Here is a 72089-nt window from a genome sequence, read left to right as displayed (position 1 = left end):
TGCACCCAGTGCTCTAAGCCCCGAGCCCACCCTTTTTTGAAACCTATTAGAGACTCTTGCTCTAATCACATGCTTTAAAAAAAATACACCCCCCAGTTGTGTGACAATAGCTAATATATATCCGCTATCATCACACTGATTCTTCTCCTGGCCAATCAGGAAATAGTTCTTGTTTCCCAATTGGCCAAAAGGAGAAGCCATCCTATTGGCCTATAAGGAGGAAGGAGGAGGAGACGTATGCCAAGGAGACACATGGGCCCAACCGTTTGTGATTCGACGCATGCGTGGAAGCATTGACCTTCCAGGGTCGCGCACGTCGCCGCGTCATCGGCGCGGCCACGTCACCGCGTATCCTGTCCGCGGGAAATTTGGTCTGATGGTGTGTACAGCCATCAGACCAAATGATCCCAGCGGACATGTCCGATGAAAACGGTCCGCGGACCGTTTTCATCGGACAGATCCGGTAGTGTGTACGAGGCCTAAAATATAATACCATGCAATAATGTTACATATTGTTAAAGAGTCCCTGTAAACAATACACAATTGTTCATTGACCGCCATGGCAGATGTCTGTCTGCACATCTGTGATCACCCCCAGCAGTTCACTGGCTGGTTTCAATAGCGACATTACATCACTGTTCATATTCTTCATTGTAAATTATTGATATCACCAGGGTGTTCTTTGGAAATATGCAAACTCCAATACATCTGGTTTGGACCTTATCACTCTATGAGATAGTAATGGTGAGGGGGAGTGAGGTCATGGTAAGCCATTTTCCACAATCTCAGCAGACTGAGGTCTGACTCACAAGATTTTGGCTTCCTGTCAGGAGGTCGGTCTGGGGTAAAGATACAAAAGTTGTTCCTCAAACTGCTTTGCTTGGCTGTGAACAGGGAAGAAACATCGAAACTCACCCTTATCTTTGGTAGTTGTGCATCGGCAGCATTTTTACAGATTAACCTTTTCATGACTGTATGATTTTTTGCGGTATCAGTTTTGTGAGTTATGCAATAAGTATTACTGGGAGGTCAGCACTAACACAACATCAGGTGTGGTTTCCACCCCAAATCTTCTGTGTTAACATAAAATAAAGAATAAACTAAATGTGTGCTCTTCCTTTTTACAGATTATTGTACATAACCATGTCCTTGATGTTCATTACCATCCTGGTATAGAAGAAGAAACCTCCCTTAACCACTTGCTTACTGGGCACATATACCCCCCTCCTGCCCAGGTGAAATTTCAGCTTCCGGCACTGCGTCGCTTTAACTAACAATTGCGCGGTCGTGCGACGTGGCTCCCAAACAAAATTGTAGTTCTTTTTTCCCCAAAAATAGAGCTTTCTTTTGGTGGTATTTGATTGCCTGTGCGGTTTTTATTTTTTGCGCTATAAACAAAAAAGAGCGACAATTTTGAAAAAAATACAATATTTTTTACTTGTTGCTATAATAAATATCCCAATTTAAAAAAAAAAAAAAAAAAAAAAAATTTCTCAGTTTAGGCCGATACGTATTCTTCTACATATTTTTGGTAAAAAAAAAAAAAAAAATCGCAATAAGCGACTGGTTTGTGCAAAAGTTATAGCGCCTACAAAATAGGGGACAGAATTATTATTTTTTATTATTTAATTTTTTTTACTAGAAATGGCGGCGATTTGCGATTTTTATTGGGACTGCGACGTTATGGCAGACACATCGGACACTTTTGACACATTTTTGGCGCCATTCACATTTATACTGCAATCAGTGCTATAAAGATGCACTAATTACAGTATAAATGTGACTGGCATTGAAGGAGTTAACACTAGGGGGTGAGGAAGGGGTTAAATGTATCCCTGCATTGTGTTCTAACTGTAGGTGGAGGGGGGGGTGACTGGGGGGGGTGACCGATCTATGTCTCTATGTACAAGAGACACAGATCGGTCTCCTCTCCAGAGACAGGACGCTGTCTCTGTGTAAAACGGCAATGAGAGATGATCTCATATGTTTACATATGAGATCATCTCTCATTGGCCTCACAGATCGCATCGCAAACGGCCACTCTGATTGGCCGTTCGTGGCGATCTGTAATTGGCTGTGTCCAAGGGACACGGCCAACACAGAGTTTCCCCGCTGCGCGCTCTGGAGCGCGCAGCGGGGAACGCGCAAAGGGTCGGACGTCAATTGACGTCCTGTTGGATTTTGGGATCCGCGCTGTAGCCGCCATTTGACTATAGCGCGGGTCCCAAGCGGTTAAAGGGACTTTGGGGTTCAATAAGTGAACAATGTTCTACAATATCACCCACTTGGGTGATACTTGGGTGTTCACTTATTTATTCTTTTTTTTTTTTTTTTTTAAATATGTTTATTGGGTTTTTAAAACATGTAAGAGTATACAAAGCGATCTTGTTACAATGTATGCAATAAGTCGAATAAGTGACATTACATTTAAGAACATAAAACAAGGATCAATATTTAAAGTTAGTGATCCATCATAGTCACAACAAAGCATTCAAGATAAAATTCGAGTATTTAGGGGGGAAAGGAAGGGGTAGGGGAAGGCAAGGTAGAGGGAGGGTTGAGGAAACCATCCTATTATAAGCGGTGTGATTCAAATTGACAAAGTTATAGAAAATAGGAACAACAGAGGAGATTAATCAGATTCCGGGACTCATCAGGAATCCAACAAAGTACGGTATTCAGAAGAATCCGCAAAGTGGTGCCAGCATGCCCATTTATCTCGGAAATTCCTAGAAGAATCTCTAGAATGGGATATCAATTCCTCCATATATGCAATGTGATCCACTTTGCGTATCCACTCTGAAATTTTTGGAGGGGTTGCTTGCGACCATTTAACCGGAATACACAGCTTTGCCGCGTTGATAAGAAACACAATAATAGATTTCTTGTAGACTGAATTGGGTAGAGAGGAGAGGTGTAATAGGTACTGTCCAGCTGTAAAGTCCGGGGTGTAGGTGGTAATGGACACAATGAGATCATGGACTGATTTCCAAAAAGTCGTGATAGCTGAACATTCCCTTATTTATTCTTTCCTTGTTTGCTGTTATGACAATACAATTTACCTTAAAAGCTATATTGTTGAATAAACATTGGATTTTAGATTTCATTTTATTTTCATTTTCTACCATTATCTGCACAACTATAAAACTATGGGTCCCTAAAGTCCCTTTAAAACCACTTCAGCCCCGGAAGATTTGGCTGCTTTGACCGTCGCTTTGACCACTGGACCATTTGGCTGGCCAAAGACCAGGCCACTTTTTGAGATTCGTCACTGTGTCGCTTTAACTGACAATTGCGACGTGCGACGTGGATCCCAAACAAAATTGACGTCCTTTTTTTCCCACAAATATAGCTTTTGGTGGTATTTGATCACCTCTGCAGTTTCTAATTTTTGCGATATAAACAAAAATAGAGCGCCAATTTTGAAAAAAATTCAATATTTTTTACTTTTTGCTATAATAAATATGCCCAAAAAATATATATATATAAAAAAACTAATTTTTTCATCAGTTTAGGCTGATATGTATTCTTCTACATATTTTTGGTAGAAAAATCGCAATAAGCATTTAATGATTGTTTTGCGCAAAAGTTATAGCATCTACAAAATAGAGGGTAGTTTTATGGCATTTTTATTAATATTTTTTTTACTAGTAATGGTGGCAATCAGTGATTTTTATCTTGAATGCAACATTATGGCGGACACATCAAACACGTTTGACACCATTTTGGGACCATTGTAATTTTTACAGCATCGGTGCTATAAAAATGCACTGATAACTGTAAAATTACACTGGCAGTGAAGGGATTAACCTGTAGGGGGCGCTGAAGGGGTTAAGTGTGTCCTAGGGAGCAATTCTAACTGTTAGGGGGCGTAGCTACGAGTATCGCTGTACCTTATGACAGGGAACAGACGATCAGTGACATGTCACTAGGAAGAACAGGGAAATGTTGTGTTTACACTGACATCTCCCCGTTCGCAGGACACCGGCGGAAATCGAGCTCGCGACAGGTGGCGTCACGCGCGCAACCACACGGCGGCAAATTTAAGGGGAGCGTATATATAGGGCCATTTGCCCAGCCGTGCCATTCTGTCGACGTTAGTAGGCGTGCGGTGGTCGGCAAGTGGTTAACTGACCATTGCGCGGTCGTGCGATGCTGTACCCAAACAAAATTTACGTCCTTTTTTTCTCACAAATAGAGCTTTCTTTTGGTGATATTTGAGAGTCAGGACGCCCACTAACACACAGCTCCCTTCTCTATCTGCAAAATAGAGAGTGTCCTGACTTGCCTGCTCGCCCCCTCCCCCCTCAAGAGGCTTTCTCCACACCAGGGAGAAAGCCTTGCATTACGGTGGTGAGTTACAGACAGAAGAACAGGAAGTGAGGATTTCGCAGAAGAAATAAGGACATTTAAAAGCAAAATGGAAGGATGAGGTAAGTGAAGGAGGACTGCACTAAGGTAAAGGAAGCTATTTAGGGAAAACATTTTTTTCCTTTAAAACCCCTTTAATTTAAAACCCAATAACTAACAGGGTTCAGTAAGGAAGGGAGGGTAAAACCAAATAGAGAAAAAGTGCAGAGGGAAGAGCAAAGAGGGGAAGGCTGGGGGGGAGGGGGAGTACAGCTCCCTGCTCAGAGACCTATCTCTTTATAATAAAATCGAATTTGTGAGTGTCCTGGGGTCATTTGTCGGGTATTTAATCCATGGGTCCCATACTCTGTGAAACAACTTCATCTTGTCTTGTACTATTGCTGTTAACCTTTCATTTAACATTAGCTATGACATTTTGCGTTTAAGCTGGTCGAATGGCAGGACGGCGGATCTCCAGTTTCTGGCTATCGTTATTTTAGCTGAAATTAATATAAATGTAAGAAGCCGTCTTTGGGCTCTAGAAGCTTCCGCTACCCCGCCACCCAGGAGTGCGTGTTTCACAGATTTCATCAGGTTAATCTGGGTAAGGGTATATATGAAATTGTAGACCCTGGTCCAAAATCTCCTGACTTTGGGGCATGTCCACCATATGTGATAGGTGGATCCCACTTGGCCGCAGTCTCTAAAGCATTTAGTGGTGGCTCCGGGTACAAAGGTGGACAGTCTGGCCGGTACCATATACCATCTTAATAAGACCTTATAGTTAGCCTCTATAATAGAGGTATTCATGAGCGATCTAGATGCTGCTTCTGATATTGCATGCCATTCCTCTAATTCGGGGGTCTCCAAACTGCAGCCCGAGGGCCAGATGTGGCCCTTTACGAGCCTTTATCCGGCCCTTGGGGCACTAATCCTCCAACTGAAATGAGGCACTATTCCTCCCACTGACACCAACAAGGGGGCACTATTTCTTCCTCTGATACCAATGATGGGATACTATTCCTCCTACTAATAGGGACACTACTCCTCCTCCTACTGAGACCAACCTTGAAGCCATATATATATATTGTCACCGATGCTGGGCCTGAGACATTGCCAGTCTCCGCTGGCCACAATTCGGCCCTCCTAAAGTCTTAAGGACAAACAACTGGCCCTTTGTTTGAAAAGTTTGGGGACCCCTCCTCTAATTCAAGGGTTTCCTGAATATCTTGTTCCCATTGGAGCATATAGTTAAATTTAGATATTCGTCAAGATTGTATATATAGCTGAAATGTGACCCCTAAGTTTATCATGTTGTCTACACAGATGCTCCATGGGAGTTATTGTCGCTAAATCACCCTTACGAGCTATTGTTTGTACATAATGATGTATTTGGGCCTATCTATAGTGCTTAGAGGATGCATTTGATATTTTTACCGATGAGCTTTTAGATAGCATACCCCTGTGATCACAGAGGTCTGCGAACCGTATTAATCCCTTATTGGTCCACCATTAGAATGTGGGGGGAGTGAGGCCCGGGATGAATTCCTTATTTCTCAATAGAGGTGCTAATGGATTTTGGGGTGACTTGAATTTCTGAGTCTGAGAAAGTCTATCCCAAATTTCTAGTGAGAAGGAAAGAGTAGGACATAGTATGTTTAGTCTCTCCTTCATTGGGAGCCACATAATATGTAAAATTGGTGCAGGGCGACAGTAATATGATTCCATAGTCATCCATATTGCTTGGGGATGTTGGGAATGAAATCTAGTGAGTTGGGCCAATTGGGCCGCGTTAAAGTATTTCAATAGATTGGGCAAGCCAAGTCCCCCTTTTCTTTTTGGAGTATACATTGTCATTTTGTTCACCCTAGGCCTCTTATCCCCCCAAATAAACTGGAGATTTTTTTTCAACTACTTGCCGACCAGCCGCCGCAGTTATACGGCGGCAGGTCGGCTCGGCTGCGCGAGATGACGTAGCTATATGTGATTTCGCTATGCAGCCAATAGGGGCGCGCGCCGCCAGAGGCGCACACGCCCCCGCTCGCCCCTGGTCCCGACGCGCGTGCCCAGCAGTTGCGATCACCGCCGGGCACCCGCGACCGCTCGTTACAAAGCGAGAACCGAGAGCTGTGTGTGTAAACACACAGCTTCCGGTCCTGTCAGGGGGAGAAATGCCTGATTGTCTGTTCATACAATGTATGAACAGCGATCTGTCATTTCCCCAAGTCAGTCCCACCCCCCTTCAAAATAAAGTATACTTTATTGTACATTCTTGTAATAACAACTATCCATCCAACTTTCCCAAGTTATGTGTTCTATAAAAATTAATAAAAAATCAATTATTCTATGTGAAATAATAATTCTATGTGTATCAATATGTGTTCCTATAAAAGATTTAGAAACCAAAATATAACAACTGTTATGTAAACTAAGCTAGTGTCATTACCATTAGTTATTATTGTGATATCAATCGTTCAATGATCTGCTAAACTAACAAAGATTTGTGTAGGAGAAATTATCAAATTTCAATGTCAACATAGTCAATTATTTTTTCCATATTTCAAAAAAATTCCTATATTAGAATTACATTCCAACTCCCCCTTACATAATGATCGACCGATCAATATGTCACTTTTGATGTAAGTCCATATAAATAAATCATTGAAGTTCATCCAAAAATGATAATCCTTGATAACATAATCAAAAAATAATTTTGAAAAACTAGAAGTAATAACAAATATAAGTTTAGTTGTGCTTGTTTCATGGTCATGAAAGAATCCAAAAAATAAAATAACCTTCCCAATTGAAACTCCAATTGATATTTCAATTGGCATTTCTATTGGCATCCCTAGTACCTTCAGATCTATAATTCTTAACCATAACTTTAGCTACTGGAATGAATTATGAAACATACTCATAAGAAGTAGAAATCTTATTCAAAACATAATTTCTATTAAAATTTTGCAAAAGGCCTAGCCATGTTTTGTGAACAAACTTCTGAAATTCCTATACCTGTACTTTGTCCTATGCAACATATTGCAAATGACTATGTATGCTAATCTCAAAAAGACATAGAAGAACAGACATTCTTCATCCTGTCATAACTAAAAAAATTAACAAACCCTTAGTTTAGAAAAGTTTTTAAACTAAAAATATAACAGGTAAATAAGTCACCTAGGGCCAGATTCTCCTACATCGGCGCATCTTTATGCGGGCGTAGCGCATCTCTGATGCGCTACGCCGTCGTAACTTAGAGAGCCAAGCTCCGTATTCTCGAATCAGAAGCATTCATTTTTGCGCCGGCACAGCGCAAATTCGTCGGCGTAAGTGGGCGTAAGTGAAAGTAGGAAGGAAGTGGGCGTAATCCATTTAAATGAACCGTGACCTCATGCAAATGAAGGTCTGAACGGACGGCGCATGCGCCGTCACGTGATCGTGTGTCCCCCGCCCCTATGCGCATGCGCACAACGTGATTGGTGAGTTGCGCCAACCAATTGATTACGCCCAGTGCATAAATACGCCAAGACATGCGCCCGTCGAGTGCAAAAGTACACCTGTTAGTTTTGGTTTGGTGATCTAACTTTTGCTGTGCTTTGAGACATGTCTGCTGAGCGTTCTCGGAGCCGGAAAAAAAAATTCTCTGTTGATGAGAGGGCCATCATTCTTGCTGGCATGGAGAGGCACTATGACCGCCTCCATGGGTCCCGCAGCAAAAACACAAGCAAGGGGAAAAGGGACGAGATCCTTCAGAGGATCACAGATGAGGTGAATGCTGTGGGCAATGAGGCAAGGAGGCCCAAAGATATAGCCAAAAAGATCAATGATCTTCGCCCGAGGGTCAAGGACAAGATGGCTCTCATGGCGAGGCATGTCAGGGGCACTGGTGGGGGACCTGCCTCAAGAGTCCGTCTGACACCTGATGAGGAGGTTGTTGCCCGGTGCCTTACCAGGGTGCAAGTTGAGGGAATGCCGGGCTATGATTCTGTTCACCCGCCCTTGAGGACAGGTAAGTGTTTATTTCTACTATCTGGTGTGTAGCATGTGAGGGGGGGAAGGGAATATGTGACAAGTGTGTGGGTCCACCAACATGTGAATGTTTTGTGTCATCCACAGATGTCCAGGATGTAGCTGGGCCATCTCGTGCCCCTGCCCGTCCCACACCATCCCCTGATGATGATGCCCCTGCCCGTCCCACACCATCCCCTGATGATGATGCCCCTGCCCGTCCCACACCCTCTTCATCTGATGAAGATGCCCCTGACCCCCAGGGAAGGCAAGCGGCATTGGTGGAGGAGAGTGGTGGCCACACCTCCATTGAGGAGGTTCTTCAAGATGCAGAGCATTTGGGGGAGGAGGTGTCACTGACACTCTTCCAGGAGGATTTGTCGACCTTGGATGGTCCATCCCGGACATCAAGCCCACGATCCACAATTTCCTCTGACTCTATCTCCAACCCACCCACTCCCTCTGTCTCCATCCCCAACCCACCCACTCCCTCTAATCCCTCCCCCTATGCCAGGCCTGAAGCCTCTCGTGGGCCCAGGAAGGCAACGAGAAAAAACAGTGGGGTTTCCGATTTGCTGCCTGTGACCCTGACCACTGCACAGGATAACCAGACCCGCCTTATGGGTGCGATGGCCCAGGACATAAGTCGAGTGGCTGACAGCCTTGGGGAGAGGGGACATGTCACCGATGATCTGCAGGATGTTGCAGGCAACACCACTGCAACAATATCGTGTTTGCGGGATCTACAAACCACCACGGCAACCCTTGTGGCAGAGGTGCGGAACCTAAATGAGGCAGTCCAGGGCCACACAGCTGCCATTGTGGGAGTACAGACAGAGACCAATAACCTCCTGAGGAGGATAGCGGTGGCATTAGAGGGCAGGCCTCCAGCCCTGGTGGATGCTCCTCCGCCTGATGCAACCCCCCCCCCCCCCCTCAACCAGGCAGTTGAGGAGCCGTGGCAGCAGCCAGGGCAATTAGTTATTTTTTTATTTTGTTATTGCTCTGGTAAAGAGTGTTTTTTTTATTTTCTTATTGCTCTGGTGAAGAGTGTTTTTTTTATTTTCTTATTACTCTGGTAAAGAGTGTTTTTTTGTATTTTCTTATTGCTCTGGTAAAGAGTGTTTTTTTTATTTTCTTATTGCTCTGGTGAAGAGTTTCTTATTATTTTTGATTCAAAATGCACACGGTGAGGTGTGCAGATTAGTGTGACTGGTGTGTGAATGGGGGGGTGACACTCCTGCCAGCAAAGGGGTGTCACCCTCTGCCGTGTGAAAGGTGTATGAATGTACAGTGACAGAATTGGAGACTTGGCGTGGCGTTGCTGCTCTCTAGTACCGTGCGGTGTACTTCGGTCTAATCCAGTTTGATGAGGATGTGGGGTGTGTGTGCTAGGGACCACAGTGGTGTGCATGCATGCATTCTACTTGTGCCATGATTAATGTGTGTGTTTAACGTTCAAAGATACGTTCAATGAGGCATCTCCTGATTGCTGATCCCTCAGCAGACGGGGTATCCTCGGTCAGGGGAGGATTGTGTGGTTGGGGGGTCAGGTCACCACGTAGCTCAATCTGCAGGCCCCTTCTCTCGGCGAAGTTGTACAGAATGCAACATGCACCGATGATCTGGCACACAAAGTTTGGGGAATACAACAGGGTACCCCCAGACTTATCCAGGCATCGGAAACTGGACTTTAGGAGGCCAAAGGTGCGTTCCACCACTCCACAGGTACTTATGTGTGCAGCATTGTATCTTTCCTCTCCTGGGGTTTGGGGATTCCGGAATGGAGTCATGAGATGGGGTCCAAGTGCATATGCAGAGTCACCTGGAAGGGAAAAGACAGGAGGATGTTAGTCGTGCATGTGCCCCTCGTGATGTCTGCATCATGGGGGGGGACAGTCATACCTGACACCCATGTCACTCACCAACCAGCCAGCTGTCCCCATACACATTCTGTTCGAATTCTGTTGGGATGGTGCTTTGACGGTATATGTAGCTGTCATGGCTGGACCCTGGGTGTTTGGCACGGACGTGCCATATGAGGCCTTGGGCATCGACTATCACCTGTACATTGATTGAATGCCAGTGCTTCCGATTGCAGTATATGTGCTCTGTCTCACGGGGGGGCTGTATTGCCACATGTGTGCAATCAATGGCCCCCACAGTGCGTGGGAATCCTGCAATTCTGACAAAATCTGCCCTTGCCTTATTCCGCTGATGCTCCTGGGTGGGTCTGATGATTTGGTTGGACATGCATCTGAGGATTGCGGGGACAACCTGGTGCACACATCTGCTCATGCTGGTTTGTGACATCCCAGCCACAGATCAACTTGTCCTCTGAAAAGATCCACTGGCGAGGAAATGCAGTGTTGCCAGGACCTTGATCAGTGGCTGCACTGCATGTGAGCGGTGTGTCTGGCTGGTGATGTCATCCTGCAGGATTGTGGTTAGTTCCTGGATGGCTTCAGTGTTGAATCTGAAGAGGCGATACACCTCTGATTTACCGATGGCAAAGATGTTTACTGGCGTTCGGTAAATCCGCTCCCGTGCCCTCCTCCTTCTCCTTCTCCTTCTAAGCGCCTGGGCGCACACTAGTTGTGCTATGACCATGCCTGCCCCTGGCATGTTGGCATACAGAAGTCTTGTCCTGAAAGTGTGGTTGCTCAGCTCGTCCGTAACGGTGCTGCTAAAGCTGCTCTCCAGCTGACCCGCACACGTCTGGTGCAAAGTTGCCCCTGCTTTTATGAGGGGCAAGTTTAGAACGGACGTACAGCTTACGCGCACCGCACGTAGCCTGCGTCAGGCGATCGTATGTTCGGGAATCGGCGTATCTCCCTCATTTGCTTATTTTATTAGGAAATCAATGGGAGCGCTGGGTGCTCTCGGCGTAAATATGCGCCTACGGTACGCCGGCGTACAAAAGTTGCGCCGATCGTAAGAAGCCTATTTTCAGGCGTATCTGGTTCTGTGGGTACGGCGCATAGATACGACGGCGCATCTGTACACTTACGCCGCGCATCTCCAGATGTGCCGGCGTAACTCCTTTGAGAATCTGGCCCCTAGTATTTACCTTTTCTTGAATCATCTTACCCTATTTACTTTAAAATACTATTGTTGCGTTCTAATATATCTGGGTACTAAAGATGATAAAAAACAAAAATGTTATCAAATAACTAAAATTGCATACATGTCCTTCATCACCTGTCCTATAAAAATAAAAAAAATCATTATCTGATTCCATGGTTTGAAATCCAACCCCAATGGAATATGACAAAGTTTACAACTTAGCTTTCGTTAAAAATATATAAATTTTCCTAGAATTACCTCAATTAATTTATCAAAAAAATAACTTAAGAAAACAACATCCTTGTATCCTCCTTTAGCAGGTGAAAAATCTAATATAATCAATCTTCATAGATTGCAAAATCTCTCAATACTTTGTAGTATCAGGTTACTCTTTCCCTTTTGAATTGCTCTATAAACAAATAAAACAATATTCAGAAGTTTGATAACAAAGTACTCTAATAGTGAGTAGTTCAAAATTTCTTTCATTAGCTTAAACAAAAAATAAATTAATCAATTTGTCAGTCAATCTGTCAGGTACCTGGATATACAAAAATATATATTTTCATTTAAAAATAATTCTATCCATTATTGTTGGAATCAATTATTTTAACAATTAATTTTATCTCCATTATCAGTCTGTACTGACTCAAATTTTTCATCGTCCCCCTCTTTATTCTGTGACTAATTAAATTTTGTAAAAGTAATAATCTTTCCAGATTATTGTATTTTTCTTTTACCATGCTTTCAATTATAACCATTTTTTTAATTTTGCAAAAGAACATTAATTTAGGTTGGGCTTTCCTAAATATTTTATTTCTAAAAGAAACTTGATTATCTTGAGGTACTCTATTTTTCTGAACCAATCATACAGTATGATTGACTGAACCACATATCCTCTGTCACTCTGACTGCTAAACAAACATGGCAGTCTTAAGGTCATCTTTCAGTGTAGACCAGGGGTGGGGAACCTTTTTTCTGCCAAGGGCCATTTGGATTTTTGTAACATCATTCGGAGGCCGTACAAAATGATCAACTTAAAAATTAGCCTGTTATATTTGGTCCAAAATTTTTTTTTGTATAATCTTTATTTATATACTCCATTTTTACAAATAAAGAACAAAGGAAACACAATGGACATGTGCCCATCATATGCAGCCTCTGTGCCCATCATATGCAGCCTCTGTGCCCATCATATGCAGCCTCTGTGCCCATCATTCAGCCACTGTGCCCATCATATGCAGCCTCTGTGCCTATCATACAGCCTCTATGCACATTATAAGCAGCCTGTTCCCATCATATGAAGCCTCTGTGCACATCATATGCAGCCTGTGCCCATCATATGAAGCCTCTGTGCCTATCATACAGCCACTATGCCCATCATATGAAGCCTCTGTGCCCTTCATATGCAGCCTCTGTGCCTATCATACAGCCTCTGTGCACATTATAAGCAGCCTGTGCCCATCATATGAAGCCTCTGTGCCCATCATACAGCCTCTGTGCACATCATATGCAGCCTGTGCCCATCATATGAACCCTCTGTGCCTATCATACAGCCACTGTGCCCATCATATGAAGCCTCTGTGCCTATCATACAGCCACTGTGCCCATCATATGAAGCCTGTGTGCCTGTCAAACAGCCTCTGTGCCCATAATAAGCAGCCTGTGCCCATCATATGAAGCCTCTGTGCCAATCATACAGCCTATGTGCACATCATATTCAGCCTGTGCCCATGTGTGCTGGAGGCGTTTGGGGGGGGGGGTCAGATATGTGCGGGGGGGGGGGGTCCTTTGTAAGAGAAGAGGGCCAGTGCAAGGGAGAGGACTAGGTGGGGGTAGGATATGTGCGGGGGGGGGGGGGTGCTTTTGCAAAGAAGAAAGATAGTGCTAGGGGGAGTTGTTAGATTTCAAATCTAATCCAAACTTCTAGCATTGCCTTCCCCCTCCTAACCCCTCGATCACTCCAAATATTTTCTACCTTGCCCGCCATTTCTACCGATCTCTCCCCCTCCCTCCTCCATCTACAGAGCATAAAAAAAAAAACTTTCTGCAGACCTGATATCAGCACCATGCCTGTTCCCCCTCCTCCTCCTCCTCGTGTACAGAACGGAGGAGGGGAGGAGCTATGATACATTGACACTCTGCTCTTCTCTGCTGTACCAAGCTGCTGTCAGGGAGAGGGGAGACATGTCACTCTCAGTGCAGTCTGTGCGAATGATGTGTCCTGGTCTGGGACAGAGGTAAACCCGCACCCGCTGCACCCCGCCAGGATCGGCCCTGACTCCGCTTGTGACTCACACTGTCAGAAGGAGCCGGAACTACAATGTAAACATCAGCTTCTTCTGACAGCTCCGCGGACACACACTCAGCGGCACGGGGGCCAGATGGAATGATTTTGCGGGCCACATGCGGCCCGCGGGCCGCAGGTTCCCCACCCCTGGTGTAGACAAATATACAGGAAGTTCCATTGTGCCAATTCATGGATCCATTTATAAAAGCACAAAATTCCTTCCCAATAAATATCCACAAAAAAAATTGATAAAGTAACTTTTTCATGATTAACTTACACAACTATGGTTTCATCATACTGCATCATTTTAGTCTCAATGTACCACTTCAACTGACCTTTCTTTTTAACATCCAGTTGTCAATAGACAAAGCTTAGTCAAAGCCTTGTGTTTTGACACCCCCCCCCCCCTTCCTAAAAATAGATAATTTTTTATACCTTTGTTTGTGACCCCCATAGATTTCACTGGTTCATCCTGGGACCTGTAGTTCTCACTGGTTGGGGGGGTCATATCTTTAGCTCTGAGGGGTTCATGGTGGGACCCCCCAAAAGTGAAGGACTACAAGTCCCAGCATGAAATACTAATATCTAAAGATGTGACTCACCCCCCCAAATTTGAAGGAATACAACACCCAGCATGAACCTCTGAGATCTAAGGGTAGATTTCACAGGTTTATGCTGGGACTTGTAGTTCTTCACTATTTGGAGGGCGGGGGTCTCACATCTTCAGCTCTTTGGGAGGGGTCATGCTGGGACCTGTAGTCCTTAACTTTAGGGAGGTCACACCCCCCCCAAAGTAATAGAAGCTACCAGTCCCAACATGAACCCCTGATATCTAACGATGTGACTCCCCCCCCCAAATGTGAACCTCCCAGGATGAACCCCTGAGATTTAAGGGTGTGACCTCATAGATTTCACAGATCTATGCTGGGACCTGTAGTTCTTCACTAGTTGGGGGGTGTCACATCTTAAGCTCTGAGGAGTTCATCCTGGGACATGTGTCAGTTTCATTCCGGGACACTGTATTGTCCCAGAGTGAAGGTGCCCGGAACAGACCTGCAGAATGCGGGACTGTCCCGGGCAATCTAGGACACGTGGTCACCCTAAATCCCTGTAATAAAAAATATACTATTACTATTACTACTAATAATAATGACCGCACTCTCTAGACACATTGGCCCAGATTCACGTAGATGGGCGCAAACAAGTTTTTCAGGCAAGTGCTTTATTCACAAAGCACTTGCCTGTAAAGTTGCGGCGGCGTAAATCACCCGGCGAAATTCAAATTCGGCGGGTAGGGGGCGTGTTTCATTTAAATGAAGCGCGTCCCCACGCCAAACGAACTGCGCATGCGCCGTCCCTAAAATATCCCAGCGTGCATTGCTCTAAATGACGTCGCAAGGACGTCATTGGTTTTGACGTGGGCGTAAATTAAGTCCAGCACCATTCACGGACGACTTACGCAAACAACGTAATTTTATATATTTTCGACGCGGGAACGACGGCCATACTTAACATTGACTGCGCCTCATAGACCCAGGGGCAACTTTACGCTGGGAAAAGCCTAACGTAAACGTCGTAACTTTACTGCGTCGGCCGCGCGTACGTTCAGGAATTTGCGTATCTAGCTAATTTGCATACTCGATGCGGAAATCGACGGAAGCGCCACCTAGCGGGCAAAAAAAAAATTGCAGTTTAGATCCGACAGGGTAAGAGACTTACGCCTGTCGGATCTAATGAATATCTATGCGTAACTGATTCTAAGAATCAGTCGCATAGATACGACGGCGCTACGCAGAGATACGACGGCGTATCTGGAGATGCGCCGTCGTATCTCTTTTGAGAATCTGGGCCATTGCTGGTAGTTAATTGGCTCCTTTCCGAATTGGCCCTAGTATGTATGTGATATAGGGACATTAGATTGTACGCTCCTCTTGGGCAGGGACTGATTTGAATGAACAGTATGTAAAGCACTGCAGAAATATTTGGCTCTATATAAAAAACCCTGTACTAAATAAACAAGTAATAAAAATAAAACATACCCTCTAAATAAAGAAAACAGAAGTATTTTTTTTCATGCAAATTTCATCTAAAGAGCTCAAGGGGAAATGAGAGTCTCTGCATGGGTGGTGGAGATTTACAGCAAAATCAGTTTTGCCCAAATCACTTTGCTGATCGGTACCAGGGGCAGCTTGTCATGAAATGGCACTGCAGTCAGTCACTATCCTACATAGTGTTACCCTCCCGCTCCTCACAGACAGGTCAGCTGTGTCTAGACAGATTACTTGAATGAGTAAGCCATAAGAGGCTTAGCAATGTGGTGTGACATGGTTACACATAAGCAGCATGCATTGGTTTTGAGCTACGTGCAATATTCCTTTTACTCTTATTTTTCTATAGTTTTATCTGATGTTTCATGTCCTTATCATGTTGTCTGTGACAGGCAGAACATCTGGCATTAGTCTCAATTCACGGAAACTACAGGAACCATTATTTTCAGCAATGAGAGTTGAAAATAACAGTCACGTAGCTGAAAATGAACAGTCATTATGGAAAAAATCGCACGCATTATAGCTCAGCTAATTGAGCCTTTTATCCAGACGGGAAAAGTCTAAAATGGATTCTCTTTGTTCAAATGCAAGAAATAATCCGACATTTGCCATCTTAACTGCTATTTCTAGGGTCAAACTTGTTTCACAATACAGTGGAACTTCAGTTTACGAGTAACGCGGTTAACGAGGATTTTGAAAGACAAGCATTTTTTTTAATTCTGCCTCGGTTCGCTAGCGTTGTCTCGCAAAATGAGTGTGCATTGTTTCAAATGACGTCGCAAGGACTTCATTGGTTTCGACGTGAACGTAAATGACATCCAGCCCCATTCACGGACGACTTACGCAAACGACGTAAATTTTTTAATTTTCGACGCAGGAACGACGGCCATACTTAACATTGGCTGCGCCTCATAAACCCAGGGGCAACTTTATGCCGGGAAAAGCCTAACAGAAACCTTGTAACTTTACTGCGTCGGCCGCGCGTACGTTCGGGAATTCGCGTATCTAGCTAATTTGCATACTCAATGCGGAAATCGACGGAAGCGCCACCTAGCGGGCAAAAAAAAAATTGCAGTTTAGATCCGACGGCATAAGAGACTTACGCCTGTCGGATCTAATGAATATCTATGCGTAACTGATTCTAAAAATCAGTCGCATAGATACGACGGCGCTACGCAGAGATACGACGGCGTATCTGGAGATACGCCGTCGTATCTCTTTTGAGAATCTGGGCCTCTGTTCCCGGGTGTTTCCAAGCCTTTCCAAGTTCAGCCGAGCTGTCGCCGAGCATATCCGAGGCTCTCCGGGGCACCCCCACCTCTGACCACATGCGGAATTGCATGCCATGGAAGTCAATGCGGAACTATTGACTTCAATGGGGAAACTCGCTTGGATATGCGAGTGCTTTGGATTACAAGCATTCTCCTGGAATGGATTATGCTCATAATCTAAGGTTCCACTGTATCTCCTTTGTAGCTAAACTTGCCAAACAGTTTGGACTACTGCTTGCACTGTTTTTTTAAAAGTGCGGAGTGCATTTGTATTCAGCCCCCCTGAGTCAATACTTTGTAGAACCGCCTTTCGCTGCATTCACAGCAGCAAGTCTTTTTTGGTATGTTTTCATCTGCTTGGCACATCTAGAGAGGGACATTTTTGCCCATTCTTCTTTGCAAAATACCTCAAGCTCTGTCAGATTGGATGGAGAGCGTCTGTGAACAGATATTTTCAAGTTTTGCCACAGATTCTCAATTGGATTTAGGTCTGGACTTACCAACACATGAATATGCTTTGATCTAAACCATTCCATTGTAGCTCTGGCTGTATGTTTAGGGTTATTCTGCTGGAAGGTGAACCTCCACCCCAGTCTCAAGTATTTTGCAGACTGAGGCCTCGTACACACAATAGGTTAACCAGAGCACAACGGTCTGATGGACCGTTTTCATCGGTCAAAACCGATCATGTGTGGGCCCCATAGGTTATTTAACCATAGGTTAAAAAAAAGCCAACTTGCTTTAAAATTAACCTATGGATTCCTAACCGATAGGTCAAAACCGATCATTAGTAGGCACGACCATCGGTTAAAAATCCACGCATGCTCAGAATCAAGTTGACGCATGTTTGGAAACATTGAACTTCATTTTTTTCAGCACATCGTTGTGTTTTACGTCACCGCGTTCTGACACAATCGGTTATTTAACCTATGGTGTGTAGGCATGATGGACCATCAGTCAGCTTCATTGGTTAACCTAAGACAACGGTCCTTCAGACCGTTGTCCTCTGGTTAACCTATCGTGTGTACGAGGCTTAACAGGTTTTCTTCTGAAGTCCCATACACACTATCAGTTTTCCTGCTGGTTTTCTCTTCAGGTTTACCAAAACCATGTAGTACAAGGACCTGCCTGATTGCATTCAGATTGAAACGCTTAAGGTTTGACCTCATATTAGATGGTTTTGGTAAACCTGAAGAGAAAACCATCAGGAAAACTGATAGTGTGTATGGGGCTTAAGATTGCCCTGTATTTTGCTCCATCCATCTTCCCACCAACTCTGACCAGCTTCACTGTCCCTGCTGAAGAAAAGAATCCCCACAATCCGATGCTGCCACCACCATGTTTCACAGTAGGGATGGTGTGTTTAGGGTAGTGTGCAGTGTTAGTTTTCTGCCACACATAGAGTTCTGCATTTAGGCCAAAAAGTAAATTTTTGATCTCATCTGACCAGAGCATCTTCTTCCACATGTTTGCTCTGTCCCCCACATGGCTTCTCACAAACTTCAAACAGGACTTCTTATGGCTTTCTTTCAACAATGACTTTCTTCTTGCCACTCTTCCAAAAAGGTCAGATTTGTGGAGAGCACAACTAATAGTTGTCCCGTGGACAGATTCTCCCACCTGAGCTGTGGATCTCATCCCCTTCATCCTAGAAGAAGACACAGCAGTAGTAGTTGGAACACTCATCAATTCCAGATTTGAATATGCAAACTCCCTCTACCTAGAACTACCGAAATACCAGATTTCTCGTCTACAAGTCGTCCAGAATACTGCAGCCAGACTGGTAATGGGTAAAAGACCCCGTGGGAACCAATCACCCCTGTCCTGAGGACCCTCTACTGGCTAGCCATAAAGGATCGTGACATTCAAGACCCTCTGCCTCACCCAGAACCAGAACCTCCTCCGCATCCCCAAGTCCCGCTACAAATCTAAAATGGAACGAAGATTCGCAGTCCAAGGACCACAGCTATGGAACGCTCTACCTACAGACATCCTCATGGAAGAAAACCATCGGGCCTTCAGAAAAAAATGTAAGACCCATCTATTCTGAAGCGTGGCTGGACGCCGACATTGGATACAGCGCCCTGAGGCGATTTAGTTCACATTTGTAGTGCTATACAAGTTACTCACTCACAAATCTCTGCATCTCCTCCAGAGTTACCATGGGCCTCTTGGTTCCCTCTCTGATAAAATTATCTCCTTGCCCGGCCTGTCAGTTAAGGTGAACAGCCATGTTTTGGTAGGTTTGCAGTTGTGCAATACTCTTTCCATTTTCGGATGATGGATTGAACAGAGCTCCATGAGATGTTCAAAGCTTGGGATATTTTTTTATAACCTAACCCTGCTTTAAACTTCTCCACAACTTTATCCCTGACCTGTCTGGTGTGTTCCTTGGCCTTTGGGATGCTGTTTGTTCACTAAGGTCCTCTAACAAACCTCGGGGGGCTTCACAGAACAGCTGTATTAATTCTGAGCCTAAATTACACACAGGTGGACTCTACTAATTAGGTAAAATCTGAAGGCAATTGGTTCCCCTAGATTTTAGTTAGGGATATCAGAGTGAAGGGGGCTGAATACAAATGCACGCCACACTTTTTAGATATTTATTTGTAAAAAATGTTGAAAACCATTTATCATTTTCCTTCCACTTGACAATTATGTGCCACTTTGTGTTGGTCTATCACATAAAATCCCAATAATATATATTTACGTTTTTGGTTGTAACATGACAAATGTGAAAAATTTCATAGGGTAGGAATACTTTTTCAATGCACTGAAGGTGGTTATGAACATAGCAGTATGAATATTTATGCAGCCCTGGCCAATCCCAGGGAGCAGGGCCCTGAAGGCTGTTGGGAATCTGTATAAACTAGTCTGAGACATAGAGCTCTGGCTCTTGTCCTGGAGAGGATTAGTCCAGCCTGGAGGGCTTGCGGCCCTCCAGGGAAACGCTGCCATGTGCTTGCTTGGATGCTAAAGCAACAGAGAGCTGACTGAGGCTCTGTCTGCCGAATATCTGGTCTGGCATCGCTGAAGTTGGATGGAGGCAACCATCTGTCCTTGGACATTCTGTGAGTATAGACTGCTGTGAGAGATCTTAGAGACTTTTGGGCTGCTGCCACCCCTCTTGTGCTAGAGAGTAAGCTGTATGTCTTTTCAAAGTGGACATCGGCTGGTGTCCTAAAGAGCTCAGTTATCTAGTTCCTTGTGAAGGGACTCTCCTCCTATTGTTTAAAAGGAAGAAGTCTGATTTTTAACTGCTTCTACTACAAAGCCAAGTCCAGAGGCATTGCTATGGGGGTGCGGGGGGATGCGGGCCGCACCGGGTGACACTCGCCAGGGGGTGAAACGGGGGCCACCGCGCCGCTAAACACCATACTGTAGTATTGATTGGAGTAGTGCCAGCAGGGCATCCAGCTGTGCGGGGAGGTTGCCTGTAACATTCATCAGTCAGGCTATCCCCGAGTGAGCCGGAGTTGGTGGGCGGAGCTGGGGTGTGGCTGCCTCCTCCCCTCCCACATACTCCTTCACTATGGATGATGCCGCAGCTGAAGTAGCTAGAGGCAAGGACACAGCAACCCCCGCCCAAAAGCCCGGGTCTTCATCTGCAAGCATGCTATGTAAGTTACTCTGCAGTGTCACTACATAGAGTTCCAAGATGCACTGTCCCAACCTGCTCTGTGCCACCCCAGCCTGCCCTGTACCACCCCAGCCTGCTCTGTGCCACCCCAGCCTACCCTGTGCCACCCCAGCCTGATCTGTGCCACCCCAGCCTGCCCTGTGCCACCCCAACCTGCTCTGTGCCACCCCAACCTTCTCTGTGCCACCCCAGCCTGCCCTGTGCCACCCCAGCCTGCCCTATACCACCCCAAATAGCCCTATACCACCCCAGCCTGCCCTGTGCCCATCCAGCCTGCTCTGTACCACCCCAACCTCCCCTCTACCACCCCAACCTGCCCTGTGCCATCCTTACTTTCCCTCTACCACCCCAACCTGCCCTATGCCACAATAACTTGCCCTATACCACCCCAACCTGCCCTATGCCACCCTAACTTGCCCTGTACCACCCCAACCTGCCCTATGCCACCATAACTTTCCCTGTACCACCCCAACCTTTCCCATGCCACCCCATCTTGCCCTATACCACCCCAACCTGTCCTATACCACCCTAACTTGCCCTATACCACCCCAACCTACCCTATACCACCCCAACTTGCCCTTTACTACCCAAACCTGCCCTATGCCACCATAACTTGCCCTATACCACCCCAAACTGCCCTACGCCACCCTAACTTGCCTGTGCCACCCCAACCTGCCCTATGCCACCATAACTTACCCTATACCACCCCAACCTGCCCTATGCCACCATAACTTACCCTATACCACCCCAAACTTCCCTATGCCACCCCAACCTGCCCTGTACCACCCTAACTTGTCCCATACCACCCCAACCTACCCTGTACCACCCCAACATGCCCTATACCACCCCAACCTGCTATACCACTCTATACTACCCTAACCTGCCACTATACCACCCTATACTATCATTTACAGGGGCTGGTTTGGGGTGCGCACCGTGACCGTTTGCTGCCTGCATGGTGCTGGGCAGCCTAGAAAGAGGAGGGGGTGACACCATGTTTTACCTCACCGGGTGACACCAACCCTAGTGACGCCACTGGCCAAGTCCACAGTTTGCTATGTGCAAGGACTTCTGCTTCAGCTTTTCAGAAAGGAGTTCACTGTCCTCAATCTCATAGTTTCTGTTTTTGGAGTACCCACACAATTCCTTCAACCCACCCCAGTTCTCTAAAAGCAAAAAGAACAACCCCTAGACTGGTTATTGAGGAAATGTGTGGCTGAGACCGTGTGCCTGGCTGCGGGGCAATTCACTAGGGAGGAACCTGAGCAAATTTCAAGTGGCTCCTACAGAAGTGAGAACTACACATGTTTTTGTTTTTTATTTATTTATTTTTACATTATTTTTTTAACATTTGTCTGGGGATAGATCTATGTTTGTTCCAAGCATGTTTAAATCCACTCACCGTTGACTGGCTCACTACCTCTGCTGGAAGTCTATTGCAAGCATCAATAGATTTGAACTTTCCTCCTAGTTTGAGGTCATGTCCCCGTGTTCTTGATCTAGGCTTCATGTTGGAAATACTGCCCTCCTGAACCTTATTTACCCCTTGATGTATTTAAAAGTTTCAATCATGTCTCCCCTTACCCTTCTTTCCTCCAGACTTTTTATAATAAACATGTTATACTTACCTGCTCTGTGCAGTGGTTTTGCACAGAGCATCCCCAATCCATCTTTTCTAGGGTCTCCTGCCAGGGCTCCTGGCTCCACCTCTCCTGCGAGTAACTCCATAAGAAGTCGATTTCTATGGGGGAACTCTTGCTTGCTCAGTCTCGAGCCACACTGCCTGCGTCTATAGACACAGACGGTTTGCTTCGATCCTGCCCCTGCTTCATCGTCACAGGATTTGATTAAAAGCAACAGGAACCAATACAAAGTACTCACATATCAAAGCGAGTTTTCCCATTGAAGTCAATGGAAATGAAAATAATTTGTTCCGCATTGACATCAATGGGATGCAATACCGAATGCGGCCAGAGGTGGGGGGCACCAGAGAGCGCCGAAAACATCCGAAAAGGCCCGAGGACACTTCGGCTTGTTTTCTTGCACCCCCGTACCTCAGGCCAAATGAGGTACTGCAGGCCAATGTTCGGCTTTTCTCGGCTCCTGCGCCCCCGTACCTCAAGCCAAATGAGGTACTGCAGGCCAATGTTTGGCTTTTCTCGGCTCCTGCACCCCCGTACCTCAGGCCAAATGAGGTACTGCAGGCCTATTTTCGGCTCTGCTTGGCTTCTACGCCCCCGTACCTCAGACCAAATGAGGTGCTGCAGGCCTATTTTGCTTGAATTCTGCTCGTCTTGCGAATCAACACTCGCAAACTGAGTCAGAATTTAAAAAATGTTGCTCGCAAATCAAAACGCTCTCAAACCAAGTTACTCTGAAACCGAGGTTCCACTGTAGTTCTTATACCCCTGCATGTGGCACAGTAGGTGAAGCATAATGTTTTGGGTACAAAAACTGTGGCATATGTTGCTCATGTTTAAAGCTCCTTATCTTATAATATTCTTAATTCATCTCAAATTTTGTTACTTTTTCGTTCATAACGTTCTTTCAAAATTCTCCAGGTAGCCCCCAATTCAGGGCTCGACAAATCCCGGTCGCCAGGTGGCCATGGCGACCAGAAATAGTGTCCTGGCGACTTGGCTTGGCTTTTTGTGAGCTGGCGCCATCTGGTGGTGAGCCGTTGGTATTACAAGTTATTACCACCAGATGTGAGCTGGCGCCATCTGGTGGTGGCCGTTGGTATTACAAGTTAAGCATTACAAGTTAAACAGCAATTCTAATGTCATTTTTCACTATTTTTCACTATTTTCACTGCCATCTTCTTCCCTCTAATTAGAACCCCCAAACATTATATATATTTTTTATCCTAACACCATAGAGAATAAAATAGCAATAGTTGCAATACTTTCTGTCACGTCGTATTTGCGCAGCAGTCTTACAAGCACACTTTTTTGGGGAAAAATTACACTTTTTTTAATTAAAAAATAAGACAACAGTAAAGTTATCCCCATTTTTTTTTATATTATGAAAGATAATGTTTACGTAAATTCATACCCAACATGTCACGCTTCAAAATTGCGTCCGCTCGTGGAATGCCGACAAACTTTTACCCTTTAAAATCTTCATAGGCGACGATTAAAAAAATCTACAGGTTGCATGTTTTGAGTTACAGAGGAGGTCTAGGGCTAGAATTATTGCTCTCGCTCTACCAATCGCGGCGATAACTAACATGTGTGGTTTACATATGCGGGCGCTGCTCACGTATGTGTTCGCTTCTGCGCGCAAGCTCGTCGGGATGGGGTGCGTTTTCTGGCTCCAAACTTTTTTAGCTGGCTCCTAGATTCCAAGCAAATTTGTCAAACCCTGCCCCAATTTGTGTTTTTTTTTTTGTGTGTTTGTTTTTTTACAATAAAGATTTTTATTGGTGAAATTCAAGCGCAAAAAAAGTACAGTAAAGACAAATAAATGCAAATATTTTAACATAGATGATAATTAGTAAAATTCCAACTGCATAAGAGGCATCATATTATTGTGTTAGCACCTCACCTGTGTTATATTTGAGGTTTGCTTGTCTTTGCCCCAGCATGATAAACATTCTTCCGAATGTGCTTCGGTGGTCTTGTCCAGACACTGCTAACAGTAAACTTCCTCTTCTGTCCTGTTTCTGCCCAGCGTGAATTTCCTCCCGCTTGTTGATGTACAAACTGTAAGTGTCGTAAGGAAGTAGAGCTGTGCATGAGAAGACAAGCTACTCCACATGAGGTTTTCCTGGACATTTTTAAATGAAATTTAAAGCTGTACATTTTTAACTATAATCTGCTAACCCTCCATTAAAAAATAATATTATATTAAAATAAGAAAAATAAGAAAAAAAAATGATATTTAATATATAGGTACAGTGCCTTTGAAAAAGTATTCATATCCCTTAAAATTTTCCACATTTTGTCATGTTAAAACCAAAAACGTAAATGTGTTTTATTGGTATTTTATGTGATAGACCAACACAAAGTGGCACATAATTGTTAAGTGGAAGGAAAATGGTTTTCCAAATATTTTACAAATAAATACTGTATTTTCCGGCGTATAAGACGACTCGGCGTATAAGACGACCCCCTAATTTTCCAGGAAAAATTTTGGTTTTGGGATATACTCACTGTATAAGACTACCCCCTTTTTTTTCCAAGCCCCACTGTGCCATTACATGCCCCCACTGTGCCATTACTTGCCCCCACAGTGCCATCACATTACATGCCCCCACAGTGCCATCACATTACATGCCCCCACAGTGCCATCACATTAAATTCCCCCACAGTGCCATCACATTACTTTCCCCCACAGTGCCATCACATTACTTTCCCCCACAGTGCCATCACATTGCATGCCCCCACAGTGCCATCACATTGCATGCCCCCACAGTGCCATCACATTACATGTCCCCACTTTCCCCCCCACTGTGCCATCACTCACGTTTTGCAGGCCGGTGACAGTCTCCGTCTGCTGCGAGCGTCCATGATTTCAAAGCCGCGCGCCGTCTTCTCAGCGTGTCCTGTGATTGGCAGAACACAAATTTTCCCAGTAGCGCCTCTGTTCTATGTTCCGCCAATCACGGACGCCTTCTCATCTCGTCCGAGGATGAGAAGGCATCTGTGATAGGCGGAAAACAGAACAGAGGCGCTGCTGGGAAGATTTCTGTTCCGCCTATCACAGGACAGCTAGGACGCGCTGAGAAGACGGCGCGCAGCTTTGAAATTATGACGATCGCAGCTGCACGGAGACCGTACCCGGCGTATAAGACGACCCCCGACTTTGGATGCATTTTTTTTGCATCCAAAAAGTCGTCTTATACGCCGGAAAATACGGTATGTGAAAAGTGTGGAGTGCATTTGTATTCAGCCCCCCTAATGTAATATTTTATAGAACCACCTTTCACTGCAATTACAGCTGCAAGTCTTTTTGGGATGTCTCTACCAGCTTGCGCTGAGAGTGAGAGTTTTTGCCCATTCCTCTTAGCAAAATACCTCAAGCTCTGTCAGATTGGATGGAGAGTGAACAGCAATTTTCAAGTCTTGCCACAGATTCTCAATTGGATTTAGGTCTGAACTTTGACCGGGCCATTCTAACACATGAATATGTTTTGATCTAGAAGAAAGAGAAAATTACCCCTAGGGGCTTTGTGCTGCAGCAAAAAATGAAAAATGTACCAGTTGATAAAAAAGTATACATTTTTATTTTAATATAATGTTCAAAAAAAGCCCCAACTGAGGGACTCAGGATATGAGCTTGACATAAAAACATATATCAATTGAGAACAAGTAAGATCACACAAATGATAATAAATACAGACATAACAGTACTGTGAATATGTGAGTGCTATGGGCGAAAATAACCCCTATGCGTTTCAACCTTTAAAAGTAGCGGTCTTCTTCAGGGAGTAGTTTATTAAACGCGACCATAGATTCTATAGAGAAAAATACATACAAATAAATAGGTCATATTAACAAAACAAAAGAACATAAGGAGGACCTGCCTACCACAACCATATGAGTAGATGGCGGGATGCAGGTATACCTCCTACATAAATGAACTGATGTAAAACACCCACTGCCACTTACCAAAACGCGTGTCGGAGGGTTGACCGGGGCCGAGCATGGAACCGCACCATCAAACTCCCCAGTGGAGTGATCTAAACCATTCCATTGTAGCTCTGGCTGTATGTGTAGGGTCGTTGTCATGCTGGAAGGTGAACCTCCACCCCAGTCTTAAGTCTTTTGCAGACTCTAAAGCCTCGTACACACGATAGGATAGCCAGAGGACAACGGTCTGAAGGACCGTTTTCATCGGTCAAAACCAATCGTGTGTGGGCCCCATAGGTTATTTAACCTTCGGTTAAAAAAATAGGAACTTGCTTTAAAATTTGACCGATGGACACCTAACCGATAGGTCAAAACCGATCGTTAGTTTGCAAAAGCATCGGTTAAAAACCAGCGCATGCTCAGAATCAAGTCGACGCATGCTTGGAAGCATTGAACTTCGTTTTTTTCAGCACGTCGTTGTGTTTTACGTCACCGCGTTCTGACACGATCGGTTATTTAACCTATGGTGTGTAGGCGTGACGGACCATCAGTCAGCTTCATCGGTTAACTTAAGACAACGGTCCTTCAGACCATTGTCCTCTGGCTATCCTATTGTGTGTACGAGGCCTAACAGGTTTTCTTCTAAGATTGCCCTGTATTTGGCTCCATTCATCTTCCCATCAACTCTAACCAGTATCGGCCTCGATGTCCGCCGGGCACCCACGATTGCACAGTAACTGAGCAGGACACTGGATCTGTGTGTGTAAACACAGAGCTCCACGTCCTGTCAGGGAGAGGAGACCGATGGTGTGTCCCTTGTACAATCGGTCACCTCATCCAGTCAGTCCCCTCCCCCTAAAGTTAGAATCACACCCTAGGGTACACATTTAACCCCTTGATCGCCCCCTAGTGTTAACCCCTTCCCTGCCAGTCACATTTACACATTAATCAGTGCATATTTATAGAACTGTTCGCTATATAAATGTGAATGGTCCCAAAATAGTGTCAAAAGTATCCGATATATCCGCCGCAATATCGCAGTCACGATAAAAATCACTGTTCACTGCCATTACTAGTAAAAAAAAAAATGCTATGAACCTATCCCCTATTTTGTAGATGCTATAACTTTTGCACAAACCAATCAATATACGCTTATTGCGATTTTTTTTAACAAAAATATGTAGAAGAATATCATATCAGCCAAAACTGAGGATTTTTTATTTTATATATATATATATATATTTTTTTTTTGTTGGGGGGAATATTTATTATAGCAAAAAGTAAAAAAGTATAAAATTGTTGCTCTTATTTTGTTTATAGCGCAAAAAATAAAAACTGCAGAGGTGATCAAATACCACCAAAATAAATCTCTATTTGTGGGGAAAAAATGATAAAAATTTCATTTGGGTACAGTGTTGGATGACCGCGCAATTGTCATTCAAATTGTGACAGAGCTGAAAGCTGAAAAATGGCTTGGGCAGGAAGGGGGTAAAAGTGCCCGGTATTGAGGTGGTTAACCACTTCCATACCAGGCATTTACAAACCTTCCTGCCCAAGTCAATTTTCAGCTTTCAGCACTGTCGCACTTTGAATGACAATTGCGCGGTCAAGCTACACTGTACCCAAACAATTTTTTTATCATTTTGTTCCCACAAATAGAGCTTTCTTTTGGTGGTATTTGATCATCTCTGCGGTTTTTATTTTTTGCGCTATAAACAAAAGAAGAGCGACAATTTTAAAAAAAACACAATATTTTTTACTTTTTTATTTAATAAATATCACAATTTTTAAAAAAAAACCACCTACAACGTCTACAAAATAGGTGATAGATTTATGGCATTTTATTTTATTATTTTTTTTACTAGTATTGGAGGCGATTTGCGATTTTTTTAACTGTCACCATGACATTGCGGCGAACACATCGGACACTTTTGACACGTTTTTGGGACCATTCACATTTATACAGCGATTAATGCTATAAATATGCATTGATTACTGTGTAAATGTGACTGGCAGGGAAGGGGTTAACCCCTAGGGGGCGTTGAAGGGGTTAATATGTTCCCTAAAATGTGTTATAACTGAAGGGGGAGGGGACTCTCAAGGGGAGGAGACCGATGTGTGTTCCTCTATACTGGGAACACACATTGGTCTCCTCACCGCTGACAGGAGGTGGATCTGTGTGTTTACACACACAGATCCACACTCCTGCCTTGATTACCGACAATCGCGGGCACCCGGCGGCAATCGCAGCCGCCGGGCACCCAGGCCGGGTCACGAGCGTCGCCGCGGGCGCCCTAGATCGCCGGGAACGCAGGACGTCATATGACGTCCACCCGGATCGAGGAGGGGTTCCTGCCGCCGTCATTTCACAATGACGTGGTAGGGATGTGGTTAAAGAAGGAGAAACCAGCATTGAAGATAAGCCACATAATGGGAGACCATCAACTGTCACCACTGATACGAATCGTCAGCAGGTGGAACTCAATGATGGCACGTTGTTTCTGCTTGCAATCCATTATTTGCCAACATTATATCATTATTTTAGACAGATAGAGTTTTCTTTTGATGGTTATTAACCACTCCAATACCGCACATAGACATATGACGTCCACAAAGGGGATCTCCCATCCCGGGTGGACGTCATATGACGTCCTGTAATTTGTGCGGTGATATCTGAATGATGCCTGCAGCTAGAGGCATCATTTAGATATCATTGTGTTCCGGAGGCGATCCTGCGCACCATAAGAATGATCATAGCGGCGGTTCCGCCGCTTGATCGTTCTTATAGGCGGTGGGAGGGGACATCCTCCCTCCCGCCACCATCCGGTGTTTCTCCGGGCTCTCCAGTGCCATCGGGGGACACGGAGAAAGAATCGCCAAGTGTCGGATAGGAAAAATAGAGATGACTGGTGACCATATGGTCACCAGTCATCTCTATGACGGTCGGAGGCCCGGGCGCGATGTGATGACGTCACGCAATTGCGGCTAGTAAGCATGAGATCGTGATTTTTTTTTCACAATCTCATGCTTTCCAGCCTGGAGGAGAGATGTGGGGTCTTATTGACCCCGTATCTCTCCATAAAGAGGACCTGTCACACACATTTCCTATTACAAGGGATGTTTACAAGGGATGTAAAAGTGTCAAAAATAAATAAAGTAAAAAAATAAAAAATTAAAACGCCCCTGCCCCCGGTAGCTCGCGATCAGAAGCGAACGCACACGTAAGTCCCGCCCACATATGTAAACGTCGGTCAAACCACATATGTGAGGTATCGCCGTGTGCGTTAGAGCGTGTGCAACAATTCTAGCACTAGACCTCCTCTGTAACTCTAAACTGGTAAGCTGTACACTTTTTCAAAGCATCGCCTATGGAGATTTTGAAGTAACGACGTTTGGCACCATTTCATGAGTGTGCGCAATTTTAAAGCGTGACATGTTAGTTATCTATTTACTCGGCGTAACATCATATTTTACAAAAAAATTGGGTTAACTTTACTGTTTTGTTATTTTTTAATTAATGAAACCATTTTTTTTCCCCCAAAAAAAGGCGTTTGAAAAATTATTGCGCTAATACTGTGCAATGAACGCCATTTTATTCCCTAGGGTGTCTGCTAAAAAAAAAATATATAATGTTTGGGAGTTATGAGTAATTTTCTAGCAAAATAATGATGATTTGTACATGTAGGAGAGAAGTGCCAGAATAGGCCCGGTATGGAGGTGGGTATAAAAGCCCTGTAATTGAAGTGGTTAATAACTGCTGTGTTTTGTGTTTTTTATATTTTTTTGTAAAAAAAAAAAAAGGAAAAGAAAAAAAAAATACCCGTTTCCCTTATTTTCTGTTAAAATAAAAATACCAGAATAGTATGTAAATCCACAAAATGCAATTTGTTTGGAAAGTAGTCACCCTAATGTGATTACATTTTTTGCCACATTTTTGGGGGAAATAAAGAAACATGCAGGTACTGAGGATGTTAAATATGGAGCTTAGAAATGGTGCACTAGATACAATAACCTGCTCCAGCCCGGCCTATGCCAAAATGACAATTGTGTTGCTAGCTTTGATTGGTCAGTGTGATCACATGGTACAGACTGGGCCAATCACAGCCAATCACAGCTAATCACAACCAAACAAACTGGATGAATTAATTTCATTCACTAAAATGCTTACATATAGCAATGAAATTCATTGCTATATGCAAACATAATGTGGGGAAAATAATACTGATCTCTTCTCCAGAGTAGAATAATGTTACTATGGTAACACTATATTGCTCTGTTCAAAGTATGTCGTACTGTCACAAGTAGGGTTGTCCCGATACCACTATTTTAGGACCGAGTACAAGTACCGATACTTTTTTTCATGTATTCGCCGATACCGATTACCGATACTTTTTTTTAATGCCAAGTGTCAGTTCGACTGATTGGCACTGATAGGTGGCACCGACTGATGGGAACTGATAGATGGCACTGACTGATGGGCACTGATAGGTGGCACCTATGAGCACTGGCACTGACAGGTGGCACTGATGGTACTGATAGGCGGCAGTTATGGGCACTGATGGCACTGACAGATGGCTGGCACTGATAGGTGGCAGTTATGGGCACTGATGACACTGACAGGTGGCTGGCACTGATAGGCGGCAGTTATGGGCACTAATGGCACTGACAGGTGGCTGGCACTGATAGGTGGCAGTTATGGGCACTGATAGGTGGCTGGCACTGTTAGATGGCACTGATAGGTGGCAGTTATTGGCACTGGCAGGTGGCTGGCACTGATAGGAGGCAGTTATGGGCACTGATAGGTGGCTGGCACTGATAGGCGGCAGTTATTGGCACTGATGGCATTAACAGGTGGCTGGCACTTATAGGAGGCAGTTATGGGCACTGATAAGTGGCTGGCACTGTTAGGCGGCACTGATACTTATAGGTGCTGACAGGTGGCTGGCACTTATGCAATGTGAGATAGTGTGTACTGTGTACAAGTGACAGTATTCATTCAGAATTTACAGAATCTATTTTACTTGCCGAGGGCTGCCTCCTGCTATGATGTCCGTCCTGCTCTCCGCCCGTCCTGCTCTCTGCCCACTCTCCGCCCATCCTGCTCTCCGCCCACTCTCCGCCCGTCCTGCTCTCCGCCCACTCTCCGCCCGTCCTGCTCTCCGCCCACTCTCTGCCCGTCCTGCTCTCCGCCCACTCTCCACCCGCTCTTCTGTCCACTCTCCGCCCACTCTCAGCAGTTAGCACAATCTCAGCCCCTGCTCTCTGCCTGCTCTCCGCCCCCTCTCTGCCCCCGCCTCTCTGCCCGCTCGTCACCTAAAAAAAAAGTATCGGCAGAAGCATCGGGAGCATTTGTGCGAGTACAAATACTCGCGCAAATGCTCAGTATCGGTCCCGATACCGATACTAGTATCGGTATCGGGACAACCCTAGTCACAAGTCAGTGTCCCTGATCACCACCACACACACCCATTATATGTAGAGTTGCCACCTCATCTTTTTAAAAATGAACACATATTAATTACACAGGATCTGTGGTTAATTAAGGTGGTGATTAAACACTTAATCCCCGGACCATTTTGTAGCTAAAGGACCTGGCCCCTTTTTGCGAAACGGCACTGCGTCACTTTAATTGACAATTGCGCGGTCGTGCGACGTGGCTCCCAAACAAAATTGGTGTCCTTTTTTTCCCCACAAATAGAGCTTTCTTTTAGGGGTATTTAATCACCTCTGCAGTTTTTATTTTTTGCGCTCTAAATAAAAATATAGCGACAATTTTGAAAAAAATTCAATATTTTTTACTTTTTGCTACAAAAAAAATCCCCCAAAAATATATGAAAAACGTTGTTTTCCTCAGTTTAGGCTGATATGTATTCTTCTACATATTTTTGGTAAAAAAAACTTGCAATAAGCGTTTATTGATTGGTTTGCGCAAAAGTTATAGCGTCTACAAAATAGGGGATAGTTTTATGGCATTTTTATTAATATTTTTTTTTACTAGTAATGGCGGTGATCAGCGATTTTTATCGTGACTGCGACATTATGGCGGACACATCGGACACTTTTGACACTAATTTGGGACCATTGTCATTTTACAGCGATCAGTGCTTTAAAAATGCATTGATTACTGTGAAAATGGCACTGGCAGTGAAGGGGTTAACCTGTAGGGGGCGCTGAAGGGGTTGAGTGTGACCTAATGAGTGATTCTTACTGTGTGGGGGCATGGCTTGGCATGTCACGTCACTGATCGTCGTTCCCTATGACAGGGAACAGACAATCAGTGACAGTCTGACTAGGAAGCACGGGGAGAGGTTTGTTTACACTTACCTCTCCCCGTTCTTCAGCTCTGTGACCCGATCGCGACCCACTGCTCTGCATATCAAAGGGGACGTACCTGTACGCCAATATGCATCGAAATCGTGGGGTGTGGCCAGCGCGGCATGTGAGCAGACGCTTCATCACAGAGCTCCCGCTTTGATCCTCCATTGATCCAGTTTAACGCCCGTTTTTTCGCCATCCTCATCTGGGAACATCCCCTCAACACCTGGCTGAAATTCTGCTACCGTTAGAGGGTATAATGACCCGCGGACAGAAGGGAGATAGCTCACGGCAGGATTTCCAAAATGGTACCGCTCCACCATCAGCGCAGAAGGCGCGCACAGGGGATAAGGCAAAGGAGGGGGTGAGTAAGCAGCTGAAGTACCCCAAAAAGCATACCGGAGAGCCCCCCAAGGATATGAGGTACTATGCCCTGAAAATGGCAGGGAAATCAGGCATTGCAGACACGCAGCCCCTGGATGACTGTGCTGTCCCCAGTGACACTGACATGGAGGAAGGGGAGAGTGTGCAGGAAGCGGGTGCCATGATTGAGCTGCATGAAGGCAGCTCTGACCTGCCAGGGGAGGCTGATGACCCTGGAGTAGAGAGGGGAGAGCAACCTATGCTTGCTACCATACTGAGAGCAGTGAATACATGTACAGCCTCTGTGAACAGCCTGCAGGCACGTTTTGGGAGCCTGGAAGAAGAGGTCTGCTTGATCAGGCAAGATATTCAGAAAATAAGGGAGAGAATCACTGCAGCAGAAAGCAGGATAAGTGACATAGAAGATAAGCTCCCCCCGCTGATCAGGGATACCCAGTCAACCGCACGGCTGGCCAGGGCCATGGATATGAGGGCGGAAGATTTTGAGAATCGCCTCAGGCGCAATAATGTGCGTATAGTGGGGCTACCAGAAAAGGTGGAGGGTCATGACCCCACGCAGTTTGTGGAACAATGGATGGCTGATGTGTTTGGCAAAGATGCTTTTACACACCTACTGTATATACAGTCGGGCCCAATGCTGGCCCGACTGTTAAACTACAGGGATAGAGAAATCATACTGAGGCTGGCCAGGGAGAAGAGAAATATCCAGTTTAATGGCACCCGGGTCTCGTTTTACCCTGACTTTTCTGCTGCAGTTCAGAAGAGCCGGGCGCGCTTTACTGAAATTAAAAAACGCCTGTAGAAACTACAGGCGCCATATGCAATGCTGTACCGGCGAGACTCAGAATCATATTGAGGGGCCAGGCCCACTTTTTCGAACACCCTGCTGAAGCCTCGGACTGGCTGGATGCCAATGCAAGGCTCAGAGACCTCCTGACGTTGAAGATTGAAACACCTGATGAATAGTTGTGCTGCCTTGATTCTTCCTCGGCCAAGGAAGCTGCCGGAAACATACAATGATTCTCTTCACAAAATGCGAGTTCGGAAACGTAACTTATTGCTGCCAATGCTTCTACTGAAGTTGACCGGTGACTATGTTGCCACACCATATGGCCCTATTGATGGTTCAAGGGACCGGTTGTCCCAGGCATGTTGGGAATGATCGTTGGCTCCCCAGAGTTTGGAACTACAAAAGGTTTATGTGCAGATTGGTGCCCAGCCTAAACAGGCAGTTAGCCCACAACGGATGAGATCTGCATATTTATTCGACGCACTGTTGTGCAATCCAAGTTGTTACTATATGACAGTTTGCTCCAGATACTTCTTCTTACCTGATGTGTGGGGACTCAGTTCTCTTTACTACTTCTCTTTACTACCCGGTTGACTGAGCTAGGCCTATCGCTATCCCAGTTTGCCAATGCAACCTCTACCACATGGCGGGAGGAGGGTGGGTATGAGGGTGGTGATTAGCTCCCCAGACCAAATTCTGTCTGAGCTTGTGAGTTTTTACTCCTCACTCTATGAATCTAAACAAACGTATTCGCTTGAGTCTCTGGCTGAATACTTGGACCCGGTCCAACTACCTGTCCTGTCAGCCTCCAATAAGGAAATGCTTGACGCCCTCCTGACCCTCGAAGAATTGCAGGCAGCAACCGGTTTGTTTCCTAACTCGAAAGCCCCCGGGGATGATGGACTCCCAGTGGAGGTAGACAAGCAGTATGGGGAAACAATACTCCCGCACCTTTTGAGGGTGTTTAATGACGCAAGAGAGGCCGGCACCCTACCACAATCTATGACCAGAGCCAATATAGTTTTAATTTTGAAGCCAGATAAGAACCCTCTTGACCCAGGTTCATACAGACCAATTTCGCTACTACATTATGACGTTAAGATCCTTGCCAAAGTCCTGGCTGTAAGATTGAATAGTGCCATTTCCACCATAATTCACTCTGACCAATATGGGTTCATGCCCCAAAAGTCGACTGCCATAAATGTGCAGAGACTTTTTCTAAATATCCAGTCCCGGGCGGACAACATGGGTGACAGAGCATTGCTATCCTTGGATGCCCATAAGGTGTTTGGTAGCATCGAGTGGGAGTTTCTTTGGGTGGTGATGCAGAGATTTGAGTTTGGGAGTGGATTTATTGCATGGGTGCAGCTCTTATACTCATCCCCAGTGGCAGCTATACGGGAGGGGGGATTTCACCTACTTTTAACCTACATAGGGGTACATGACAGGGCTGCCCCCTGTCCCCCCTCCTGTTTTCCCTAGCCATAGAGCCCTTGGCTGCCATAATCCGGGCAAATCCCTCTGTACTGGGATTTCAGTATTGAGATCTTCATGAGAAGATCATGTTATATGCCAACGACACCATGCTGCTCCTGGGTGAAACTTCTGCTTCACTGTCAGAGGCCATGAATGTTGTCCGGCAATTTGGAGAATACTCTGGTTTAGTTACTAATTGGATCAAGTCCTCTCTCCTATTACTTGACCGTGACCCTTCCTTGTCCCCAGTGACCATGCAGGACATCCCTGTCTCCAAGTCATTTCGGTATCTTGGTATCCAGGTTTCTGCATGTTTGTTGGACTATGTCAATCTCAACCTCACCCCCTTGATTAATCGCTGCCGTGATCGGGTCAAGGTGTGGAGTAGGCTGAGGCTGTCCCCGATGGGTAGGGTAAACTTGATAAAGATGATCCTCATGCCACAGTTGCTGTATGTACTTCTCAACTCCCCGATGGTCATTCCCCTAAAAAAGTTTAGAATTATTAATTCAATCTTCCGCTCACTCATATGGCTTGCGAAGCCCCCTAGAGTCAAGCTTGAACTGCAACGGTCAAAGGACGCTGGTGGGTTGGCATTGCCCAATCCTTGGCTGTATTACCTGGCTTCCCAAATGCAACATATTGCAAGAGTTGTAGGCCCTGGACGGGACCTGGAACTGAATCTGCGGGACTCTTCGGTTCGGCTACTCAGCTTCACCACTGGGGGGAAGGTGGCGGAGGGGTTGGAGGCCCTACGATACACTAAGTCTAATATACTTTTTCACACATACGTTCTCATGCAGAAGATTTGGAATAAGGTCAGGATGCTCCAGGGGGTGACAGGGTTCACTAAACACAGTCCTATCTGGCATAATCAATACTACCGGGAACTCGCTAAATTACCTTATGGCCTAAAGTGGAAACAATATGGTGTCTCCCTTATGACTCATGTAATTAGGGCTGGCAGACTTAGATCCTTCCAGGAGCTCAGTGCAGATTTCCGACTGCCGGCTTCTATGCATTTTTACTACCTGCAGCTTAAACATGCGGTGGATGCACAGAAGGAGGCAGATGTTTGGTCCTTGGACTAAGCATTGGTCTTCAACTACCTATTTGAGGTGAACACATATAAGGGGTTTATATCCTGTTGTTATGCCATGCTCTTGAATCTCTTCATACCGGGTGCCCCTCTAAGGGCAGTGTCCCGGTGGGAACAAGATGTGGGAGCATTTGAGGATAGGCAGTGGGATGAAGCTCTGCAGGCGGTCCCCACGTGCTCCCTGAACATGTCGCGAAGACTTTCACAGCTCTATATACTTCTAAGGGTACATTACACGCTGGCTAGACTAACACGAATGGGGCTGGGGGTTGATCCGACCTGTAATAGGTGCTGTAGAGATCATGGTGATCTTATTCACCTGCTGTGGCGGGGCCCGAAACTACACTTGTACTGGACAAAGGTCATTGATGTTCTTAATGGGGCTTTTCAGGTTCAGATACCTCTGGACCCCAAAACCTGTCTGTTGGGGATAAGTGACAGCCTACTGGTGGAGGGTTTCTCTAGGCAGGCCATTGGTAGAGCCCTATTTCAGGCTTGGTTGATGATCCTGAGGCACTGGAAAGACACTAAACCACCCACGGTGCAGGAGTGAATCAAGCAGATGGGAGTTACACTTAGGTTGGAAAAATTTGTATATCAACCAGCTCTAAATTTGATAAATGGTGGGCCCCGTGGCTGAATGTCCCGGGTCTGGCCCCGATAGATCTATTGTATGACCGCCTATTTTAAGGCTGTACGGAGAGGGCTCATTTCTAGGTTTTGATAAATTGACTAATGGCTAGTGTATGCTGAACTGTACCATGGTTTGGGGATGGTGACATGTACTGGGAAAATGTAGAACGACTACTGGAGGAGTGTACTGGGTATACTTCTGCATTTAAGTTTTTTTATGTGTGCTGCGCCACACTGACTGAGTGAAATGCTTGTTCTCTGGAGCTCTTTGCTTGTGTTTATATTTCTGTTCAATAAAAACCTTTGTTTGAGGAAAAAAAGAATCAAAATCGTGATTCTTTTTCCCTTCCCGATCTTAAAACAGCATTTCCCGATTCTATCTAACAAGTGCAGAGAGTTCTCCGACAGATAAAAAAAATAAAAATCCAGGCAGCCTGCCAAGTTTTATCACAACATGGTGGATAACTATAAACAAAGTAAAATTTTGTTATTAGATCACAGAAATTACCTTCTGTCTGTAGATGAGGGAAGTTTAACCACTTAAAGACTAAACCTTTTTCTGACAATTGCTGCTTACAGGTAAAAATCAATATTTATTGCTAGAAAATTACTCAAAACCCACAAAACATTATATATATATTTTTTTTTAGCAGAGAACATACAGAATAAAATGGTGGTTGTTGCAATATTTTATGTCACACTGTATTTGTGCAGCAGTCTTTCAAACCCAATAAAAAAATATATACTTAACGAATAAAAAAATAAATAAACAGTAAAGTTAGCCCAATTTTTTTTGTATATTGTGAAAGATGTTACTCTGCGAGAATCGTGAGAAAATCGGAATTTCTGATGTGATAAAATCCGATGTAATTTCTCTGTCGGAACTCCTTTCAAGCTGTCTTGCATACACACTGTCACACCAAATTTCGACTGTCCAAAACGCGGTGACGTAAAAGACGACGACAGGCCGAGAAAAATGAAGTTCAATGTTTCTGAGCATGCGTCGACTTGATTCTGAGCATGCGTAGTTTTTTCTCCGTCGGAGTTACACACAGAGGATCGGAATTTACGATAGGATTTTTTTCCGTCGGAAAAAAATAAAACATGTTCTATTTCTAAACTTTGAGCACCAGCCGCCACTGGGGTGGGACTTACATCGGAAAAAAGTCAGATCGAGCACGATCGGAATATCCGATGAAAAAAATTCGTCTGACTTTTTTCATCTGAAATTCCGATCGTGTGTACAAGGCATTATTCTAAGAAGAAAAAATTGTGATTCTCATTTTAGCCAAAATCGTGCAGCTCTAGGTGACAGTATGTAAAATATACATACAGTAGGGCAACAGGGGAGAGAATAAAACCTACTGTATCCAGCTTGCTGCACTTACCACTTTAAAGCGGGAGTTCACCCGAAAAACAATTTTTAACATTAGATTGAGGCTCGTTTTGTGAAGAGGAATCGGGTGTTTTTTTTTAAATCGAAGCAGTATTTATCGTTTTAGAAAGCGATCTTCTCCACCGCTTCCAGGTATGGTATTCGGGACTGGGCGTTCCTATTTGATTGACAGGCTTCCGACGGTCGCATACATCGCGTCACGAGTAGCCGAAAGAAGCTGAACGTCGGTGCGGCTCTATATGGCGCCTGCGCACCGATGTTCGGCTACTTTCAGAAAATCGTGACACGCTGTATGCGACTGTCGGAGGCGTGTCGGAAGCCTGTCAATCAAATAGGAACGCCCAGTCCCGCAGCCCATACCCGGAAGCGGCGGAGAAGATCGCTCTCTAAAACGGTAAGTACTGCTTCGATTTAAAAAAAAACACCCGATTCCCCTTCACAAAACGAGCCTCAATCTAATGTTAAAAATTGCGTTTTTGGGTGAACCTCCACTTTAACATGCTTTCTGCTGTGTGCCGTCCACACCACCACCCGCTCTCCTGGGTCCTGCTGTTCACCTCATCGGACAACCACCTACAGAGAGAGCTTTCCACACCACCATCTCTCATCTGTGGCACAGCCGGAAATTCCTGCTTCTTTGGACTTTGTGTTTTTCTTGTTACCACCTTCAGTGACACTTCAGTGACACTGAGCACTCAGCCGCAAGGAGAGCCCTCTCAGTATTTTGGCTTACGGACCTGGTATGTGACAGAAGCACTCCTTGGGGGTGGGTCCATGACAGCCTGGGCAGAAAGGGGTTGACTCAGGGTCCTTTCACACGTGCGGACCGTTTTTTAGATCAGTTTTTTATCATCAGTTGATCCGTTTCTCATCCGTTTTTTATCCGTTTTACATCCGTTTTTCATCAGTTGTCATCCGTTTTTCATCTGTTTTTCATCCTTTTTTCATCCGTTTTTTTTTTTTTTTTTTTAGAGCTTTATTTTTATTACATATTTTGATGAAAAACGGATGTTAGCGGATCGGATGTTAAACGGATCGTCCGCTAACATCCGTTTTTCGTCCGTTCCGTTTTTTTGACGGAAGAAAAATAGTGTTTTCTTCAGTTCAAAAAAACGGAGCTTAACGGAGACGGATGTTAACGGACGTTAGCGGATGTTCATCCGCTAACGTACGCTATCCCATTGGAAAGCATTGCAGTCCGTAAACGGACTTATGAAAAAACGGACGAACGGTCCGCACGTGTGAAAGGACCCTTACACTGGTTGTCATTCAACTCAGAAGTTGACAAAAACAAGTGGTGAATAAGGATGCAGAAGGCAGTGCTGGAGCAAAAAGAAGGTGTATATAATTATTTACTACTATATTACAAAAAAAAAATTATGGGAAAGGGTCGGTTCAAGAAGAAAGTTAGATTTGAGCTGTAACTGATACTGTGATGGGAAAAAAAAGAGAACTTAGCAGATCTTTTACCGAAAGCAAAGCAATTCTCAGATTTTTTTCCTCTGTACTCTTAATTTGGAATACACGGGAACAATAAGATGTACTGATACAGCCGCTTTAAACATTTTGAACATCAAACATAACTCAGGCTCATAGAATTAGTTGTTCTTAGGCAGAATTCCAGCATACCAAACTGTACTAAGCCATGTGCTTTTCTTATTAACGTTACAAGATCCATGTGAGCTTGCTGTCATTATACCAGGCGAAACGCAGTCAAGTTTATATCACGACATGGTTGACGAGTATATCAGCCAAGAATGAATTTACATTTTATTATATAACCTGGATCCCAAGTACAATAATCTGCCTATTTATATAATTAATTGCTAAACTCCCCTGCCTTTAATCATATTAGGTGGCACGATTAATTTCTCAGGCACAGAGCCTACTTTACAAGAAAAGCCGATTAATTCTTTAAATAGCTGCACTGTAGATGAATTGCTTTACACAGTGAGAATTTCGTTGTATCAGAAATACAGCTGAATATTTAGTGAGGTGGCTGGTAATTGATCTGGACGGCTGAATATTGGAAACGTTATTTCCATGGTTGGATCTGGGCGTTCCAATGCTTTGAGACAATCAGTTTTAGGTAGATTCACATACCTGGTCGCAACTTTAAGGTGGCGTAGCTTAAGGCATTTAAGCTACGCCGCCGTAAGTTAGCGAGGCAAGTACATGATTCACAATGTACTTGCCTGCTAAGTTACGGCGGCGTAGCCTAAAGCGGGTTTGGCGTAAGGGCGCCTAATTCAAATTTAGCTAAGGGGGCGTGTTTTATGTTAACCACTTACCCCCCGGACCATATTGCTGCCCAAAGACCAGAGTACTTTTTGCGATTCGGGACTGCGTCGCTTTAACAGACAATTGCGCGGTCGTGCGACGTGGCTCCCAAACAAAATTGGCGTCCTTTTTTTCCCACAAATAGAGCTTTCTTTTGGTGGTATTTGATCACCTCTGCGGTTTTTAGTTTTTGCGCTATAAACAAAAATAGAGCGACAATTTTGAAAAAAAATAATATTTTTTACATTTTGCTATAATAAATATCCCCCAAAAATATATAAAAAAAAAAAATTTTTTCCTCAGTTTAGGCCGATACGTATTCTTCTACATATTTTTCGGGAAAAAAAAATCGCAATAAGCGTTTATTGATTGGTTTGCGCAAAAGTTATAGCGTTTACAAATAGGGGGTATTTTTATGTCATTTTTATTATATTTTTTTTACTAGTAATGGCGGCGATCAGCGATTTTTTTTCCGGTACTGCGACATTATGGCGGACACTTCGGACACTTTTGACACATTTTTGGGACCATTGGCATTTTTATAGCGATCAGTGCTATAAAAATGCATTGGATTACTATAAAAATGCCACTGGCAGTGAAGGGGTTAACACTAGGGGGCGAGGAAGGGGTTAAGTATGCCTGGGTGTGTTCTTACTGTGGGGGGGGGGTGGCCTCACTAGGGGAAACACTGATCCTCGGTTCATACATTGTATGAACAGAAGATCAGCATTTCCCCTGCTGACAGGACCGGGAGCTGTGTGTTTACACACACAGCTCCCGGTCCCCGCTCTGTACCGAGCGATCGCGTGTGCCCGGCGGCGATCGCGCCCGCCGGGCACACGCACGGGAGTCGGGGGCGAGCGGGGGGCGCGCGCGCGCCTGCGCCCCTAGTGGCGGCTGGGAGAGAGGACGTCATACTACGTGCTCTCGCCCAGCCGAGCCAACTTGTCGACGTATAACGGCGGTGGGCGGTCGGCAAGTGGTTAATGGAGCTTGACCTGAAGTTTTTGACGTTTTTTCTCAACTGCGCATGCGCCGGGCGCCTACATTTCCCAGTGTGCATTGCGGCTAAGTACACCGCACGGGCCTATTGATTTTGACGTGGACGTAAACGACGTAAATCCCTATTCACGGACGACTTATGCAAACAACGTAAATATTTTGAATTTCGGCGCGGGAACGGCGGCCATACTTTAACATTGGCTACGCCACCTAGGGCCCAGCTTTAACTTTAGGCGGTCTATCTCTTACGTAAACGGCGTAAATGTACTGCGGCGGCCGGGCGTACGTTCGTGAATAGGCGTATCTAGTGATTTGCATATTCTACGCCGACCGCAATGGAAGCGCCACCTAGCGGCCAGCAGAAATATTGCAACCTAAGATAGGACGGCGCAAGCCGTCGTATCTTAGATATGTTTAAGCGTATCTCTGATTGAGAATACACTTAAACATAGGTCGGCGCAGATTCTGAGTTAGGTCAGCATATCTACTGATACGCCGGCCTAACTCTCTCTGAATCTAGCTACATGTTTGTTTGTGACAGGCCACACCCATCAACAGTTCTTCTAATCTCTCATTAACAACAATCTTTGCCAGTGTGCCCATCAATTGCTGACACTGTGCCCATCAATTGCCAGTACTGTGCCCCATCAAATGCTGCCAATGTGCCCATCAATTGCCGCTACTGTGCCCTATCAAATGCTGCCCGGCACTTACCTGTCTTGCAGCAGGTCAGCAGCGGTCCTGCACGTCCTCCATGTCTTCTTCCGTCCTCTCTATCAGGCTTCCAATCGCAGCGCCTGACATTTCAGCCAATCAGGTGACAGGTAACAGACCCGAGCACCTGATTGGCTGAGAGGCGGTTCAGTGTTAGCAAACCTAAGGAATTTGCTTTGCTAACACAACGCTGAGTGAACAGCGAAAGCACAGCATGGTGCCCCCTGTTCACCTTTTTGAGCGCCTATTAGAGCCTATGGGGCAGATCCACAAAGAAATTACGACGGCGTATCTATTGATACGCCAGCGTAATTTCAAAATTCCCATGTCGTATCTTTGTTTTGAATCCTCAAAACAAGATACAACGGCATCTCGGCTAGATCCGACATCGGATCTAAGATGCAATTTTTCGGCAGCCGCTAGGTGGCGTTCCCGTCGTAATCCGCGTCGAGTATGCAAATGAGCTATTTGCGGCGATCCACGAACGTACGTCGGCCCGTCACTTTTTTTTCCCGCCGTTTGCGTTCGGCTTTTTCCGGCGTATAGTTAAAGCTGCTATACTGAGGCGTACTCAATGTTAAGTATGGCCGTCCTTCCCGCGTACAATTTTGAATTTTTTACGTCGTTTGCGTAAGTCGTTCGCGAATAGGAATTTGCATAGAATGACGTCAATGTCGTAAGCATTGGCGGGTTCCAGTTTAATTTCGATAATGTGCACTGGGATACCCCCAGGGATGGCGCATGCACAGTTCCAAAAAAACGTTGTTTACGTCGGGTCACGACGTATTAACATAAATCACGCCCCCATTAGATCCATTTGAATTCTGCGCCCTTACACCGCGACAGACACACTACGCCGCCGTAACTTACGGCGCAAATTCGTTGAGGATTCAAACAAAAGCAAAGAAAGTTACAGCGGCGCAGTGTATCTTACATACGCTGCGCCCGGTGCAGATGTATGTGGATCTGCCCCTCTGGCTCTAATCAGGTGCTTCCAAAAAACACCCCCACAACTGTAATTCAGGTGCCCGGCACCCGAAAAGGGGCCGGACACCTGAATAGGAAGAGCTCCAAGACACCATATTAGTGCCAGCCCGGGCATTTTATGAGATCTAACACAGACCTCATAATCATTTTTAAAATAACCAGAGTAGTCTGCTGTGTGGCTCTCAACAAGCTGCAATGATTGGTTGATGTGGGTGTTGTGGCAGGACCATGTCTAGTGCTAATGTAGCACCCTGCCCCGGGCTGGCTAAATTAATTTTTTGGCTCTGCTGTATTTAGTTGAGCAGCAATACATTTTTCAGGTCTAGTCAGGTCTATGCCTACGCCTGGTGGTTGATTGCTTCTGCCTACCACTAGAAGAAGCTTCCAGAAATAGAGTAGGAGAGTTATGGATATTTATCTGACCTCAGCCAATCTCTGGGAGGAAGCCCCAGAAAATGTGGCTGGGGTGAAGATAAATGTTTGGGTGGGTTTGTTGAGAGTTCTTCTCCTAGGGCCCCTGGGAGGCAGCCTATGTTACTGAAGAGCTGTTGCTGCTAGGCCTCAGCATGTGCTTGCTGAAGTCCTGAAAGAACCTTAAAGGAACACTAAATAACACTAAATTTTTAAATAACAAACATGTTATACTTACCTCCACTGTGCAGCTCGTTTTGCACAGAGTGGCCCTAAATCCTGTCTTCTGGGGTCCCTCGGCGGCTGTCTCGGCTCCTCCTCGCAAAAGCTTTCTACCTTCATGCGAGCTCGCATGGTGGAAAGCTTTTGCGAGCACACTCCCATGATACAGCGGCGGCCAGGTAAGTAAAATGGGGGCTCGGGGGGGGGGGGGGGCGGTGCTGTCAGATGTTTTTTTACCTTAATGCATAGGATGCATTAAGGTAAAAAAACTTTTACCTTTACAACCCCTTTAAAGGCATTTTCTGAAGAATGCTAACTTAGGAAGCTGGGCTGGAGAAGGATCCCTTTTCCCTAAGGAATGCTGGAGGGAGGGTGTTTGGTGGTGGTCTCTGGACATTGTGAGGAGAACCTTTTGCATAAACTTAGAAGTGCTTTCAGGGTTAGATACCAGATGTTGCTACAAGGACTGTGACTGCTATTACAGATTCTCAGATTAGTTGAGTTTCCCCCTTAGCATCAGCAATACTTAAAGTACAGTATATACTCAAAATGTAAAGTATATTAAAGTACATACCGTATTTTCCGGCGTATAAGATGACTTTCTGGATGCAAAAACATGCATCCAAAGTCGGGGGTCGTCTTATACGCCGGGTACGGTCTTTGTGCTCACTTTTTTTAGTCTCCATACTGCGAGCGTCAATGATTTAAAAGACGCTCCTTCTCCTCAGAGTGTTCTGTGATAGGAGGAAAACAAATCTTCCCAGCAGCGCCTCTGTTCTGTGTTCCTCCTATCACAGATGCCTTCTCATCCTCGGACGAGATGAGAAGACGTCCGTGATAGGCGGAACACAGAACAGAGGCGCTGCTGGGAAAATTTGTGTTCCGCCTATCACAGAACACTCTGAAGAGAAGGCGCGGCCTTCAAATCATTGACGCTAGCGCTCGCAGTATGGAGACTGTCACCGCCGGCAAAAAAAGTGAGTGTTTGCGGTGATTGCACTGGGGGGCAGCAAGTTCAGGCACAGTGGGGGCAAGTGATGGCACAGTGAGGGGCAAGTGATGGCACAGTGGGGGCAAGTGATGGTACAGTGAGGGGCAAGTGATGGCACAGTGAGGGGCAAGTGATGGCACAGTGAGGAATGTAATGTAATGGCACAGTGCAGTTAGATTTGAAAAAGCCTGTTTCTGTCAGCGGTTCTGGCTACCCCTCAGCTTCCAGAAACACTAGTAAAAAGGGGGTAGTCTTATATGGCGAGTATATCCCAAAACCAAAATTAGGGGGTCGTCTTATACGCCCAGTCGTCTTATACGCCGGAAAATACGGTACTCAAAATCTCTCATGTGCCTGCTGTACTCGTATGAAAATGCACCCTGTTCTTATTGTACTGCCTCATTTGTGTTCAATCCCTGCCAGTCACTCTGCTTTCCTATTAAAACCTGACCACACTAGGCAGGAGAGCACAGCATGGTCAGTTTTCTAGCTGTGCTAAGAACTCAGCCTGCCCTCCTCCAATAATCAGGCATGTGCTGACACACACACCCCTGTACAGCCAATCATTGGAATGATCAGTGTGCTGCTGCTTCTCCTCTCCAGCTCTCTAAGATAGTTACACAGTTGAGAACAGAGGGTGAAAGGGGGAAACATTACTTTATGTTTTTATATGTATACACAAATGTTTTGCCTTTCATGTGTATTTTAAACTGAATGGGTTGTTTACATATACGTTATCCACTTGCTTACTGGGCACTTGCAGTATACCCCCTTCCTGCCCAGGCCAATTTTCAGCTTTCAGCGATTTCACACTTTGAATGACAATTGTGCGGTCATGCATCATTTTTTTCACACAAATAGAGCTTTCTTTTGGTGGTATTTAAAGGGGTTGTAAAGGGAAAAAAAAATCCCCTAAAATAGCTTCCTTTACCTTAGTGCAGTCCCCTTTCACTTCCCTCATCCTTCAATTTTGCTTTTAAATGTCCTTATTTCCTCTGAGAAATCCTCACTTCCTGTTCTTCTGTCTGTAACTCCACACCGTAATGCAAGGCTTTTTCGTTGGTGTGGAGAAAGCCTCTTGAGGGGGGAGGGGGCGAGCAGACAAGTCAGGACACTCTCTACTTTGCAGATAGAGAAAGGAGCTGTGTGTTAGTGGGCGTCCTGAAACTCCTGCTCGCCCCCTCCCCCCTCAAGAGGCTTTCTCCACACCAGGAAGAAAGCCTCGCATTACTGTGTGGAGTTACAGACAGAAGAACAGGAAGTGAGGATTTCTCAGAAGAAATAAGGACATTTAAAAGCAAATTTGAAGGCTGAGGTAAGTGAAGGAGGACTGCACAACATCACTTTCGGTTTATTCGGCTGGCAATGGCACCAGATTAAAAAATTTAAAAACATTCAGAATCGTCGTTTTCGGCAATCTCAATACTTTGAATTCAAAGGATGAATTTGGGGTCTTTTAGGCCCATGATCCCTCCATAAAGTGTACCTGTCACCACCTAATACTGTCACAAGGGAAGTTTACATTCCTTGTGACAGTAAAAGTGATCAATATATATATATATATATATATTTTTTTTAAAAACAATGGAAAAATGGAAAAATAAATACAATTTTTTTTTTAAAGTGACTTTCGTATGCTTTTTCTTTGCTGTGCAAGCTCGCGCAGCAAAGAAAAAAGCATACGAAAGCTGCGCCCGCATATGTAAACGGTATTCAAAACACACAAGTGAGGTATCGTTGCGATCGTCAGAGTGAGAGCAATAATTCTAGCACTAGACCTCCTCTGTAACTCTAACCTGGTAACTGTAACCAAAAAGATTAAAGCATCGCCTATGAAGATTTTTAGGTACCGTAGTTTGTCGCCATTCCACGAGTGCGTGCAATTATAAAGAGTGACATGTTTGGTATTTATTTACTCAGTGTTACATCAACTTTACTGTTTTGTTTTTATTTTTTAATTTATGAAAGTGTCTTTTTAAAGTTGCATTTAAAACATCGCTGCACAAATACTGTGTGACATAAAATATTGCAACAATTGCCATTTTATTCTCTAGAAGATTCTCTGCTGAAACAATATATAATATTTGGGGGTTCTCTAGCAAAAAATATGGATTTTAACTTGTAAACACCGAGGGCCAGATCCATAAAGAAGTTACGCTGGCGTATCTATTGATATGCCGCGTAACTTCTAGGATGCTCCGGCGTATCTTTTTTCTGTATTCAGAAAACAAGATACGCCAGAATTTTGCTAAGATACGACCAGCGTAAGTCGCCTACGCCGTCGTATCTTAACTGCATGCTTACGCTGGCCGATAGGGGCGTGTACGCTGATTTACGCCTAGAATATGTAAATCAGCTAGATACGCCAATTCACGAACGTACGCCCGGCCATCGCAGTACAGATACGCCGTTTACGTTAGGCTTTTTCCGGTGTAAAGTTACCCCTGCTATATGAGGCACAGCCAATGTTAAGTATGGACGTCGGGCAAGCGTCAAATTTTCCGTCGATTACGTCGTTTGCGTAAGTCGTTCGCGAATAGGGCTGTGCGTAATTTACGTTCACGTCGAAAGCATTGGGCTAGATTCACATATTCACAATGGCGGATCTTTATGCCGGCGTAGTGCATCTTTTTTCCGCTACACCGGACCAGCGCGGAGAGGCCTGTACATGATTCACAAAAAAAATTCTCACCCAGATGCACCAGCGGGGCGTATTTTAGACGGCGTAAGGCGGCGTAACTGTAAGTGGGCGTCACCCTATGCTAATGAAGCTCCGACATACTTTGGGGATCAACTTTTACCGCACATGCTCAGTGACATCGACAGGCTGACTGCCCCCATCTGCACATGCTCAGAACTGCGCCCCGGCGTGACCCCTAAGATACGCCGGCCCACTGCCTCTGCCCAGTCCATAAATACACCCAGACATGCGCCCTACAAGTGCAAAAGTACCCAAGCATTTTTGGATCCTGCTAGGTCTTTTGCACTTGTTTTTTGGGGGAATTATGGCTGCTGGAGATCCTCTCCCGTGCCCTCCTACGTGCCCGTCGACGCAGTAGTGCTATGACCACGGCTGCCCCTGGCATGTTGGCACACAGATGTGTTGTCCAGCAAGTGTGGTTGCTCAGCTCGTCCGTAACAGTGCTGCTGTAGCTGCTCTCCAGCTGACCTGTGCAAGTCTGGTGCAAAGTTACCCCTGCTTTATGAGGGGTAACTTTGCGCCGGAATTTCCAGTTACACGCACCGGGAGTAGCCTGCGCCGGCCAAACGTACTTTTCTGAATCGGCGGATTTCCCTCATTTGCATACTTAAAACCAAAAAAACATGGCTGCGCCAGATCCGTCCAGCGTAAATATGCGCCAACGCCGCTCCGGCGTAGAAAAGTTACGCCGGTAGGAAGAAGTCTATTTTGAGGCGTATCTGGTTCTGTGGGTATGGCGCAGAGATACGACGGTGCACATTTAGACTTACGCCGCGCATCTCGAGATACGCCGGCGTAAGTGCTACATGAATCTGGCCCACTGTCTTTTTGCGGGTTAATTTGGAGCATGCGCACTGGGATACTTTCACGGACGGCGCATGCGCCGTTCGTAAAAGCGTCATTTACGTGGGGTCACAATACATTAACATAAAACACGCCCACATGTTCCATATTTGAATTAGGCGGGCTTACGCCGGCCTATTTACGCTACGCCGCCGCAACTTTGCTTTGAGAATACTGCATTTGCCTGTCAAAGTAGCGGTGGCGTAGCGTAACTATGCTACGCTACGCCTGCTTTAAATGACGCCGTTCTACGTGGATCTGGCCCCAAATGTCAGAAATATACTTAGGCGTAAAGACCACATAAAAAACTAAAATTTCAGATGGATTTTTAGTACATTGCTATGTTTTTGCATCATACTAAAAGGATTTCAGCATGGAGCACCAACATAAGCTGAAGATGAGCTTTTAGAAAATATAACATTTTCTTATGTCCTGTATAATTGAAAGCTAAAAAACTGAAAAGAAAATATTAACACAGTGAAAAAAAAATGAAACTAATTATAATGGAACATAACAGTCTATTCTTCTTGGATCTCATACAATCCGCCCATTCTTTGTGATTCTGTCAATTCTGAATTGTTGAATTTAGAGGGAACATTGCTACACAGTCCAGCATTGAAGAACTTCAGATAAAGGAGACATAGATATTGGTTACAATAGATACAGAGGGTCTTCTCTGCACAGACCCTGCATTGCCCTCAGTCATGCTCTTTATTTATCACCAACTGTCCCAGAGAGAGATAGACAAGACAAAAAAACACAGAATGAAAACAAAAAGAACATGTCTTGCTTTATTGTGTAAAAATAAATAAATAGTGAAGCTCTTCGAATCTCACAGATAGATCTACATAAATCTTTAAAGCGATGTGCAATTATAATAGTTATTCATAAAATATCCAGATAACTCTTCTTAGTGTCGCAAGATCCAGGGCCTCCTCTAGTCTAATGAGAACCTTTAGGCCCCTTTTACACTGGGGTGGGAGGTGCAGTGGCAGTACATAGCCGCGCTTTACCGTCGAAATTGCGGCGGTATTCGGCCGCTAGCGGTTTTACCCCCGCTAGCGGCCGAAAATGGGTTAATATCGCCTCTGCAGAGGCGCATTGCTGGCGGTATAGCCGCGGTTTCCCATTGCTTTCAACGGGAAGGAGCGGTAAACACACCGCTACAAAGATTCAGCTAGCAGGACTTCTGGAGCGGTCCTGCTAGCGCACAGCTCCAGTGTGAAAGGAATTATTATTTTTTTCGAAATAAGCATTGTTTACCTGCAGACATTCCTCTTTTCACTTCCTCATTGTTAGTTTTTGCTCAGAAGTTGCTCTATTTCTTCTCACTGTTCTGTTCACTTCCTGCTTGTCTGATTGTTACTGACCACCGTGACGGGAGGCTTTACTGCGGTGGTCAGTGACGTGCTCGCCCCCTCCTGGGAACTACATCTGTGTGGCAGGACGCTCTCTACGTGTTAGAGACTTCAAGGAGGTGTGAATTACTGGGCGTGCCGCAATGCATACTGGGAAATGTAGTTCTTACATGAACGAGCGCCGCAAACCAGGAAGTGAATGAGAGAACAGAAACTAGAACGCCGGCGGTGATATAGATGAAGGAATTTAATAGGTATTTACTCGGTTTTTTTTACAGAATCATTACACGATTCTGTCTGTCTACCTTGCAGACATTAATTTTAGACAAAAAATGTTTTTTCTTTACAACTCCTTTAACCACTTGACACCCGCACGCCGTCATATGACGTCCAAAACGGGGACCTGTTATCCCGGGTGGACGTCATATGACGTCCTGGGCTTTGCGGGGGGATATCTGAATGATGCCTGCACCCGGAGGCATCATTGAGATATAATTTTTTAGCGGCGGCGATCCTGCGCACCGTAAGAACGATCATAGCGGCGGTTCCGCCGCTAGATCGTTCTTACAGGCGGCGGGAGGGGACATCCCCCCCTCCCGCCGCCATCCGGTGCTTCTCCGGGCTCTTCCGTCCCACCGGGGGCCCGGAGAGATGATCGCCGTCCGCCGGATGTTTGCCATAGAGAAGACTGGTGACCAGATGGTCACCAGTCATCTCTATGACCGTCGGAGGCCCGGGCGCGATGTGATGACGTCACGCCCGGGTCCCCGTAAGTAAACAAACCGCAATTGCGGCTAGTTTGAATGAGATCTGTGAATTTTTTTTCACAATCTAATGCTTTCCAGCCTGGAGGAGAGATGTGGGGTCTTATTAACCCCGCATCTCTCCTTAAAGAGAACCTGTCACACACATTCCTATTACAAGGGATGTTTACATTCCTTGTAATAGGAATAAAAGCGATTGAAGAAAAAAAAAGTGTAAAAAATAAAGAAATAAGTAAAATAAAAAATAAAAAATAATAATAAAAAAATTAAAATGCCCCTGTCCCCGGTAGCTCGCGCTCAGAAGCGTACGCACACGTAAGTCCCGCCCACGTATGTAAACGTCATTCAAACCACACATGTGAGGTGTCGCCGCGTGCGTTAGAGCGTGTGCAACAATTCTAGCACCAGACCTCCTCTGTAACTCTAAACTGGCAACTTGTAAACATTTTAAAGTGTCGCCTATGGAGATTTTTAAGTAACGAAGTTTGGCGCCATTCCATGAGTGTACACAATTTTAAAGCGTGACGTGTTAGGTATCTAGTTACTCGGCGTAACATCATCTTTCATATTTTACCAAAAAATTGGGCTAACGTTACTGTTTTGTTATTTTTTAATTTATGAAACCATTTTTTTTTACAAAAAAAAGCCGTTTGAAAAATGATTGCGCAAATACGGTGCAAGATAAATGACCGCCATTTTATTCCCTAGGGTGTCTGCTAAAAAAACATATATAATGTTTGGGGGTTCTGAGTAATTTTCTAGCAAAAGAATGATGATTTGTACATGTAGGAGAGAAGTGCCAGAATAGGCCCGGGAAGGAGGTGGGTTTTAAAGCCCGGTATTGAAGGGGTTAAATAAGAGGCTAGTCTACGCTTCCCCAACAGATTATGAGAGACACCATCAAGGTCACAGGGAAATGTTTGTGTTGCCGCTACTGTGTTATCGCTGTACGCCACACATGAGTGAGCTTCTGAAAATATGAATAGGTCAGGGGAAGAATTAAATGTAAAATTAGACCCAGACATCTCTATACATTCACCAAGATGCCGGTGCATTATAATGAAAAATACATGAGCCAGTGAATGAATGAAAATAAGTGATGTTCTTGGAGAGAGAGAGCATTGCCAGGGTGACGAGAAGCTTCACTGGCTCATTAGTTACATATAAAACGCAATGCAGTGATTTTCATTACTCCCTCCAGACTGCAAAGCAAGAATAATTCCCTCTCTAGAAATGTCTGTGAATGTGGATGTAGCAAGGATACAGACAGGGGCAAGGGCAAAAAAAGAAAAGGGCCACAGACTGGGAGCAGTTGATGAGCCAGGTGGTCCACGTGTGATACTATAGGGGTAAGGACAGGGTTGCACATCCCTCACCCTTCTACTGTGGGTGCGCATTCACCTTGTGTGCCCACAGTTTCATCACCAGGGCTTCACTTCCCTAGCCCCTAGCATCAGATGACAGGTAACAAAATCCCCCCATGCAGGTCTATAATTAGACATCATGCTGTCTTAGTTACAATGATAACTCCTTCCACTCCATGTTTTATGCTTTTTTTCAGAAAACATTAGAAAGGGTATTAAAGCGATTGTAAAAGATCACCTTGTAAAACAACCCATTCAGTTTAACCACCTCAATACCTGGGCACTTAAACCCCCTTCCTGCCCAAGCCATTTTTCAGCTTTCAGCACCGTCGCATTTTGAATGACAATTGCGCCGTCATGCAACACTGTACCCAAATTACATTTTTATATATTTTTTCCCCACAAATAGAGCTTTCTTTTTGTGGTATTTGATCAGCTCTGCGTTTTTTTTTCTTGCACTATAAACAAAAGAAGAGTGACAAGTTTGAAAAAAAACACAATTAGGTAGATTCACAAAGAGTTAGGCCGGCTTATCTACAGATAAGCCGACCTAACTCTGAATCTAAGCCGACCTATGTTTTAGGCCGGGTACACACGAGAGGATTTATCCGTGGATACGGTCCTCCGGACCGTTTCCGCGGATAAATCCTCTGAGGATTTTGATCCGATGGAGTGTACACACCATCGAATCGAAATCCGCGCCGAATTCCCATCGCGATGACGTGTCGCGCCGCGATGATGACGCGGCGACGTGTGCGACGCTGTCATATAAGGAATTCCACGCATGCGTCGAATCATTACGACGCATGCGAGGGATGGGTTCGGACGGATCGATCCGGTGAGTCTGTACAGACCAGCGGATCGATCCGCTGGAGCCAATTCCAGCGGATAGATTTCTTAGCATGCTAAGAAATTTTTATCCGCTGGAAATCGGTCGGCCCGAAAAAATCCGCGGAAAAATATCCGCTGGGTTGTACACACCAGCGGATCTATCCGCTGGAACTGATCCGCAGATAAATTCCAGCGGATAGATCCTCTCGTGTGTACGGGGCCTAAGTGTATTCTCAAACAGAGATACACTTAAACATATCTAAGATAGAGGTGGAATAACAATGTTAAAGTATGGCCGCCGTTCCCGCCGCGAGGTTCGAAATGTTTGCGTCGTTTGCGTAAGTCGTCCGCGAATCGGGAGTTACGTCGTTTACGTCCACGTCGAAATCAATAGGCCCGTACGGCGTACTTAGCCGCAATGCACACTGGGAAATGTAGTCGCCCGGCGCATGCGCAGTGTCAAAAAACGTCAAAAAACGTGAGGTCAAGCCTCATTTCCATACAACACGCCCCCCTCCAAGCAATTTGAATTAGGCGCCCTTACGCCCGCTCGTTTTAGGCTACGCCGCCGTACATTAGCAGGTAAGTAGATTGTGAATCACTACTAGCCTAACTAATTTACGGCGGTGTAGCCTAAACAAGCTAGGCTAGGCCACCCTAAAGTTACACCAATGTACGTGAATCTACCTAAATATTTTTTACTTTTTGCTATAATAAATATAATTTTTTTCCCCCTCAGTTTAGGCCTGTAACAAGACCCTTGCTCGCTCGGTTCCACTCTCCCGACACTCCTCTGCTGCTATTGAATCAGATTGCAGATCGCAACGTCTGATGGTTCGGTCATCCAAGGCTCCGGGATTCGAACTACAGCTATGTGCCTTTCGAAATCCATCAGAACAAACACCAGGCAGGCTGTATGTAAGTTCAAACAGGAAACTCTTTTATTGGATGCACACAACACACTTATACAGCAGTTTGACCCCCCTGCCCCCAACAACCACCTTCCTCTTGGTCAATTGTAAAGTACATTGTGGTTCTCAATTAGGTCCTCAAAGCCATGCAAATAAGGACTTGAAACAGGGTCAGCAGGGATTGGTCCGATAGCTTGAATAGGAGGACTGCTATGTGTAATAAGACAGAAGCAGACAGCCAAACAAAGAACAATGCTTTTCCTCCAGACCATGGAGCCGTCTGGAGGGGGGGGGGGGTTAGCCTTAAGACAGGGCAGAAAACCCCCCACTGTGTAACAGATTCAAACACTTCAGCATTCCAAGGTCCATGACAATACTCCCCCCTGAGAAACAGTCCAACAACCACAGCGGGACCCCGAACGGGTCAACTCGAGGATGTTGGAAAAGTAGTCTTAAGGTTCCAGCTCTGTCTGCCGGGATAACCCATCCGCCTTCCTGTTTTGAGGCCCTGGCCCATAATCGGCTTGCAGTCTCCGCTCTAATTTATCCCAAAGGTGTTCTATCGGGTTGAGGTCAAGACTCTGTACAGGCCAGTCAAGTTCCTTCATCCCAAACTTCCTCATCCATGTCTTTATGGACCATGCTTTGTGCACTGGTGGAACTAAAGAGTTAAAGCTGTTATAGCTGCAAGGGGTGGGCCAACTCAATATTGAACCCTACAGACTAAGACTGGGATGCCATTAAAGTTCATGTGTGTGTAAAGGCAGGCGTCCCAATACTTTTGGTTATATAGTGTATGTTAACAGGGTCTCTTTAAAAAGTATTGCCTTTTTTAAAATGCAGCATGCTTTATTAAATACAAATACACTGATTTAGGATTAAAATGTACATACAATAAACATACAAGTCTAATTGTTATCAGCTTGGATGGAAACAAACAGCCAATTTGTATCGTATGTGACTCCTAATTGATATTTTACCCCTGAGATGTTTAGCTCCACCCCCAGGGAGCCATTAATATTTCTAGCTACATTATTGCCTGTCTTTCTGGGTACAGAGCTCTCACGCTGAACAGAATACATCCTTGGAGTCTCCTCTGACTCTTCTCCATTACATGGGAAATTACCAGCAAGCATGGTTATTAGATATTTTCCTGTGTTAAGAGGCTAATGCATGCCTAATGTAGCATGAAATGCCTAAATAACATTGGAAACTGCAAGAATATAACGCATTTTTTATATTATATACATCCAATTATGACTTCAATTTATACAAACTCTGGAAATAACCATACAGGTAAAAATATTTAGACGTTCCCCATACATAATTTACTAAAACTATGGGGTTGATTTACTAAAAGGGGTTATTCACCTAGCTTTGAGGGTGAATCTATGTGTGCTGGGAATATCCAATTATGTGCAATTGAAATAAAAAGAAAAGTGTACAGGCATACCCCACTTTTAAGTACACAATGGGACCAGAACATGTATGTAAAACGAAAATGTACTTAAAGTGAAACAATATATTTTTTCACTTCTAGGGTGTAGTAGGGGGTCAGGGGCTGTAGTGGAGGTGTCAGGAGCTGTAGTTGAGGTCTCAGGGTCTGTATTGGGGGTGTCAGGGGCACACTGGAACAGGACGGGCTATGCTCTCGGAGCTTTAGCTCCTTCTACTATGGCTGCATAATGTCTGCTCGCGAGTGTATGTAAAGTGAGTGTACTTAAAGCGGGGTATGCCTGTATTTTTGCTTGCTTGTGAATGGATGATTAAAATGAACAGTGTTGCCTATTTACGATGTTAAAGTACCGTATTTATCGGCGTATACCGCGCACTTTTTTGCCCTGAAAATCAGGGCAAAATCGTGGGTGCGCGATATACGCCGATACCCGCGCCGAGTTTTAATACTGCGCCGACATATACCGAGCGCAGTACACTCGTGTATAGTCAGGCAGTCTCGGCTCCTTCCGCGCTCACGTCCTGGACGTACAGGACGTGAACGCAACAGTAGCCGAGCCTGCCCGAGTATATGCCGGCGCAGTATTCAAACTCGGTGCGGGAAAGCGGGAAACGTGCGAGGAGGACGCCGCAGAAGGACGCCGGACCCAACGAAGAGGACACCGGAAGCCGCAGACAGACGCCGGACCCGACGAGGCCGTCGATGGACGCCGCGCAAGACACCAAAACTGTAAGTACAAAATCCTTTTTTTCACAGGAATTTCTGCCCAACTTTAGGGGTGCGCGATATACGCGGGAGCGCGCTATACCCCAATAAATACGGTAACCTTCAGTCTTTTTTCTTTTAGTAAATTAACCCTTGCCCTATTTAGGGTACTCTTTCCACGTGCACTACAGAATTCAGCTTTAAAAGGAAATACAATGGTCATACTTTTTACACTTAAAACTTCAATAAATAGAATAAAAATAAAAAGAGCAAAAAAAAATGTGTTGCGTGATTTTTTTACTAGCTTAGAAGATTTTTAACGATTGTTTTTTAGGGGTTCTTTGCTAATGTTTATTATATTTTCTTTTACTAGTGGTTTATATCTGTTCTTTTATGAATTCTACAAAAAAATACATTTTACAAGTAAACGTTTAATACAGGACTCATCCATGACACAAGACTTACAGAGTTTCTGAAAGAGAGAACACAGCAGTAGCTGTTTGCCTTCACACACACTCTCTCTCTCTCTCTCTCTCTCTCTCTCTCTCTCTCTCTCTCTCTTTCTCTTTCTCTCTCTTTCTTTCTCTCTTTCTCTCTCTTTCTTTCTCTCTTTCTCTCTCTTTCTCTCTCTTTCTCTCTCTTTCTCTCTCTTTCTTTCTCTCTTTCTCTCTCTTTCTCTCTCTTTCTCTCTCTTTCTCTCTCTTTTTCTCTTTCTCTCTCTCTTTCTCTCTCTTTCTATCTCTCTTTCTCTCTCTCTTTCTCTCTCTCTTTCTCTCTCTCTTTCTCTCTCTCTTTCTCTTTCTCTTTCTCTTTCTCTCTCTCTTTCTCTTTCTCATTCTCTCTCTTTCTTTCTCTTTCTCTCTCTCTCTCTCTTTCTCTCTCTTTCTCTTTTTCTCTCTCTCTCTCTCTCTCTCTCTCTCTCTCTCTTTTTCTCTCTCTCTCTCTTTTTCTCTCTTTTTCTCTCTCTCTCTCTTTTTCTCTCTCTCTCTCTTTTTCTCTCTCTCTCTTTCTCTCTCTCTCTCTCTCTCTCTCTCTCTCTTTCTCTCTCTCTCTCTCTCTCTTTTTCTCTCTCTCTCTCTTTCTCTCTCTCTCTCTCTCTCTCTCTTTTTCTCCATAGGGACTTTTCTGAACAGGGCAGACAAGAGGGGATGAGGTATTCTTCTATTCATCTGACTCAGACAGTTATGTGTAAATGTCAGCTTGAGTTGTGTGGAATTGAGTGAACTGATAACCTTCTGTGCACAAGGAGAGGTAATGGTGATAAAAGGGGAGGAGATGAGGAGATATCTGTGTTCTTTGTAATGTTTGTAATTGGGCTTTCATTTGGTGGGAAATAGTTATGGATATCTTATGATTTTTGATTGTTATCAAAGGAAAACTGGTATAAAATAGTATAAAAAATATACATATATTTTTTTTAATGTAGCTGTGTATTTCTAGCTATTAGCATATCCCACAACCAAATGAACAACCCAAAATAACTTCCCCTGCTCCTGTCGATCACAGTGATACCACATATGTGTGTTAGTTGTTGTTTGTCCCTGTAGTAGGGCCCAGAAACAAATGGTGCACATTTTTACTTTTTTTAGCCTACCTAAAACAGAGTGGTACTAAATAAAAAATGCTTTTTGTGCATTCCTACCTAAATTACATTGACCCTGACCTTTGACCTTGACCTTTGACTCTGACCAGGAATTCGACCCTAACCTTGACCTTAACTCTCAAGCCCTGTACACACGATCGGTTCGTCCAATGAAAAAGGACAGATGGACCGTGTTCATCGGACGTACCGGTCGTGTGTGGGCCCCATTGGTTTTTTATCCATCGGTGAAAAAAAAATAGAACCTGTTTTAAATGTTTCTTATGGTTAGAAAACCAATAGAAAAAAACGATCGTCTGTGGGGAAATCCATCGGTCAAAAATCAACGAATGCGCAGAATCAAGTCGACGCATGCTCGGAAGCTTTGAACTTCATTTTTCTCAGCACGTCGTTGTGTTTTACGTCACCGCATTGGACACAATCGGATTTTTAACCGATGGTGTGTAGGCAAGACTGATGAAAGTCAGCTTCATCGGATATCTGATGAAAAAATTAATCGGATTAGATTCCATCAGATATCTGATCGTGTGTACAGGGCATAACTCTGACCTAGATCAATCCTTGATCTAGCTATTTTTTCTTTATTTTTTATTTTATTTTTCCCCCTCACACTTTTTTTGTTTACAATTTTCTCCTTTAGCAAGGGGAAAAAGTTACAATGTATCTTCTTCTCTGTTTAAGAGGAGAAAACAACATGGGGTGGGCTTTATGGGGACTGCTCCCAACAGGAGCAGTCCGCTACTATAACATTATTTACCTAAAGCTTTATTATTTTACATGAATATCTAAAAAATCATTGGAAAAAAAATAAGTACACATTTACCTATCCATGTATAAAAACACAGAATTCCTGCGTGTATAAATAGGCCCATTAGTGTCATGTAGCTGGTGATGAAGAAACTTTTACAAGCGTTATGTGGAACTCCGCAGAATTCTGATAAGCTGTCTGCAATCCTTTCAGCAGGGATGTCATAGGAACCTGAGTGATGTGACAAAATATAGACTGCGCTGATATAAATGGAAAAATTGCATGACAATGGAGAAATTGGTTCCATTTGTCAAGAAGGCAAGTAATACTGACACAATGACACCGTTTATTACAGCTTCTGTTACTGTCATATGGATGTACCTCTGTTCTCTGTCTCAAATGTATCACGGCTACCGTATCTTATTTTTGAAAGATACAAGTAGACGTGGGATGTCACACTGCATATCTCAGCTGTCAATTCGTAGATCTCGCTTGTGGCGTCAGCAGAGTCCTGACACGCTGATGACAAGTAAGATGTGAATTTAACCACTTCCATACAGGGCACTTACGCACCTTCCCGCCCAAGCCAATTTTCAGCTTTCAGCACTGTCGCACTTTGAATGGCAATTGCGCGGTCATGCTACACTGTACCCAAACAAAATTGGCGTCCTTTTTTTCCCACAAATAGAGATTTCTTTTGGTGGTATTTGATCACCTCTGCGATTTTTTTTTTTGCGCAACAACTAAAAAAAGACTGAAAATTTTGAAAAAAAAAAACGTTTTTATTTTTTTCTGTTAATTGTTTTGTAAATAAGTAAGTTTTCTCTTTCAATTACGGGCACTGGTATGGCGGCACTGATGGGCACCGATGAGATGGCACTGATGGACATCGATGAGGTAGTACTGACGGGCACAGATGAGGTGGCACTGATTGGCGGCACTTGTATGCGGCACTGATGGGCACACATAGGCGGCACTGATGGGCACACATAGGCGGCACTGATGGGCACACATAGGCGGCACTGATGGGCACACATAGGCGGCACTGATGGGCACTCATGGGCGGCACTGATGGGCACTCATGAGCGGCACTGGGCACTCATAGGCGGAACAGATGGGCACTCATGGGCGGCACTTATGGGTGGCACTGATGGCTACTTATGGGTGGCACAGATGGGCACTGATAGGTGGGCACTGGGCATGGATGGGCACTGTGGGGTGGCACTGATGGACACTGTAGGGTGGCACTGATGGACAATGTGGGGTGGCACTGATGGACACTGGGGCGACACTGATTTACCTATGTTGCCAGTCAGTGCCCATTTGTGGGCACTGATTGGCATCTTTTTTTTTTAAATGCTTTTTTTTTTTTTTTTTTTACAGACTTTTTTTTTTATCTGCCCTTCCCTGGTGGTCCAGGGTGGGCTTCCCTGGTGGTCCATGTGGCGATCCAAGGGGGGGCTGCGCTGATAAACAATCAGCGCGAACCCCCCCTGTCAGGAGAGCAGCCGATCGGCTCTCCTCTACTCGCGTCTGTCAGACGCGAGTGAGGAAGAGCCATCAACGGCTCTTACTGTTTACATCGTGATCAGCCGTGATTCGACACGGCTGATCACGTGGTAAAGAGTCTCCGTGAGAGACTCTTTACCGAGATCGGTGTTGTGTCAGACTGACACCCCGCAACAACGATCGCCGCGGTGCGCGCCCCCGGGGGCGCGCAGCGGCTCAGAATCCTGAGGACGTCATATGACGTCCAGTCAGGATTCTACAACCACTTTGCCGACGTCAATCTGTCATTGGCGGGCGGCAAGTGGCTAGAAATGGTAAAGGTCTGCTATGGCAAAATGCATTGTATTCCAGTAGTAGCTTGGGGGATCATAAAGTTATGGCTGATCTGTGTATCTTTTTTAGTACAGGTCCATGGGAGGAAATGCCCCCTTACCCCCATCCCAGTACTCCCCTGCTATATGTGGTAAATGCCTGTAAATGTTATTGATATAAAATAGAAAAAAAAAATCATGACTTAATACTAAAATTTATAGTAATGTAATAGTATTGGGTTATTACCTATACATTTTAGTATTAAAGTGGGGGTTCACCCAAAATATAAATTTTTAACATTAGATTTAGGCTAATTAAGGGGAGCAGAAACGGGTATTTTTTTTAAAATCAATGCCGTACTTACCGTTGTAGAGATAGATGTTCTCCGCCGCTTCCGGGTATGGGCTGCGGGACTGGGCGTTCCTATTTGATTGACAGGCTTCCGACGGTCGCATCCAGCGCGTCACGAGTTTCCGAAAGTAGCCGAACTTCGGTGCGCAGGCGCAGTATAGAGCCGCACCGACGTTCGGCTTCTTTCGGCACCTGGTGACGTGCTGTATGCGACCGTCGAAAGGCTGTCAATCAAATAGGAACGCCCAGTCCCGAAGATCATACTCGGAAGCGGCGGGAGAACACTGATCTCTAAAACGGTAAGTACGGCATTGATTTTAAAAAAAATACCCGTTTCTGCTCACCTTAATTAGCCTAAATCTAATGTTAAAAATTTTTTTCTGGTGAACTCCCGCTTTAAGTCATGATTTTTTTTTCTATTTCATATCAATAACATTTACAGGCATTTACCACATATAGCAGGGGAGTACTGGGATGGGGGTAAGGGGGCATTTCCCCCCATGGACCTGTACTAAATAAGATACACAGATCAGCCATAACTTTATGATTCCCCAAGCTAATATTGAGTAGGTCCCACTTTTACCACCAAAGCAGCCCTAACATGCCCAGGCATGGATGCCACTAGACCTCTGAAGATATACTGTGGTATCTGGCACCAAGCCATCAGTAGCAGATCCTTTGAGTCCTGCAAGTTGCAAGGTAGGGCCTGCATGGATTGGACTTTATTTTTCCAGCACATCCCACAGATGCTTGATAAATGGAGAACTGTAAAATTTGAAGATCTAGTCAACACCTCAGACTCATCCTTGTGTTCCTAAAAACATCCGTGAACCATTTTTTCAGTGTGGCAGGGAGCATTATCGTGCTAAAAGTGGCCACTTTTTCCATGAAGGGTTGCACTTGGTCACCATCAAAGTTTTGGTAGGTGGCACATGTCAAGTAACATCCACATACAAGGCAGGACCTGCTTGTCCAAAGCATCACATTGCCTCTGCCGACTTTGTTCCCATCCTGGTGCCATCTCTTCCCCAGGTAAGTGACACACATTCACTCGGCCATCCAGATGATGTAAAAAGAAAAAATATGATTCATCAGACCAGGCAACCTTTTCCATTGCTCTGTGGTCCAGTTCTGATGCTAACATGCCCATTGTAGGCACTTTTGGATGTGGAGACGGGTCACCATGGACACTCGACTACGCAGCCCCATACACAACAAACTGCCCATTTTTTCTCGTTTTTTATTAGATCAATTGATTGCTGTAAGCTAGAGCATTTAAATATCACTTACCTCGTTTTTCCTTTTGACCTCCAAAATACAGTAATCCAGGTTTGAAAATGCAATTTCCTGTCACTCCTCTTCTTGCTTTCCACCAGCATCTGAGCCGTTTTGCATGGTGGAAAGCAGAATGTGCTCACCCCCTTCCTATGACTACAGCCCTGCGTGAAGATGCTCTCTTATCCCTCACAGGCATTGAGGCTAAACCTAATGGGAACTGTAGTTCTCATTAGGCCGTGATGTAGCAAGAATGAATGCGCACCGCAAACCAGGAAGTCAGTGAGAATAATGATTCAGGAGTGACGGAGGTGAATAAAACAGCTCGATTTCAACAGGTATCAAACTAGTTATAATGCAAAACATAACTTTTTACTTTATCAGCTACTGTCAGACTTTAATTTAAGAGGAAAATATTTTTGTCTGTTAGGAATCATGGGGCCCTGTACAGCCTACCTGACGGGGGGCCCCCTGGACCCCCCCCCCCCCCCCCCCACACACACACACACACACACCTGACGGTATTCTAAACAATATTTTCATAAAAAAATACATTATTAACCACTTGCTTACTGGGCACATATACCCCCCTCCTGCCCAGGTGAAATTTCAGCTTTCGGCACTGCATCGCTTTAACTAACAATTGCGCGGTCGTGCGACGTGGCTCCCAAACAAAATTGACGTCCTTTTTTCCCCACAAGTAGAGCTTTCTTTTGGTGGTATTTGATCGCCTGTGCGGTTTTTATTTTTTGCGCTATAAACAAAAAAGTGAGACAATTTTGAAAAAAATACAATATTTTTTACTTCTTGCTATAATAAATATCCCAATTTAAAAAAAAAATAAAATTTTTTTTTCTCAGTTTAGGCCGATACGTATTCTTCTACATATTTTTGGTAAAAAAAAAAAAAAAAAATCGCAATAAGCGACTGGTTTGCGCAAAAGTTATAGCGCTTACAAAATAGGGGACAGAATTATTTTTTTTTAATTATTTTTTTTACTAGAAATGGCGGCGATCTGCGATTTTTAATGGACTGCGACGTTATGGCGGACACATCGGACACATTTTTGGCGCCATTCACATTTATACTGCGATCAGTGCTATAAATATGCACTAATTACAGTATAAATGTGACTGGCATTGAAGGGGTTAACACTAGGGGGTGAGGAAGGGGTTAAATGTATCCCTGCTTAGTGTTCTAACTGTAGGTGGAGGGGGGGTGACTGGGGGGGTGACCGATCTGTGTCTCTATGTACAAGAGACACAGATCCGTCTCCTCTCCAGAGACAGCACCGCTGTCTCTGTGTAAAACGGCAATGAGAGATGATCTCATATGTTTACATATGAGATCCTCTCTCATTGGCCGCACAGATCGCCTCGCGAACGGCCACTCTGATTGGCCGTTCGCGGCGATCTGTAATTGGCTGTGTCCGAGGGACACGGCCAACACAGATTTTCCCCGCAGCGCGCTCTGGAGCGCGCGCGGGGACCGCTCTAAGGGGCGGCCGTCAATTGACGGCGGTTTGGAAATTGGGATCCGCACTGTAGCCGTCAATTGACGGCAGGCGGATCCCAAGTGGTTAATGGACACAAATGCCACTTCAATTCCCCCTCCTAGTACAAATCTCCCCTGCCTGCACAATTCTCCCCAATTCTCCTATTAGCCCCGAATTCCCTCATCGGCTCCTGGTACACAATCACCCGCATCTCCCCTTCCAGCACAAATCTTCTTTCTTCAATCCCTTTCCTAGGACACATTCCCACAAATCCCTCCTCCTAGCACAACCCTCTCCCGGGGCAGGGGAAGAAGCTCAGCTGGGGCTGGCCAGGTTCATTATCCCTCCATGTCTCTCACCCAGCAGCTAAAAGCCGACGGGAGGGATAGGGGGAGAAACCTGGGTGAGAGACACGGAGAGCATTGTTCTCCACCAACCCTCCTGCTGTCTGGGCCCCTCTGTGTGCCAGGGCCCCCTACAGGAGGGCTGGTGGTCCCCCCCCCCTATCAGCGGCCCTGCATGTTATCACAAATGCTGGATTATTGTCCACATAATGGTGGGATTTCCCATTTGTTGTACACATATTGTTAAAGGGGTTGTAAAGGTAAATATTTTTTTCCCTAGATAGCTTCCCTTACCTCAGTGCAGTCCTCATTCACTTACCTCATCCTGCAATTTTGCTTTTAAATGTCCTTATTTCTTCTGAGAAATCCTCACCTCCTGTTCTTCTGTCTGTAACTCCACACAGTAATGCAAGGCTTTCTCCCTGGTGTGGAGTGTCGTGCTCGCCCCCTCCTTTGGACTACAGGAGAGTCAGGACACTCTCTACGTTGCAGATAGAGAAAGAAGCTGGATGTTAGTGGGCGTCCTGGCTCTCCTGCTCGCCCCCTCCCCTCTCAAGGGAGGGGGCGAGTATGACACTCCACACCAGGGAGAAAGCCTTGCATTACTGTGTGAAGTTACAGACAGAAGAACAGGAAGTGAGGATTTCTCAGAAGAAATAAGGACATTTAAAAGCAAAATGGAAGGATGAGGTAAGTAAAGGAGGACTGCACTAAACTAAAGGAAGCTATTTAGGGGAAAACATGTTTTACCTTTACAAATCCCTTTAAGGCTGGATTGCCCATTTGTTACCCGTTTCTTTTTATGATTTACTGTTTGCCTGCATTGTTGAGTTTTTGTAGTGATAGTTACAAATGCCCATTTGTTGCCCTTATACTGTCATGACTGCTCGTTTGCTGTCCACATACTGTCAGACTGTTTGCTTCTCATGTATTATAATAATTTCCCATTTGCTGACTGCATATTGCAACAGTTTTTTTTTTATTGTATATTGGTTATTTGTAGTTCATGTATTGTCAAGTCACCACTGTTTGGAGCAGGGATCTTCAAACTACGGCCCTCCAGCTGTTGCGAAACTATACATTCCATTAACCGCTTAAGCCCCGGACCATTTTGCAGCTAAATGCCCAGGCCAGGTTTTGCGATTCGGGACTGCGTCGCTTTAACAGACAATTGCGCGGTCGTGCGACGTGGCTCCCAAACAAAATTGGCGTCCTTTTTTCCCCACAAATAGAGCTTTCTTTTGGTGGTATTTGATCACCTCTGTGGTTTTTATTTTTTGCGCTATAAACAAAAATAGAGCGACAGTTTTGAAAAAAATTCAATATTTTTTACTTTTTGCTATAATAAAAATCCCCCAAAAACATATATAACATTTTTTTTTTCCTCAGTTTAGGCCGATACGTATTCTTCTACCTATTTTTGGTAAAAAAAATCGCAATAAGCGTTTATCGATTGGTTTGCGCAAGATATATAGTGTTTACAAAATAGGGGATAGTTTTATTGCATTTTTATTAATTATTTTTTTTTTACTACTATTGGCGGCGATCAGTGATTTTTTTCGTGACTGCGACATTATGGCGGACACTTCGGACAATTTTGACACATTTTTGGGACCATTGTCATTTTCACAGCAAAAAATGCATTTAAATTGCATTGTTTGTTGTGAAAATGACAGTTGCAGTTTGGGAGTTAACCACAGGGGGCGCTGTAGGAGTTAAGGATCACTGTGTGTGTTTACAACTGTAGGGGGGTGTGGCTGTAGGATGGACGTCATCGATCGAGTCTCCCTATATAAGGGATCACTCGATCGATGCAGCGCCATAGTGAAGCACGGGGAAGCCGTGTTTACATACGGCTCTCCCCGTTCTTCAGCTCCGGGGAGCGATCGCGACGGAGCGGCTATAAACGAATAGCCGCGCCGTCGTCCCGGATCGCTCCCCGAGGGATCCCGCCCGCTGCACGCAGCGGAGGGGGTCCCGATCGGACCCCCCACCCGCTAGAAGGCAAGGGCGTATATATACGCCCTTCTGCCTGTCCGTGCCATTGTGCGGACGTATATAGGCGTGCGGCGGTCGTTAAGTGGTTAAGGCATTGTAAAACTCTGATATTTACAGATAAGACTAGGCATGATGGGAACTGTAGTTCCTGAACAACTGGATGGTCATAGTTTGAAGACCCTTGGTTTAGAGGACCATATTACTATAAAATAGTTTAGGCCCTTGCAGGACTCTCACTATTAAATCACACCCTTAGTATTCCCATGTATCATCACCAGAGGCAGTGCGTTCATAGTGGGCGCAGGAGCGCCGCCCCCTCTCTCCCCTGCACCGTCAGGTGTACAATACATAGAGATTCATGCAATGCATGAATCTCTATGTATTGTCACCGCTGCCGCCCACAATTCAGATGGCTGGCCCCCTGGTGAGCGCCGGCCATCTGAATAACAGCAGTTTGTTGGTGTTTGGAAGTGCCACTGGCTCTGATAGGCTTTCCGATTACAACCTGTTGGCTCTAATCGGCTTCCAAATAGTTAACCAGGGGACGCAGGGGGTGTGCCTTCCCTGGTTAACACTGACACTCGTCTCAGCCAGGGTCTGGTTACCGGTCACCTGATTGGCTGAAGCGACATCGAGGGCGGGACTTGGGAGAAGACATCGAGGGAGCGTGGCTGACCCGAGAAAGGTAAGTGCTGGGGGACGGGGAAGCAATCTGGCGGCAATTGCTGGGCACAGTGGTGACAATTGCTGGGCACAGTGGTGACAATTGATGGGCACAGTGGTGACAATTGCTGGACACAGTGGTGACAATTGGGCACAGTGGTGACAATTTCTGGGCACAGTGCAGTGGTGACAATTGCTGGGCACAGTGGTGACAATTGATGGGCACAGTGGTGACAATTGCTGGACACAGTGGTGACAATTGGGCACAGTGGTGACAATTTCTGGGCACAGTGCAGTGGTGACAATTGCTGGGCACAGTGGTGACAATTTCTGGGCACAGTGGTGACAATTGCTGGGCACAGTGCAGTGGTGACAATTGCTGGGCACAGTGGTGACAATTGCTGGGCACAGTGCAGTGGTGACAATTGCTGGGCACAGTGGTGACAATTGCTGGGCACAGTGGTGACAATTGCTGGGCACAGTGGTGACAATTGATGGGAACAGTGGTGACAATTGCTGGGCACAGTGCAGTGGTGACAATTGCTGGGCACAGTGGTGACAATTTCTGGGCACAGTGGTGACAATTGCTGGGCCCAGTGCAGTGGTGACAATTGCTGGGCCCAGTGGTGACAGTTGCTGGGCACAGTGCAGTGGTGACAATTGATGGGCACAGTGGTGACAATTGCTGGGCACAGTGCAGTGGTGACAATTGCTGGGCACAGTGGCTGCGTTTGATGGCACTGTGGCTGTGTTTGATGGCACAGTAGCTGCGTTTGATGGCATGGCACGTTTGATGGCACAGTGGCGACATTTGATGGCACAGTGAGGCTGCAATTGATGTTTTTTTTTTGTTTGTTTGTTTGCGCCCCCCCCAAAAATGTTGAGCACCAGCCGCCACTGATCATCACAACACACGGTGTACTAGCAAACCCATTTTAATAGAATTTTTGTTTTTACCACCATGATTACTGTATACAGTATTTACGAAATTCAGATAAAGAAACCTCCAATGTCTTCATCATTTTTTGGCAGTATTAATTACATTTTTATGATTAATATTGAAAATAACATTGATGTATACGAATGCAGGGCGAATGGGAATGTAAAAACATAATTAGCTCCAAGACGAAAATAAGTACATCAACAGGAGTGAACTATGACTACCCACAATCACTGTACAATTGTACATTCTGCACTGTTCACACCACCTTCGGTTGACCTGTTTCACCAATCACGTCTTGTTTTTTCCACAATAAGAAATAAGTCTTTAATTTATAGCTGACACAGAGAACCCAGTGCACCAGATCGGTTTCCATGGTTTGAGAAGCGGCAAGGCCAATCCACAGAAGCCTCGTGAGGACTGAATAGCCCGGCACTGGAAGTAACCTGGACAGAATAATGAATGACTTTTAGTACGTTTGCAGTCATCATTGACTGGAAAGGAAGGGACCCCCCCACTCTTCATTCAGTCCACAATGAAGACTTTGTAATGCGGCCAAGATAGAATTAGAACTAGCACAAACTCTGTACAAGGAATCTGCCAGCAGAAAGTTATTTTGTGAACTCTACCGGGAAAGCAGCAATGACAGCCTAGGAAATAGAACTTCCTATCTGGATGTTAAAGTGAAACCCCAAGTTTATTTATAAAAAAAAAAAAACACCACATCTATTTCAAGCGCTAAAATTAGCATTTTCAAAGCCAGAGACAAAATTCCACAAGTTGAGGTCAGTGTTATGCCCCGTACACATGATCGGACTTCCATCTGACTTTTCCGTGGAATTTGGCAGTTGGCAGTGAACTTGGTATGCATACACACAGCAGAACATTTTCAGCCAACATTCACCAAATCACGTGTTTTTTCAGCTCTTTACTGCCACTCTTTGGGCAACTTCTGCTATTGTTATCCGATGTTAAGCATTGGTTCTATGCATGCGTGTTTGTACTTTGGATCTTAGTCCGATGTACACACGATCGGATGATCCGACGTAACACATTTGTTGTCGAAACGTTTGAGAGCATGCACAGTGAACATTTTTCCATGGAAATTCCTACAACAATTGTCCGATGGAGCATACAGACGGTCGGATTGTCCGAAAAAAAAATCACGTCCGTCGGACCATTGTTGTCAGAAAGTCCAATTGTGTAGCGCTACCCCCGGAGGAGCCGCTGGTTAGATTTGAGATCGGCGTAATTATGTTACCTCTGTGATGTGTCTAGGGATGAGGATGATGAGAGTAGTGATGGAATGTCCAGACAACAGGGTGACGTTTTCAATGCTTTTATTTCTGGCCCAACACGACCAACAATCAACTTGAGGTAGATAGGATAGGTTGGTGAAAGGAGAGAACTTTGCAGGTTCAGGCTATGGATAAGTCAAAGCAGTCCTGCTTCTAGTAGCAACTTTTACTTCTTCGCCACTCCAGCCGGAGTGGGTATAGTGCCCCCGGACAGGTCCCTCTCACAGGCCTGGCAGCCAGAGCCTGTGAGAACCAGCACTAGAACTTCTGGGAAGGAACAAGTCTCTGCCACCGACTTGGCTCTGATAGAATTAGGATTAGTAGTGAGACCTCTGCCACCGGCCCAATACTCAGGCACATTAACGTTAGAGCCAATCCTCCCAGTAATACAATTTTGCCTGAATCTCCCTCAGGTAGACTTGATAGTTTGGGGTCACCAACTGACAGTTTGCAGCATACAACCTGTCAGTGCCCGGCAACCCAGATCCCCAATGGTTCGTCTAAACGTTATCGCCGCTCCTGTTCAACATCTATATGAGGCCTCTGCTATATATCATCCGCCGCCACAACCTATTTTTTCATGTCTACGCTGACGACACCCAGTTCTACATTCCTCTGCCCAGGGATGGGGGGGCACAGATAACTCTGGCCACCTGCCTGGAGGAAATTCAAGCCTGGATGGGGGCCAATTATCTTATGCTCAATGGCTCCAAGACTGAGTGCATGGTTTTATGCAATCAGCCATGGTCGGGCGGTTTCCCTACCTGGCCGGACTCGTTTTCATCGGTCCCAGTGCCAGTCACCCAGGTCAGGGATTTGGGAATCATCTTGGACGAGAGATTGACGCTACGACCACAGGTAAACCAGGTGGTGAGTTCTTGTCACTTCCACTTGAAACTCCTGAGGTCGACTTTTCGCTTCATTGAAGAATCGCATAAGAGCTCCATGGTCAATGCCATTATCGGAAGTCGATTAGATTATTGTAATGCTTTGTACCTGGGTTTACCTAATAACATCATGCACAAATTACAGCTTATTCAGAATGCCGCTGCGAGGCTACTCACGGGTGTTGGTCGTCGTGATCACATCACGCCATCGCTGAGAGCCCTGCATTGGCTACCCGTGAAGGAACAGGTTCTGTTTAAGACTGGATGCATGGTGCACAGGATTACCCATGGCAAGGGGCCAGTGTACCTGCAGGAAAAATTCACCAAGTATGTGCCCAACTGTACCTTAAGGTCGGCTAATTTGGAAACTTTGGTGATTCCTAAATTTCGTAAGAAAAAATGCGGAGGGAGGACGAGTGCGGTCCAGGGAGCACAGTTTTGGAACTCCCTGCCTCTAAAATTAAGGCTTGAGAATGATCTTTTTAAGTTCAAGAAGCTTTTAAAAACTGAGCTTTTCAGTCTAGCCTATGGAATTACATAGTTTTTTTATAGTTCTTTGATCTGCTAACTATTTTAAATTTCATCTGTTCCACTGCCTGTGTGTGTTTTTTTGGTTGTCGCTGTATTGTTGTTCTCGGCGCATCAAGGCCTACGGGTAACTGACTGCGTTTTGTACTTTTTTGTACTTTTAAGAATTTTAATAAATAAATAAATAAATAAGCCCTGTTGGATCACCTGCCTCCGGGTTCACCTCAGACCGACTCCCCATCGTACACACAGAATGCACAATAGTATTAAAAGTTCCAATCTTCACCACTCAATCCTGAGTGGGTATTTCTTACCCGGATAGACCCCTCTCACATGGCCAAGCAGCTGGGATGATGCACAGACAGCACAGGAACAGTCTCTGCCACAGACCATTTAAGTACACAAAATGAATATTCAGGAATCCTCTGCCACAGGTTTTAAAGGCCCAAACATTTTACCTTACAGTAAAAGAGCCTTTAACCACTTGGGATCCACGCTATGGACGAAAGACGTCCACAGCGCGGCTCTCAAGTGCCGAGTGGATGTCTTTGGACGTCCTGTTGTTGTCATTCCCCGTGCGCGTCACTGGGGGCGCGCAGCGGGGAAACAACGTGCCCGGTGCATCGCTCGGGAGCCGATGCGTGTGCCTGGCAGCCACGATGTCCGCCAGGTACCCGCGATCGTCGGTGACAGCAGGGACGTGGAGCTCTGTGTGTAAACACAGAGCTCCACGTCCTGTCAGGGAGAGAGGAGACTGATCTGTGTCCCTTTTACATAGGGACACAGCATCGGTCACCTCCCCCAATCAGTCCCCTCCCTCCACACAGTTAGAACACACCCAGGATACACATTTAACCCCTTCCTCACCCCTTAGTGTTAACCCCTTCACTGCGAGTCACATTTATACAGTAATTAGTGCATTTTTATAGCACTGATCGCTGTATAAATGTGAATGGTCCCAAAATTGTGTCAAAAGTGTCCGATACGTCCGCCGCAATATCGCAGGCCTGAAAAAAAAAAAATCGCAGATCGCCGCCATTACTAGTAAGAAAAATAAATAAATAAAATCATAAATCTATCCCCTATTTTGTAGGCGCCATAACTTTTGCACAAACCAATCAATATACGCTTATTCCGATTTTTTTTTAACACAAATATGTAGAAGAATACGTATCGGCCTAAACCAAGGGAAATTTTTTTTTTTTTTTAAATTTGGATATTATTATAACAAAAAGTAAAAAATATTGTGTTTTTTTTCAAAATTTTCTGTCTTTTTATGTTTATAGCGCAAAAAATAAAATTTGCAGAGATGATCAAATACCACCAAAAGAAAGCTCTTTGGGGAAAAAAAATTATAAAAATATAATTTGGGTACCGTGTTGTATGACCGCGCAATTGTCATTTAAAATGCGTCAGCGCTGAAAGCTGAAAATTAGTCTGGGCACGAAGGGGGTTTAAGTGCCCAGTAATGAAGTGGTTAAGCCAACCTGGCGGGCTGTAAGGTATTGTAGGTTAACGGTGCATCCTCCAAGAAGTTACCAGGCCTTTGCCAAAGTACCAGCATTCTGCTCGGTCCTTCCCAGGACAGGTCCACCCCTGGCTTCCTTCATTGAGTGGCTTCTTCCCGCAGGACAGACAGGACAGAATCACCTCCAAAGCGTAGGCCCCAGCCAGGATACTGGGCCTACTTTACAGGAACACAGCCTCAGACCAGCGTGGTCTCGAGACTGAGATCACGCACACCCACCTTGCACCAGGAGGGCCACGAGGCGAAGGACCCAATCCCTAAGTATTCCCTCCCAGCATGCACATCGGGGTCACCACTCCCACTGTACTGCTGCCGAGGAGGGACACTCAATACACCATGGTACACCTGCGTTTCAACATGGGCCTGAAGTGGCAACGCCACCCACAGGCAACAAAGGAAAAATACTACAAGGCAGTTCCACAGCCAGAACAGAGGCAAATTTATACACAATTCAACAGGTCTGGGCCCAACTATTGGCCCAGACATCCCCTAAATTTGAAATAGCGCCCCCATGTTTGGGAGCAGGGCGCTACATAGGCAATATGTAGATATTCGCCAGCACACCAAGGATCATCAATTTGGTCCAAACGTTTTTTTATTCAAGAAAGATCACATCACAAAACGATGTAGTGCAACGTTTCAGAGCCACGCAGGACCCATATGTCAGGCATGTGAACATACCTGACATAGGGGCAGTAGTGTATTTAGGTTTTGTGCTGAATAAACTCATGCACCCCTTA

This window comes from Rana temporaria, chromosome 1, assembly GCF_905171775.1.
Source record: "Rana temporaria chromosome 1, aRanTem1.1, whole genome shotgun sequence".
NCBI lineage: Eukaryota > Metazoa > Chordata > Amphibia > Anura > Ranidae > Rana > Rana temporaria.
Note: the sequence above shows the minus strand (reverse complement) of the source record.